Source organism: Cervus elaphus, chromosome 9 (genome assembly GCF_910594005.1).
Source record: "Cervus elaphus chromosome 9, mCerEla1.1, whole genome shotgun sequence".
Taxonomy (NCBI): Eukaryota; Metazoa; Chordata; class Mammalia; order Artiodactyla; family Cervidae; genus Cervus; species Cervus elaphus.
In genome coordinates this window covers 42,871,690-42,943,778 of record NC_057823.1, presented here as the reverse complement: position 1 = coordinate 42,943,778, position 72,089 = coordinate 42,871,690, and the positions used below count along the sequence as shown (strand labels likewise).

Sequence of the window (72,089 nt, the reverse complement as noted above, 5' to 3'; positions counted from 1 at the left end):
CAGAAGCTCATCAGGAAGCTAATTTAAAATCCATGTCTACTAATGCATCTGCCTTCCTCAGATGGTAACTCCTTTTATTCTCTTCTTTTTTTTCAAATACATTTGAATTCCTCTCATTGGTAAATGCTAGCCATGAATCATACATGGAATGGGATTCTGAGAAATATGGGTGGAGTTAATACCTACCTAACAATAGCTTAATATATAAAGATTGTCACTTATGTTAGAAGTATTTTTTGATTTTTTGGATTTTATGTTTTTTTTAAGAGGATGGAGATCTTAATGATAGTCCTCATATTCTCAATTATTTTCATTGATAATGAAAACTAGACATAAACCTGAGCTATCTTTACAAAATTCTAAAGTATTATTGTGCATAAAGCTTCCTCAAAACTAGATAAAAACTTGAGTTATCTTTTAAAAATTCTAAAGTATTATTGTTCTTAGGGCTTCCTTGAAGTGATAAAGAATCCACCTGTCAATGGAGGAGATGAAAAAGAAGGCATAGAGGAAGGTTTGATCCTTGGGTCAGGAAGATCCCCTAGTGTAGGAAGTGGCAACCCACTCCAGTATTCTGCGCCTGGAAAATTCCATGGACAGAGGAGTGTGGCGTGTTACAATCCATGGGGCCACAAAGAGCCAGACATGCCTGAGCAATTGAGCACACACATTTTGTGCATATGCTATTTTGCAGCCCAAAGGAAACTTATAGAAAGGCTTAAATTAACAGAAAGTATACAAATTAATTCCAAAATTGTTTGTACACTCTCCCTTTCTTTTAGTAATTATAGTGCTAATATTATTTTTTCTTTTTTTCTGTTTTGGTAACTTTTGCACAAATAAGTTCAGTTGTGAAAGGAGAAATGGACTTTCTCATTATATGTTGTAGTGTTTTTGAGGCATGCTGAAGTCCCTCTCAAGTGCTGATTTCTGACGAATTTAGATATTCACACTATATTTTAAATTTTTCTAAGTAAATTAAAATAATTGTAAATCAAAATTTTAGTGATATTAAAGTTGTAAAAATAAATAAATAAATAAATAAAGTTGTATAAATGTAAAACATGGTGGTGATGATCATAGGCCTGAAGCAGTATTATTTACAGTGTCTTACTTATAGGGACATTAGCAGGTCTGAGGATTTAATATATATGCAAAGTACTTATAACTCAGGTTGACACATACAAATGAATCAATAAATACTAATATGTTTAATATAGTACACAAAAGCCCTAGAAAAAGCCCTTTGACCCACCCCAAAATCAATACTACATCAAACATCTCACTGCGTGACCTAACCAACCTCACAGTGTGACTTAACACCTTCCCAGTAACTCAAACTCAGCTGGATGTATCTTTCTGAAATCAAGCTCAACCTCTGAGAAACAATTATCTGTTTCTCTATATATAGAAAATCAAGAATAATTATTGAATTACAGTGCTCTGGATACTTTAATAAAATATGTACAATAATACCACAAGTGCACAAAATTCACAATGGTGGATGCATTATTCCTAGTTGAAAAAACCTAAAGGATTGATGTACATGAGTGATATGATATTCAGGAAATAGAATCACACATATAGCTGATTCACTTCATTCTAGAGCAGAAACTAACACATTATAAAGCAATTATATTCCAATTGAAAAAAAATACATGTTGGCTGTTATATATGTCTCTAATTTGTGTATTTGATATGAGAGAAGGTAAAATAAAACTATATAGGTCAATTTATAGTCCTCAATGATAGCTAGACTTCAAATTCATTTCCATATAGTGAAACTTTTATTATCCCTGTGCAGCTGTCACTGTCTTAAGGAATTTGAAATAATCAATTATCATTATTATAACTGATTATCGTTAATTGTATACCATTATCACAAAATCATACACGTGCATCTGCATCCTCTTTATTATCTCATTTTATACATGGAGAATGAAAGGTCGAATAACATATCTGAGGTCACTGAACAATGGTGAAGGCTGGAAAGAAAACCACTTGCTCTCTGGGACTTCCCTGATGGTCTGGCGGTCAACAATCCTTGCTTCCAATGCAGAGGGTTCAGGTTGGAGCCCTGGTCAGGGAACTAATAACCACATGCAGCATGGCACAGATACTGAAAGACATCATTCTACAGCCACATCTATTGAATTCTGAACTGGGATATTGGCATGGCAAGTTTTGAGTTGTTGAAATGGGGGAATTTGGTGCTGATAAAAATGATTATGAAATTGATCGATATTTTTGTTCTTAAGAAAACAGACATTTAATTGGGGCACTTGAAGGTCAATAGAATGATTATGTTACCTAAGGGAGGACACAGGCAAACAAGGGATATTTTCCCTGAAGACCGTACAGATAAATTACAATTTGTCACACTCTTTATGGCAGAGAGATGTCTGATGACTATTTAACCTTCTTAGTTCATTGGTAATGTATGAACTCGACATTAAGAGATGAATCACTCTGGATATTTTTGTGTGCAATTCTTTCATTCATGTAAATAAATTTCTGGTGATATTTTGAGGGAAAAAATAAAATTTATAGCTAGTATTTCTGAAAAAAAGTTGGATTTATTTGATATCAAAAAAATTAATTGAAAGGCTTGATGATGCAAAACAGTGTTTTACTTAGGTAAGTCGTTACCTTTCCCAATATCAGCCTTGTTTTGCAAAATAGCTAAAAGTAAAATTAAGGAATAATTTATTCAAAATTTTAATTTAATATAAACAATAAGTGAAACTGAATAATACTTTTTAGTACCAGATTTGTGCACTTACTATGTGTAAGTTTTGGGGCTTCCCATTAGCTCAGTGAGTTAAGAATCTGCTTGTAATTCAGAAGACACAGGAGATGCAAGTTCAATCTCTGGGTCTGGAAGACTCCCTGAAGGGGGGCATGGCAACCCACTCCAATATTATTGCCTGGAGAATCTCAAGGACAGAGGAGCCTGGCGGGCTTGTATAAGTTTGACTTCCCAAGTGGTACTAGTGGTAAAGAACATGCTTGCCAAAGCAGGAGAAACCCTTTCATCATGTATAAAAAAAAAAAAAAAAAAAAAGATCTAGGCAGTTAAATTTGCCAGTCAAATCTGTAAATGTGTTTCTAAAACATCATTAGTATATAAACCTATTGAAAATATAATTTTTCACCAATTTATGGGCTATTATATAAAATATCATATATGGAAATCATTTGGACAATATTAGGTAAAATAACATTTTATATTAATACTTAAAGAACAGTCTATGATTATGTCTACTTTCTTACATGTTAATTTTCACTTTGGATGGGCAAACAGAACCAAATACTCACTTCGTGCGGTCTTGGACTTCAAGATTATTATAAACCAAGTTATTTGGTGGTAAATAAGAAAAGTACCCTGTTTGAAGTAACTCAAAATTTCAAAATTCTTTCTGAGTGTCCAAAGACTTAATGGCTCTATAATAGCACTATTTGTTGGATGGTGAACATCAAATTAAGAGATGGCTAAAGATATAGAATAGCCTTTTAATAATTTACTTAATATTTTATAGTTCCCTTATCCTACCTAGACTCCATCTCCATCTGCCAATGAGTAATATGCACTACTGACTCTGAAAAATATATAGTTTTATACTAAATTATGCATTTATATTTAGATACAATACAATTAATTTATCCTCAGGGATTAAAGTACATTGTGTGTGAGTCTTTGTTTTTGTTTTTGCTTTTAATTTTCTCACTGAAGCATTTTTATTCACTTTCTCTCTTCCTTTGAGGAAAGTGTATTCAGCTTCACAGACATTTTTCATAAATACCTGGGATAAAAACAGATGTCAAATAAAGCCTGAGTAAAGGTAATCTTTTTCCTTTTTTCTTAATTGAGATGGCTTATTTAAAGAAATTCTCATTCAGGAGTCAATGCCAATTTTAGTGAAATTTCTTATGTAGAACAACATAACTGATGGTCAGATTTCAAGCCATAAAAGCAAGTCACTATAGATCATGACAACAAATAACTAACTACATTCTTCAAGGAGCAAGTCTAATTGTTTGGTGTTCTGCTTTATTATGTCACAATTTTGAGGGACATTTTGAAAAATGTAATGTCTGTGCATAAGAAATACTTCTCACGTTGTATTTGAACCTATCAATGAAGTTTTTCTTCACTTTTGCCTCTAAAGACTAGGTTATTTCTTCATTATATTAATTACTGTATGTTTTTTTACTCCCTATGTTTTTCTGAACTATCCACACAGATGAAAATTACCAACCCAACTGGCTATATCAATAACAGTTGTCTGGTTGTTTGCTACTGTGTTTCTTTTGCATAATATCCAGAGTCTTATGACTATGTGGTATCAGTATTTGGAATCTGACTCAGAAAGCAGCCTGTTCAACACTGAGCTTCTTTCTGTACTTTCTGGGTGGTCTTAGATTGTCAAATTCAAAAAATAAAATAAAAGTAAAGTAAAAGCAATCTTCCACATTGTTTATTTAAGAACAGAACACCTTAAAGATTTCTCTTTTAGAGAAGTTTGGTAACATGCTAAGACTAGATCAGAACATTTGCAAAAATTTAGATCTCGTTATAGTAGTTCTAGTTCCCTTACTCTCTATCTGTATATATTAGTTGATCTCTTTGAGATTCACATTCATATTTTGAAATCAAAGAAAGCTACCCTTTGAAAGTTGTTATAATGATCAAAACATGACATATGTAAAACATTCAACACATTTTGTATAGGTGTGTAGAAGATTACTTATTCACTTAGGATTGAAATCTTTATTTTATCTTTAGTACTTGGAAATCAGAACTATGCAAGACCATGGAATGGCTTTAAATATGTGCTGAATTTTTTATAGATAAATAGGCAGATCTATACAGATACAAACTTTTTATTCTTTTAATTAAATTGTACTTAGAAAATTTCAAAAAGTTTAAATACGTTTTTCTTAAAATACTGCAAGTGTAGACTACTTCTTCAGAAGTACTTATAAAACTGTCTTAAGAAATTTTTCACTAAAGTTGTGATAGTGACAACATTCTGTGGTAAAGACATAGAATTAAATGTAGTCAAAACTTTATACATAAAATATATCATTGATATTTCTAAGAAAGAAAATGAAAGTGATACATTGTAAAATAAGTGTGGACCTAAAGATATTTGTAAACTCTACCCAAGGAAATGAATTGGGATGGACAAGAATGGAGATATGGAACAACAGGACCACTGGAGCTGACTTTGTTCTCCTGGGGCTATTTCACTGCATCCTGGTCCCCAAGCTACTTTTTACTTTCATCTTTCTAGTTTTTCTTGTGGCCCTTACTGTCAATATTATGATGGTGATACTCATTTGGTTGAACTCTCATCTCCATTCTCCTATGTACTTTCTTCTCAGTCAACTTTCTCTGATGGACCTCTTGTATATCTCTACTTTTGTTCCCAAGATAGCCATTGACTTTTCGTCTGGACGAAACAACATTTCCTATACTAATTGTGGAATCCAGCTTTTTCTCTTCATGACTCTGGTGGGCGCAGAGTGCCTTCTCCTGGCAGTCATGGCTTACGACCGCTACGTGGCTATATGCCATCCCCTTCACTACTCAATTCTCATGCGCCCTACAGTTTGCATTTTCATGGTGGCTGGCACTTGGCTGGGTGCACTTATCAATGCCTTCATCCATGTTGTCTATGTTCTGAATCTTCCTTATTGTGGCTCCAGAGAAATCCATCATTTCTTTTGTGAGATCCCAGCTCTCCTGAAACTTGCTTGTGCTGACACTTCTCTTTATGAAAATGGTCTTTTTATCAGTGGTGTTATATTTCTCCTCTTTCCAATATCTGCCATCATGGCCTCATATGGGCAGATTCTCTCCACTGTTTTAAGATTAGGATTAAACATGGGGATGAGGAAGACTTTGTCAACTTGTTCTTCCCATATGATTGTGGTGATTCTCTTCTATGGAACTGCCATCATCAAATATTTTCTCCCCAAAGCCTATCACACTGCTGAGCAGGACAAAGTGGTCTCTATCTTCTACACCATCCTCACGCCCTTGCTCAATCCCCTCATCTACAGTCTGAGAAACAAAGAAATGTCTGGAGCCCTCAGGAAAGTACTGAGAAGAAAAATAACCAAATAAGTTGATATCTACTGAGAATAGGAGAAGAAAGAATTGCCCTTAGTTACAGACAGATTTTATAGTAACAGAGATGAGAAATATATAGTCAACAAATGGTACTTTTCTGTAGACATCTCATGGCCAAACCACTTCACCTTATCTTTAGTGGACTGCTAATGAAACACAGCATGCCTTCCTTCTATGCTTCATAAGATCCTCACAGATTTATTAACAAAAATGCAATGTCAGCAATTTGCCAGTCAGCAATCAATATAAAAAATAACTGTCTTTTTAAAAAAATTAGACAAGATAAAACAATGTGAATCCTAAGTAATATTGATTCTCTACTACATTTTAAAGTAATTTTCCCTAAACCACTGAGTTGTAACAATATTTAAGTCAATATTTATAATACATTGGTCAGAACTTTGTTTTTTAAATTCTTACTATAACATATTTAATTTTGAACATATGATTCAAGTGTGGCTCACAAACACAAGATTTTCTTCTTATTCTCACCATTTTATACAGGAACTGGTGTGTGTTTGTTTTACTAATTGTTATAATCACAATAGTTTAGCTTTAATATTTTTTAATATTAACTTTTTTAATATTTAACTAATTAACTATAGTAATTTGTCTTAACTAATGATACCGGTGTACTTAACTATTTTTTTAGATTTGTCATAGCATTTCTTTTCAATTTATAGATTTATTTTTATTAAGGGTCCCACTTTGTGTAAACTATTTTTTTCTTGATAAATTTTCACATGTGAAAATAATGAATCCAAGGAAATAATTATTTTTTAATGTTTCTGTTCTTATCAAATTGATGAGTTATGTACATTTTAACATAACAAATAAATGCATGTATGTATATGTGTAGTTTATACAACCCAAATAATAATTTTAGTATATATGATTTTACACTTTTTATTTTATTAAGTTAGTAAATGATAGAGACCTTATTATAATTGAAAGATATATTTATTCATTTAGCTTTCATTGATTTGGAAACTTTCCTTGTGTGTGTGTTGTGTAAACATTTTTATTTTGGGTTTTTTCATACTATACTTACCCATTTATTATTTCTGATCTTTATATATTTTTACATATTTGGCTTATTGACATATTTGAATACATGACCTTTTACAATTTATTAAAAAATAGCCCATCCATTAATTCTCTTATAGTTCTATGCTGTGGCCATAAATTACATATTTGAATTTATAAAACTTTCATTGAGTAATTTTATTATTAAAAAATATTATTACTCTACATAATTTATTTTGTACTTTCATTTATCTTTACACTGGTTGTTGCCTTTTAAATGTAAATTAGAATTACATAAGCTAGATTAAAAATATTTCACCCTTGTGTCTCTATAAGACCTGCAGCTGTATAGTCCTGCAGTCCTAAAAGCTACAACACTAAAAATGAGAACTAGACACCTATGTCATACCATACTTAAAAATCAACTAAAAATGGATTAAAGACTTGAATATGACCTAATTTTTAATTTCTTTAACCTAATATACATTGAAAAAATAGTTTATCTATTCTGTCTTGTTTTCTTTACTTAACATTTTGCTTGTCAGATTTTTTCCAAAGTTTTAATTTTAATTTATTTTGACCTTTATGAACTTTTATAACATCAATATGCATAAATTATTTAACATTCAAATGTACTATACATTGGAGCATTTTCTGTTCTTCACTATTATAAACAACTACACTATCAATACTTGTATACCTATATCTTAGTAAAAATAAACACGATTTAAAAAAATATATGTCTGTGAGTAGATTTGCTAGGGAGAAGTTATGCACATTTTAAAATTAATAATGTGTATTCGATTACCAGGGTCACCATAAGAAATCAAAACCAACTTTGATGTATTAAAACAATAGAAATTTACTTTCTCACAATTCTGTAGTCCAGACATTCAAGTTTTTGACTGGTCAAGGCTACCTGTGAATGCTCAAGTGTCAATCTTTCTTAGACTCTTTCGCTTCTGATTGTTTCTGACATTCCTTGACTTGTGTAGCATAAGTTTGATCTGTCTTTTTCTTCACTTGGTTTTCTTTCCTTTGTATAGTTTAATGTGGTCTTTTCTCTTATAAAAATGTTACTCATTTGATTTTGAACCCACCCTAAATCCTCGATGATTTCATCTTGAGATCCCAAACTAAGTACAAATGCCAAGCTCTATTTCCAAAGGCCACATTCACATGTTCCAAAAGAACATGAATTTTGGGGTGCCATCTTTCAACTCACTACAATAGATAATGCCAAAGTGTTTTCTAAATAATTGTACTAGTTCAATTCATTCAAGCATGAATTCCTTTTATTTCACAACCTTAAAAAATGCATGAATTTCAAAATAATATATTTCTGTGCATATGATGAGTATATCTGTATGGTCTTGTTGCTATTTATTTGCCTATTTTTGATTACCAGTGAAGTTGTGTGATTCCTCACATATTTACTGTCCATTTTTACTTCATTCTTTCAGAAGTTGCATTTAAACAGTTTGTCTATTAAAAAATAATAATGAATTAGACATTTTGTTGTTAATTTTAGTAGTTCTTTATAGAATATGGACAAAAATCATTTCCAATTACTCATGCTACAACTATATTACCCTTCCTTGATATGAGTTCTCACACTCTTAATGCTGATATTTATTAAAAATTAACATTATTGTGGTAATAGTTATCAGTAATTTCCTTCAAAATTAATGTTTGTATATGTTGCCAAATAAATTATTTCACATCCTTCAATCAAAAAGTTATTCTTCCATATCTTTTCCAAGACACGTATGTGCATGTTAAGAGGTCACTATTTTAAGAAGATATAACAATAGTAAATATATATTCACTCAACATGAAAGCACCTAAGTAACCTAAATATATTAAGCAAATACTATAAGATCTGAAAATAAAAATAGACAAGTGTATAATAATAATAAGGGGCCTTCAATAATCTACTATCAACAATGGATATCTTATCCACAGAAAATCAGCAAAGGAATGTTGTAACTGGACACATTAGAGCAAATGGACATAACAGACATATATAGAATAGTCCATCTAACAGTATCAGAATACACATTCTTCTCAAGTGCACACAGAATATTCTCCAGGATAAATCATATGAATAGACACAAAATAAATCTTAGCAAATTTAAGAAGATTGGATTCATACCAACTATCTTTTCTGACCACAGTGGTAGGAAACTTGAAATTAACAACAAAAGGAAAATTGGAAAAATTTGCAAATATGTAGAAGCTAAACACACTTTTGATAGGCAATGGAACAAAAGAGAAATCAAAAGAGAATTTTAAAGTTCTCAAATAAATAAAATGTAATTATATCAGAATTTATGGAATGCAGCAAAAGCATCTCTGAGGAGATATTTTAGAGTAATAAATGCATAACATTAAGAAATTAGGAATATCTCAAATATACAATCTAACTTTTCACTTCAAGGAACTAGAAAAATAAGAACCCATTAAGCAAAATGATAGCAGAAGAGTGGAAATAACAATAAAAGAGAAAAAGTGAATTAGGGACTAGAAAAAACAATAGAATGGGTTAATAAAACTAAGAACTGGTTTTAGAAAAGATAAACCAAATTGACAAACCTTCAGATAGACTAAGAAAAAAAGAGAGAGTATTCAGATAAATGAAGTTAGATGCAAAAGAAAGTTAAGACCTTACACTAGATACAAAAGAAATATAATCATAAAAGACTACAATGAGCAACTGTAAGTAAGATAAATTAGATAACCTAGAAAATATGGATAAATTCCCAGAAACACATCAGCTACAAAGACTGAATTAGAAAAAAGCAGAAAATCTCAACAGATCAATTATTAATATTGAGAATGAACTAGTAACCAAAAATCTCCCAACACAGAAAACCCCAAGAAACTTTTCTTCACTCGCCAATTCTGCTAAACATTAAATTATAACTAATGCTTCCCTCAAGCTCAGTCAGTAAATCATCTGCCTGCAATGCAGGAGACCCAGGTTTGATTCCTGGGTCAGGAAGATCCCCTGGGGAAGGAAATGGCAACCCACTCCAGTATTCCTGCCTGGAGAATCACATGGACAGAGGAGGCTGGTGGGATACAGTCCACGGGGTCGGAAGGGGTTGGACTTGACTTAGTGACTAAACCACCACCATAATTAATGCCAATTCTAAAACTCTTCTAAAAAACTGAAGGGGATGAAACACTTCCAAACTCCTATGAGACCAGAATAACACTTATATCAAAGTCATATAAGGAAACTACAAGAAAAACAAACAGAAACCTATAAACCAATATCCCTAATAGATTTAGATGCAAAACATTATCAACATGTATTTTAGCAAAGGACTTCAAGAATAATAAAAGCCAATTATGACAAACCTACAGCCAACATAGTACTCAATAGTGAAAAGGTGAGAGCCTTCCTACTAAAAACTGGGACAAGATAACGATGTCCATTCTCACCACTATTTTTCAACAGAGTTTTGGAAGTCCTAGCCACAGCACCAGACAAGAAAAATAAATAAAAAGGAATCAAAATTGGAAAGGAACAAGTGAGGCTCTCAATCTTTACAGATGACATGATACTTAACAAAGAAAATCTTAAAGACACCATCAAATAACTACTACCAGGATGAATTTGGTAAAATTGCAGGATACAAAATTAATACACAGAAATCTGTCATATTTCTACATACTAATAATGAAATATCAGAAAGGTGATTGACATGTACACATTACTATATATATAACATAGACAACAAATAACGCCACACTGTATAGCACAGGGACTCTCCTTAATACACATTAATGACCTGCATGGGGAAAGAATCTTAAAAAAGGTGGATATATGTATATGTGTATGTATAACTGATTCACTTTGCTGTACAACAGAAATAAACACAACATTGTAAATCAACCAATAAAAATTTTAAGAAATAAAATAAAATCACATCATATAATAAGATATTATTATTAGGATATAATATAATAATTAGGATATTAATAAGATATTAGGAATAAATCTGATCAATGAGCAAAAAGATTTATAAACTGAAAACTATAAAACATTGATAAAGAAAATTGAAGATGGATTTAAAAAATGGTGAAAAAAATATCAAGTACTTGTACTGAAATAATTAATATTAATAAAATGTCCATAACAACCAAATAAATCTTTAGTTAATATAATTCCAGTCAAAATATCCATGACTTTTTTCCCAAAGCTAGATCAAATAATTCAAAAATTTATATGGACTCATAAAAGATGCAGAATTGCCAACGCAATTCAGAGGGAAATGAGCAAAGCAAGAGGCATAACCCTCCCAGATTTCATGCAACAGTCCAAAGCTACAGTAACTAAAATGGCATAGTATTGGCACAAAAATAAACTTGGGGTCAAAGGAACAGAATAGAGCCCCAAAGTAAATCCAATTAGAACCAAACATGGAACAATGGACTGGTTCAAACTTGGGAAAGGAGTACATCAAGACTGTATACTGTCACTTTACTTATTTAATTTATATGCAGAGTACATCATGAGAAATGCTGGATGAATCACAAGCTGGAATGAAGATTGTCAGGAGAAATATCAACAATCTCAGATATGAAGATGATACCACCCTAATGGCAGAAAGCAAAGAGGAACTAAAGAACCTCTTGATGAAGGTGAAAGAGGAGAGTGAAAAAGATGGCTTAAAACTTAACATTCAAAATGGCTAAGATCATGGCATTTGGTCCCATCACTTCATGGCAAATATATGGGGAAACAATGGAAACAGTGAGAGATTTTATTTTCTTGGGCTCCAAAATCACTGCAGATGGTGACTGCAGCTATGAAAATAAAAGACACTTGCTCCTTGGAAGAAAAGCTAAGACAAACCTAGACAGTGTATTAAAAAGCAGAGTCATCACTTTGATGATAAAAGTCTGTTTAGTCAAAGCTATGGTTTTTCCAGTTGTCATGTACAGACGTGAGATTTGGACCATAAAGAGAGCTGAGCACCGAAGAATCGATGCGTTCAAACTGTAGTGCCAGAGAAGACTCTTGAGAGTCTCTTGGACAGCAAGGAGATCAAGCCAGTCAATCCTAAAAGAAATCAACCCTGAATATTCATTGGAAGGACTGATGCTATAACTGAAGCTCCAATACTTCGGGCACTTGATGTGATGAGCCGATTCATTGGACAAGACTCTGATGCTGAGAAAGATAGAAGGCAGGAGGAGAAGGGGATGACAGAGGATGAGATGGTTGGATGGCATCACTGACTCAATGGACATGAGTTTAAGCAAACTCCTGGAGATGGTAAACGACAGGAAAGCATAGATCACAAAGAATCGGACACGATTTAATGACCGAACAATAGTCAATCTTTAACAAATAAGGCAAGAATATACTATGAGAAAACATTCTTTTCAATAACTGTGTTGGGAACGTTGGACATCTGCATGTGACTCATTGAACTTAGAACACTCCCTCCCACCACATAGAAAAATAAACTCAAAATGACTTAAAAGCTTAAGACATGACTCCATAAATCTACTAGAGGAGAACACAAGCAAAACATTCTCTGACATAAATCATACCATTGTTTTCCTTAGGTCAATCTACTAAGGTGATAGAAATAAAAGCAAAAATAAACAGATGGGGCCTAATAAAACTTGCAAGTTTTGCATAGCAAAAGAAATCATATGCAGAATGAGAAGACAACCTATGGACTGGAAGGAAACATTTGCAAATGATGTGACCAATGAGGGTTTAATTTCCAAAATATTCAAACAGCTCATACAATTCAATAACAAATAAAACCAAAACAAACAACCCAGTCGAAAAATGGACAGAAGACCTAAATAAACATTTCTCCAAAGAATACATACAGATAGCAAATAGGCACATAAAAAGACACTCAAAGTTGCTAATTATTAGAGGAATACAAATCAAAACCACAGTGAGGTACCACCTCTCACTAGTGAGAATGGTTATTCTCAAAAAGTCTACAAATAACTGGTCCTGGGAGAATGTAGGAAAAAAAGGAACCCTCCTGCCCTGTTGGTGGGAATGTAAATTGGTGCAGCCAATGGAGAATAGTATGGAATTTCTTCAAAAAACTAAGTATAGAACTTCCATATGATCCAACAATCTAACTCCTGGGCATATATCCAGAATAAATCTATAATTTGAGAAGAAACATGCACTCTATTTTCAGAAAAACACTATTCATAATAGCCAACACATGGAAGCAGCCTAAATGCCCAAAAAAAGTGAGACTTATCAACCTTAAAAGCTTATGTACAGCAAAAGAAAAAAATAAATAAATAAAAAGCCTACCTAAACAATGGGCAAAATTTTTGCAGATCTTATATTTGATGATGGATTTACTTCCAAAACATATATACAGAAATCATTCAACTCAGTTTAAAAAATTCCAATATAAAAATGAACAGTTGAACTTAAGAGATACTTTTTCTAAAGAAGATATTCATATGGCTACCAGGTACATGAAAAAATGCTGAATAACACTCATCATCACAGAAGTACATATTAAAATCAAAATGAGGCATCACTTCAAAACCGTTAGAATGGCTATCACCAATAAGATGAGATAACAAGTGTTGGCAAAGATATGGAGAATTGTGATCCTGGTACACTAGTGATGGGAATGTGAACTGGTTCAGCAACTGTGGAAAACAATATATTTTTTTAATTAAATATAAATATACCATATAGTCTAGCAATCCTATTTCTGGGTTTATACTCAAAGGAAATAAAATCAGAATACTGGAATGATGTATGCACCTCTATGTGTATTTCATCATTCACAATAAATAATATATGAAAAAAAACCTGCATTTCTATATAACATGATGGTAGAGAAGTCAGAGAAAGACAAATGTTGTATCATATCACTCACAATGTCACATTTGAAAAAGTCAAACACATAAAAATAAAAGAGTAAAATGGAAGTTATCAGGGCATACGGGATGGCAAATTGAACAGATGTTAAGGTTGAAACTTATAATTTGTAGTAAATAAGTGAAGGAAAGCTAATGTATAGTATAGGGAATATAAACTACTGCATTTATTATACTCATCAAACTTGCTAAGAAACTGGAATTTAACTACTCAACAGAATAAAAGAATACTATGAACAGCTCTATGCTCACAAATTTAATAACTTAGATGAAAAGGGCCAATTCACTAAAAGCCAAAATTTGCCAAAAGTCATGCAAAAGAAATTGACAGTCTGAATAGGCTTATCATTATTAAACAAATTGAATTAATAATAAATATCCTTCCAAACCACAAAGCATCAGGCCTAGACAGGTCCACTGGTGAATTCTCCCATATATTTAAGGAATAAATTAGACATATCCTCTTACAACTTTTTCCAGAAAATAGAAGCAGAAATGCTACTTCCTACCTCATTCTTTGAAGCATGCATTATCTTAATATCAAAACCAGAGATGTTTCAAGAAAAGAAAACTATAGACCAATATCTCTTGTAAATCAAAAGGAAAAAATCTTCAAGAAAATATTAGCAAATTAAATCCAATGATGTATAAAAAGGATTATACACCATTACCAAGTGAGATTTATCCAATTGATGTAAGACTAGTTCAACTTCAATGTAATCTATCATATCAACAGGCTAAAAAAGAAAATAGCATGATTATAGCAATAGATGCAGGAAAAGTACTTGACAAAATCTAATACTTATTCATGATAAAAACTCTCAGTAACAAAGGAATACCTTGACTTATAGAATTCCCACAAAACTCTACAGTTAACATCATAGTTTGTGGTGAGAAGCATTGTTTTACCACTAAGATCAGGTATTTGAAAAATGATACCCCCTTTCACTACTCCTTTTCAACATTATGTTGGAATTTCTGCTTAATGCAATAACAAGAAAAGATAAGGTATTACAGATTGGGAAGAAATAAATAAAAATGTGTTTACTGCATATGATGTGATTATCTATGAAGAAAATGTGAAAAAAATTGAAAAAAAAACTTTTGAAACTAAAAAGTGTTCATAGCGTGATTACAAAATGGAAGGTTTATATACAAAGCTATAGTACTCAAAGCAGTACAGTATAAGTACAAAAATATATAGATAAATAGATCAATAGAACAGGATAGAAAGCCTAGAAATAAATCCACATGCCTATGGTCAATTAATCTATGACAAAGAAGTCAAGAATATACAATGGAGAAAAATACAGTCTTTTCAATAAGTGGTGCTGGGAAAACTGGACACCTAGGTGTGAAAAATGAAATTATAATGTTCTCTAACATCATGCACAAAAATAAACTCAAAATAGATTAAACACTTAAGTGTAAGATCAGATACTATAAAACTCTTAGAGAAAAACACATGCAGAACACACTCTGACATAAATTGCAGAAATTTTCAGAAAAAGAAATATCTTTTTCAATCTACCTCCTAAAGAAAATAAAAGAAAAAATAAACAAATGTGACTGAATTAAACTTAAAAGATTTTGCACAGAAAAGGAAACCATAAACAAAAAGGAAACCAACACAATGGGAGAATATATCTTAAAATGAAGCAACTCACAAGGGATTAATCTTCAAAATATACAAACAGCTCATGCAACCAGCTCAATATCGAAACGACAGCAACAAAACAACCCAATTTAAAAAAAATGGGCAGAAAATCTAAATAGACATTTCTCCAAAGAAGACATACAGATGTCAAAAAGTACAGGAAAAGATAATCAGTATGACTATTACAGAAATGCAAATCAAAACCACAATAAGGTATCACTTCACACTGGTCAGAATGTCCATTCTCAAAAAATCTACAAACAATACATGCTGGAGGGAGTGTAGAGAAAAGGGAACACTCATACATTGCTCAGTTCAGTCGCTCAGTCGTGTCCGACTCTTTGCAACCCCATGAACTGCAGCACGCCAGGCCTCCCAGCCCATCACCAACTCCCGGAGTCCACCCAAACCCATGTCCATTGAGTCAGTGATGCCATCCAACCACCTCATCCTCTGTCGTCTCCTTCTCCTCCTGCCCTCAATCTTTCCCAGCATCAGGGCCTTTTCAAAGGAGTCAGCTCTTCAAATCAGGTGGCCAAAATATTGGAGTTTCAGCTCCAACATCAGTCCTTCCAATGAACGCCCAGGACTGATCTCCTTTAGAATGGACTGGTTGGATCTCCTTGCAGTCCAAGGAACTCTCAAGAGTCTTCTCCAAAACCACAATTCAAAAGCATGAATTTTTCAGTGCTCAGCTTTCTTTACAGTCCAACTCTCACATCCATACATGACCACTGGAAAAACCATAACCTTGACTAGATGGACCTTTGTTGATAGAGTAATGTCTCTGCTTTCTAATATGCTGTTTAGGTTAGTCATAACTTTCCTTCCAAGAAGTAAGTGTCTTTTAATTTCATAGCTGCAATCACCATCTGCAGTGATTTTGGAGCCCCCCAAAATAAAGTCAGCCACTGTTTCCACTGTTTCTCCATTTGCCGTGAAGTGATGGGACCAGATGCCATGATCTTAGTTTTCTGAATGTTGAGCTTTAAGCCAACTTTTTCACTCTTCCCTTTCACTTTCATCAAGAGGTTTTTTAGTTCTTCACTTTCTGCCATAAGGGTGGTGTCATCTGCATATCTGAGGTTATTGATATTTCTCCCAGCAATCTTGATTCCAGCTTGTGCTTCCTCCAGCCCAGCGTTTCTCATGATGTACTCTGCATAGAAGTTAAGTAAGTAGGGTGACAATACACAGCCTTGACGTACTTCTTTTCCTATTTGGAATCAGTCTGTTGTTCCATGTCCAGTTCTAACTGTGGCTTCCTGACCTGCATACAGGTTTCTCAAGAGGCAGGTCAGGTGGTCTGGTATTCCCATCTGTTAGTGGGAATGTATACTGGTACAACCACTATGGAGAACAGTATGGATGGAGTCCACAGGTCAAGAAGAATGGAATGATGTTTTCTAAATACTGAAAAATAAAAATCCAGAGTTTCCCAGGTAGCTCAGTGGCAAAGAATCTGCCTGCCAATGCAGGAGAGATAGGTTTATTCCCTGATCTGGGAAGATACCACATGCCAAGTACCAACTACACCTGTGAACCACAACTATTGAGCCTATGCTCTAGAGCCCAGGAGTCGCACCTACTGAGTCCATGTGCCACAACTACTAAGCCCGGAGAGTACATGCTCTACAAGAGAAGCCACTGCAATGAGAAGCCTGTGCACCACAACTTGAGAACATACCTCACTTGTCACCACTATAGAAAAGCCCATGCAGCAATGAAGACTCAGCACAGCCAAAAATAAAAACAAATGAGTATAGTAAAAGTCTCCTTTAAAAAAATTAATAAAATAGAGCCAAGAATACACTACCCATAAAGGTTATCTTTCAGATGTGAATATGAAATACTTTTCAAGACAAAAGCTGAAGGAGCTCATCACTGCTAGAACTGCCTTGCAAGAAATGCTAAAGGTTCTTTAAGTTGAAATGAAAATATGCTATAGGTGACATAAAAATAAAGAAACAATTTGGTAAAGGTAAATATACAGTTGTTGGACTTCTCTGGTGGCTCAGTGGTAAAGAATCCACCTGCAGTGCAGGAGATGTGGGTTTTTATCCCTGGGTCAGGAAGATCCCCTAGAGAAGGAAATGGCAACCCACTCCAGTATTCTTGCTGGTTTTGGCTGGTCCCTTTTCTTCTTCCTGATTTCTAAACATCAGTTCATTTTAGAACTCAGTTCCAGTCTCTTTCTTTTTCTTAATTTAGTTACTTCTTTTCACTTGCCTTAGCTATTTCTACCCCAGAAGTAAGCAGTCAACTCTGAAGACTTTAAATAACATCTTTACACTGGGAAATTCTGATTATTGCCAACCTTGCCTTTCTCAACTGAGCTCTTGACCCGTTTATAGAACCACCTCATTGCTATCTTCATTTGATTATCTGTTATTTATTATAAATATAGCCTGTCTAAAACTAAATATTTCAATCCTTACATCTACTGTGTATTTGCTTTTACTCCATTCACACACAAGTTCAAAGGAGGACACTGGGAACCCACTCTAGTACTCTTATCTGGAGAATCCCATGGACAGACGTACCTGGTGAGCTGCAGCCCACAGGGTTGCAAAGAGTTGGACATGACTGAAGCTACTTAGCAGGCACACACCAATCCCTTCCTTTAAGCACTAATTGCTCAAATTACAAGCCAAGAAATTATTCTTGATTCTTATCTCTTTTCACTCCATAAATGGCATCGGGAAACCCTTAGTTTGATCTTATAAAATACATGATCTATTTACAATTTTTCTCTTTCCACTGGTAATACTTACTGTGAAACGTCACCTAATGTTGCCTGATTTATTGCAGTAGATTATTGATTCACCTTTGTTCCATAACATTCATTCTCTGCAGAGCAGATGGAGTAGATGTGTAACACTGTAAGTCAGATTATTTACTTTCTAAACAATTTCCTGTGCTTGCACTTAAAATTCCTATTCTTTAACAGTGCCTATAAAATTTTCATGCTCTGGCCTTTTCTTAACTCTCTGATAGTAGTATATACACTTATTGTCAATAATAGAATCCACGTATGATGATCATTATTGTGATTTGAATGCTTACTCTTACCTTAGGAAGTTTGAACTTGACATCCCTTCTCCTATTGCTGCAGGTCTCCCTTTTCATGATCAAATGCAGCTGAAATATCTCACTAGATACCTTCAGGGAATATCCCATTTAAACAGCTAAATGGTTACTTTCCAACATATAATTCTTTATTTTTTTCGCAACACTAAATGAACGCTTTTTATATTTTTATTGTCATTTTTTATTATTACTGGCACACCCAGTAAGGAAATTTTACAAACTTGGGAACCTAGTCAATATTGATTAGAAATTTAATTCCAGCATCTAGAATATAGTGTTTGAAGCAGAAAAGTCATTCAATAATTGGCATTGAATTAATGAACAGGTAAAAAGGAATTATAACCACACTTTGCTTAAAGAACTTTTATTTTTGTTGTTATTGCTGTTTTGGGTTTTGTTGTAGCACAATGAAAGTAAGATGCAAATTCTTGTTCCTTGTTCCTAATAGCATACTATCAAGATTTCTAAAAAGTGGATAATTAGATTCCACTACTCGGTGTACTCTAGTGACCAAATATTTCTGAAAATCTGGTAAAATAGATTTCATTTCCACTTCCAAAGTTTTCTTTCCAGATTTCTTATTAATATAAATGCAGTTTTACTTACTGTCTCTACTTTTTTAGAACAGTGTATTTGGATTTCTTAGATATTTGTGCATCAGCAGTGATCGAGGGCTGGAGAAGGAAATGACAACCCACTCCAGTATTTTTGCCTGGGAAATCCATGGACAGAAGAGCCTGGTGGGCTATAGTCCACAGGGTCACAAAGAGTCAGACATGACTTTGCCACTGAACAACAGCAGTGATCAATAGACCTTACTTTGAGAAGTATTGGTTTTGAATTGTTTGAATATCAGAATTGGTATACTTCATGATTTGCACAAAGAGTAGGAATGTGTTGCAGAGTCTGAAGGATTCTGCCAAAATTCTGACAGATGGTGGTAATGAAAAACAATAATTAAACATCCAAAGGTTTTTTAAGAAGAAAACATTTAAAACAGAATTCCTAATATTGTCTTTTATTATAATTTCTTTCTTACACTTAGATTTACCAAAATCAATCTTCTCAATGCCCCCTTCACCTCTTTGTTTCTGAGGGTGTAGATCAGAGGGTTCAGGAGTGGGGTGACAATGTTGTAGAAGAGGGTGAGGAACTTGCCTTGGTCCTTGGAGGAGCTGGCTCCTGGTTGCATGTACATGTAAATGATGTTTCCATAGAAAAGTGAGACCCCTGTGAGATGGGAGCCACAGGTGTTGAAGGCCTTGTGCCTCCCGGAGGATGACTGAATACTTAGTACAGCCCTGACGATGTAGCCGTAGGAGACCAGGATAAACACCAAGGGTGACAGCACAATGCCTATGGCAAGAATAAAGGCAATGCCTTCAACGGCAGCTGTATTCACACAGGCCATCCGAATTAGGGCGGGCATCTCACACAGGAAGTGGTCTACTTTCTGGTACCCACAGCGGGGCAACCACAGGGTCATTGGAGACATGATCAAAGAGTTGGCCACCCCACAGCCCCAGGCAAGGGATACTAAGCCCAAGCATAACTGTGGATTCATGATCACCATGTAATGCAGGGGCTTGCAGACTGCAACAAACCAGTCATACGCCATGACTGCCAGGAGTAGACATTCCACACCACCCAGGCCCAGGAATAGGAAGAGCTGGATGGCACAGCCTGTGTAGCTGATGGTCTTGTCATGTCCATTTAGGTTATACAGAAGCTGAGGGATGGAGCTGGTGGTGAAACTAAGGTCCAGGAAAGAGAGATGGGTGAGGAAGAAGTACATGGGAGTGTGGAGGTGAGGGTCCAGCCGAGACACCAGGATGATGGTGGTGTTGCCCACAAGGGTCAGGAGATATGCGATCAAGATAACCACAAAGAGGATTCTCTCCAGATGGGGCCGATCAGAAAACCCCCAAAGGATGAAATTTCCCTGGGTGCTTTCATTGGTTACATCCATCTCTACTGCAACTCAGCAAAACTGAAAAAATAATAATAATAATGACAGTAATGTACAGCCTCTAACCATTCTGTATGCCTATCATGTTAATAAAATTTGAAACTTTCAGTGAAAATGTGTGGACATAGCTTAAAAGTTTAAAAATAAACAGAGAACTTACATAGAAATTTTATAATCTGGCTATAGGAAAACTACTCAAAACACAAAACATGAATAACATTTAAGAAAATAAGTTTTAGTGAAAATTAAAAATAGAATCATTTTTGAAGAGAATAAAAGAATAGAGAAAGTAAAATATGCTGAGGAAATTTTCCTATAAAATTAAATATGAAAATCTTATAAAGCTTTGAGAAAATAATTCTTAAAATTGAGAATTTGTATATTCTTCCTTTAGATTCTGAGGCAGCTGTACCATGATACACATAAAGAAAAAATTGCTCATTTGTACAATACCTTGCCCTGGAGAGAAAGTTGGGGTGTCATTCTAAGATTAGATTTACTTCTTTTCCTTTTCTTTCAATAAACTTCCTGAATGTTTCTGAAGCTGGTTAGAAGTGGTTGATAGCTATTGGCATTCATTAATCCTGATAAACTTCAACTTCTCCCAAATTACTCCCCAAAATCTCAGACTTGATAGATCATTTTGGGGTCTCTTGTCTCTATGATTTTTAAATACCTGGGCCAGATGTGATTTATCCATCTCTTAGATGCCACCACAGATGATGACTTTAGTTGTCCTCTATGATCAATAGAGCTCAGAAACAACACATTACTTAATCATATACATATCCCATACTTTACACAAGTTAATATAGCACCTTGTGAATGTAGCTCTTTTGAATTACTCCCACTCTCTCCTTCAGATCCATTTATGAAAGATGTAGATTACATCTAGGTTCATTCTACAACTCCAATACCTGGATATTGACTTATTTTCAGTAAAAGAGGGCTTCCTTTGTGGCTCAGCTGATAAGGAATCCACCTGCAATGTGGGAGACCTGGGTTCAATCCCTGAGTTGGGAAGATCCCCTGGAGAAGAGAACAACTACCCCCAGCAGTATTCTGGCCTGGAGAATTCCATGGACTATCCATTTGGTCCCAAAGAGTCAGACACAACTCTTTGTGAGCGACTTTCACTTCACTTCACTCAGTAGGAGAACCACAATGATTCATATTTTAATTAGCTATTGTAATAGTTACTGACTTTCTAATGGATCTGGAGAAAAGATTATTTTTAAAACTAGATTTTCAATACTGGGGAAATTTACAATCTCTTTATCTGGTTTATTACTGCTGGAAAAATTTTTCACTCTTTTGGCAAGATTCAGTCTTCCTCTATGAAGGTTCTATCATTCTTTATTTGCAGTATTTTTCTTATCTTTCTCTTCTGCTAGCTTGTATCTATATATACATCCCCACATACTTATTTTCTTCTTAAGATACCCTCTATTCATGTATATAGGCATTTATTTCACCAAACCTTGCATTATTCCTACCTTTTGATTATGATTATACCTTATGGAGGTCTTAAGATTAACTTATTATTGTCTTTCTTGCATTGCTATTGAACACTTACATAAGAGATGTATAATAAATAATACCAAATTGATTCAACTTAGAACAAAGTCACTTTATGCCAGAAAACTCTCTACCTAATTCTTTGGAATAAATTTTGTGTCATACTTATCTTTATACTTACTATATCAAAAAATGCCATATTTCACTGCCATTCTTAGAACACAATTAGCTCGGTGGCAGTGCAGAAGTGGGTTCCTAGTGCCTGTTATCATATCAAATAAAAATTTTGATTGGACATTCATTCATATTCAATTTTAAATCTTTACCACCTCAATTTTTGACTTTTTTATATATGCTTATCCTACTACAGCCGATTAAATCATCTTGTTTTGGGCTTAAATTGGATGATGGGACGGTTTTTTATTATGTTATTATCTGCTTCTTGGTCTGCTTTTTTTCCCCTCAGGTTTCTTCTCACTTGTCATGTCTTTCTATTTTCTCCCTTTATCTCTACATATATATTTACTTCAATTAGTTCAGACTGTTTTTTTTTTTTTCCTTCAGGACATTTTCATTTGAATAACTTACTGCAGTTTACAATCTTCTTTACTTTTTGGGTCAAGGATATAAATATATTTTATCTATTTTATTTTGTATGCCCTTACATATAACTGCCCATTATTTTATTCAAAATTTATTTTCTGCTGGATATCTATTAGAGAACTCTAATATATTCTAAGCATTCGATTTTATATGGTTTTGTGGTCCATTTAACTTTGAATTTGCTAATATGTGGCATGTGTTCATCTCCAATGTGCCCTAGCATCATTAATTAGATTTCCTAAGAATACAGCTGATTCTTCTTTAGTGCTTTGTATATCTACATTTTCTGAAAGACAAAAAAATAAGTTTACTAATTAGCAATTTAATGAACAAACTAAGAAATGAAAAAAAGGTCAGAGGAAATACGCCATGAAAACTCTTCCTCATTATTTTAGTGGCATGTTGCCAAGTGCAGAGTCAAAGAAACTAATGTTGTCTGAGTACAAAAGTAAAAGAGACAGATAGTCTAATTCCAGCAAAACACTCTGCTCTGTAATTTCTGTCTGTCCTTTGTCCTCTTGCTCTTGTGCCCAGAGAAGGTCCAACCTGAAGCTGGTGGGCTGTGGGTGACTCCCTCCAATGTCATAAACAAAGGGAGTAATCCATGTGAGAGAGGAAAGTGGGGAATCTCTCCTAAACTTGGTCCTTTCCTAGTTAACACCAAAGGACTCAACTGCCCTGAAGAGGGGGTTTTTATAGAGATGACAAGGCAAGAGTAGTCTCTCTGGAGAGAAGCCTGGATGACAGTGCAGAGAGGATCTAGAACAATAGGGATCTTTATGCTCTGGGGCATTTCAAAGCCCCATGCAGCATTAGTGTGTAAATTGGAAGGTTCAGAGGCAGAAGTCACAGGGGAAGTCTGTTGTGCTTTGATATAACTACCTTTTTTTTTTTCTCACTCTGTAACAGAAAATGAGCAGAACTGAAAATTTTATTTTTTGTATTTTTTTCCCTTCTTTTCTTTATAGGTAATGTCCTTATAACATACTTTTAGCTAAAAACATAAAATTAACCCATAATTTTATAAAAGATAATGAATCATTTAATTTTCCTCTTTTTTCCAAGAAATGTTTTACTATCCTAGTCAAGCAAGACATAAGCATCCACCTATAGGAAGATACAGCACAGTATCGTCTCATTTCTCTACTTTCTTACCACAGTAGGATTAGGGTTCAAATCCTAAAACTCTTCCATAGAGCAGTTTATGGGGAATGACATAGCAGTCTGTGTTCATAGATTGTGGTGAAGAATTTGACTTGTTGATTTTAATCTTTTCTGTATTTGAAAAGGGAGTGTCAGCACATATGCATTAATACTTTAGCTCCAAAAGTTCTTTGGGTAAATTTGAACTAACGATCTATCCTGTTTTGCAGTAACTTTATTGTGCACATATATTCCTGGTTCTCTTATAGAGTTTGTGAAAATAGGAGATTAAAGTAATTTGTTAACAGGATATCAGTTTGGTAACAGTGCATCAATCATCCAAACAATTTCATGAAAATGAAGTCATCATACAAAGAGTTTTTTGAGCAACATTAACCAAATAAATCACTTAAAATCTTCCATTTATTAGTTTTTGCTTTCAAAAAAATAAAAGATAGGAAGAATGTCAACTATTCAACATGGAGGCGGAGGTCGATAAGCTGGAACTGATGTTCCAGAAAGCTGACTCTGATCTGGACTACATTCAGTACAGGCTGGAATATGAAATCAAGACTAATTATCCTGATTCAGCAGGCAAGAAAAATCCAGTTACACTTGTAAAGGAATTGTCAGCAATAAAGTCTCGATATCAGACTTTGCATGTTCGTTTTAAACCAATTTCTGTGGAGCAGAAAGAGACTAAGAGCCGCATTTGTGCTACTTTCAATAAGACTATGACCTTGATACAAGAACTGCAGAAGGAAACAGACCTGGAGCTGTTACCACTGACTGAAGAAGAGAAAACTGCGGCAGAGCAATTAAGAGCTCACATGTCAGACTTCTGAGGAAGAAATGGACTTGCAAAAAGGAACTCTAATGGGGAAGAAATCAATCCCAGAAATTTAGGAAAATGTCTTGTTAACATTGATGACTATTGGTCGGGAGATGACAAAGGAGATTTGGCTTGGATCACTGGATAGTGATGCCTTCCACAGGAGGGGGGATACAAGAGAAGGGCAGATATTGTATTAATAAAGTTCAGCCAAAGGGGCAGAATGGAAATAAAGAGATTTTTTAAATATATGCACACATGCTTAGTAATTTCAGGCAAGGAAGTCCCAACACCATTTCGTATCTGTTTTTGTGTAAGTGGGATAACACAGATGTCCTGACTGACCTATTGCAAAAGAATATTATGTACTATCAGTCAGTCAGATGTGAATGAACATGCTTGGGAAATTAAAGGTTAGAAAAATATTTGTACTATATTATACATATGTAAATAATTTTATTGTTGAAAATTCTGAACGCAGATGTGGGTCACATTACTGGTGAGACTGCTAACATGTGACTTGACAGTCTCCCACAATACCTAACTTAGTAGAAAGCTGGCTTTTCTGTGACAGCTTCACTTTTATTTTTGTCCTGTTCCTTCCGCCTGCCAACGTTGAGCATGAGCTCTGCTTTCTAATGCTGTTTCAGATTGCCCCTGTCATATTTCAGGAACCTGAAATATGCCTTTGTTCTCCTCTAGTCTCTATTACTGTACTTGTTCAGTTCATTCTATTGTAAATCTCTATATATGAACCTTCAAGTTGTGAACGTTCGAAGACGTAAACGTGTGTTTTCCCCTCCAGTCACATAAGTTAGCTCTGTTTGAGGAGGCACTGTTAGGTTTTGAGGCACAGGACCCGAGTGTAGGATGGTACATGAAGGTTGCAGCGGCCATTCAGAATGTAATTCAGTGCTACCGTGGCATCTATGATGAGAAAAAAAGAGCTCCCACTCAGACATTATTGGATTGTTCTTCAAGAAGGCAGACAGAATTGACCAGCAAGGAACCAGACCCTGTGCCCTCAACTGCAGGTGTGAAATCGCAGCTTGCCTTCTGTCTCCTGTTGCTGATGACCCTTCAGCTCTACCATCTCCCTCCTCCCCTCCCTCTCCAGTCAGTAACTCTTCTTGCCTGTTCACTCGATGCCAGCCCCTGTTGTCCTGTACTACTGTGCTTTTCAACATACTGTACTTTCAGATTAAAAATGTTTTATTTCTTTGAAAAAAAAATAAATAAAAGATAACTTTGCTTCATTTCTTCTCTTGGTGCAAAACATAAGGTTTATTAGGAGCTGTGAAGTACACAAAAAATATAGTAGTTGCCTGATAGATACAGAAGCAATTTGATGAATATAATGAGTCCCAGTGCTAAAAATTCTTCTGCCCCGGAGACTCTCTGCCCAAGAGACTCTGTACATGTTTAATACTAAACTTGCTCTGCATGCTTTGTCTCAGAAGGCATGATCTTAATTCACTCTCCCAATACAGGTTAATGTGTAGCACTCTCTGTCTCTTTAGCTATAGGATAAACTTCCTACACTGACACAACATAAACTGTTTAGAACCTAATAGGTCCAAGATGGTAGAGGAGATGACCTACTAGACCTTGAGTCTCAGTTTACACTCATTTTAACACATTAGCAAGCTAAATGACTCATCCATATACACCATGACAACTTTGAGGCCGATCATCAAAAATAAAAAATGGTTAGTTGCCCAATTCCTGTAAACCTCTGACCCTTCCCTGAAATAGTTGGAGTCCCACTCATTAGCCTATAAAATTACCCAGCTCATAAAAACAAACAAAGCCATATTTTGAGGCTGCTCTCACCTTCCGAGATAGCTCACAGTCTGTCTGTGGAGTGTTTATCTCTAAACAAATCCACTTCCTACCTATCATTTTTGTCTCTCACTGAATTCTTTCCATGATGAGACACCACGAACCTTAAGTCCTAAAACCAGATGTGTGATCTCAGTTGGAAGACCGTGGGCCTTGGGCTTTGGCCTCATGGGTTCAAGTCTCAGTCAGAGTTCATTGTTTCCCAGGCATCTTGCATAGCATCCTTGAGACATCTGTGTCTGGTTGGAGATCCTGAACTGATCATCTTCTCCTTCCAGTACAAGAATGACAATTGTCACCTCAAATGCCCATCTTTACATGCTGTATTGAATCTGCAGTCTTCTGTGGCCCATATCTTCTCCCTTCATTGTTTGCTCTTTGTTTTTAGGGAAACATTGTCCTTTAAATAGTTTTCTGGAGCATTCAAATTTTTGAGAAGCTAAATATCTTTGTTTTAGCTTTTTACATGAAGGATATTTTGGTTAGCTATAATATTACACTTAAGAAACACAATTGTACTTCAGTTCATTATGAAGAAGTTGAAAACTATTCTACTTTCTGGTACTTTTTTACCTCTGTAAAAGCTTATGACTCTATTATTTATCTTGAGCATACCAAATAGCACAATATTGTCATCCACTGACCTAAGAAGTCTCAGGAAGCACTTTAATGTGAACTTACATGACTTTGAGAAATCACAACTTAGGAAATGTTCTTGATTTATTCCATTGATAGTCTTTCTTCTCTTTACTCTGTTCTCTAGCTGTAGAAGTGTTATTACTCAGTGTTGGATCTGCTGCTCTAATTTTCTGTTTTTCCTCTCTTATGTCTCGTTTTTATTCCTTTGTGTTTTTATTTTACCATTTCCTCATTTTGGTCATCTAACATTTCTATTGATTTTCTAAAACTATTCATCATACTTTTAAGTAGAAAGAATATATTTTAGCTTTGTCAAGGAATATTTCTGTAGATCTTATATTTTTTGCAGTTTATATCTTCTTCTGTATTTCTTGAAAGTAATTTCTCTAAGGTTAATTCTTCTTCCTAATATGTTTATATTTCTTTCATGTTTCATCATTTTGTTTGTTCTGTTTATATTTTTCATGAAAAGGAATCTCCTCATATACCTCATGATCCTTCTTTGTTCACACAAATGAGTGAGTCACTCAATGGAAGTTCTAAGAAGAGGCAAAGGCAAAATATTTTTTTTAAAAATTAGTGAATATATGTATCAAATGAAGATAATGCTTTTCTGGGAGAAATCTAAACTACAATGGTCTTTGGCTCTCTTCTTTTGAACTGGTCATCTTCTATGTAGAGGAAATTCCAACCACTTCTCTAAGGAGTATTAGAATGACTGCCAGAATAATGAAACAAATGGGACTAAATTGCTCTAAATTCAGTATGAGAATGGTTACATACACTTCTGTCGTCAGTTTGGTCATCTGTCTGTGGATGCAGTTGACATAACTCAAAGCTTCTAAAAAGAACCTTTGGCTTCCTATAAAATACTGTCAATCATCTAAATCTGAATCTTTATATGCATTCTCCAAAATTAAAATAATGAAAATGAAATCAGTTAAAGTTAACCAAATTTTATGTCATCATATAAATGAACATCTTAAAGTAACAAAGTCAACTTTGGGGACCACATTGGGACTGAAGGTCAGTAATAAATACAGTGCATAGATACATGTTATGGGCTACAGAGTTTCTGATTGAGTTCAGTTCTCCAAATTCTAAGATAGCCCTTAAAAACCTATGTCCCAGTACAGTGGTCCGCCAACATTTTTGGCACTAAGAACAGGTTTTGTGAAGACAATTTTTCCATGGGTGGGGGCGAGGAGGGAGTGAAGGGGATGGTTCAGGCAGTAATCTGACCCATGGGGAGTGAGGGAGAGCTGCAGATGAAGTATCCTTCACTGGCCGACTGCTCACCTTCAGCTATGCTAGACAATACTGGTCCACAGCCTGGGGGTTGGAAACCTCTGTCTTAGTATACTCATTTTCTTTATTTAATGTGATGATGACTTTTACCTTTCTCATGATTGCATGTGCGCTAAGTCGCTTCAGTCATGTCTGACTCTGACCTTTTTGACTGTAGCCTGCCAGGCTTTCTGTCCAGGGGATTCTCCAGGCAAGAACACTGGAGTGGGTTTTCATTTCCTCTTCCAGGGAATCTTCCTGACCCAGGGATCAAATCCAGTCTCTTACATCTCCTTCATTGGTAGGCGGGTTCTTTATCACTAGAGCCACTTAAGTTATGTCAAAAAAGATTTTTGCCAATGTAATTAAGATTGATTTAATTCATCCTTAGTTCTCCTATTCAGTTGAATTTGCATTATATATGTATAACTACAAATTTATATGTGTATATATAAATTTATAAGATCAGTCTCATAAATAAAACATTTTTTTAAATTTATAATGCTAGTTGACTAGGACATACAAAACCTGAATACTGTGTTTTAACTGATTATAATCATATCAAACAGGTAAAGGACTATAGATTGCCTGTAATCTGGTTGGCCATTCCCCACTAAACATAACACTATTGACCAGTCAAATCAATGAGACTTGATTTCACAATATATGTATACACCTCATCACACATTTCAACTTATCCAGAATACTAGTTTCCTAAGTTTAGCATAACCACAGAATTCCCTTGTCATAACATTTTAAAATATCTGACTTTTATCTTCTTTGTAAAAAGGTAAGTGAATTTATTCATTGGTGTCTTCTTTTTCCTTTTAAGTTAACAAATTCAGATATACATTTATCTTTGAAGATATTTGCTTTATTTTTAAACTATCTTCTAAGATATTGAATTTTCTAAGAGTATTTTAAAATGAAATATAATCTTGGTAGGAAAAAATATACTTTAAAGAAAAGATATATACAATTTATATTACATCTTCCAAGATTATTTAATTCTTTTACTTTCTGAACTACTTTAGAACTTTGTCAATGCAACCAAATTTTTCACCAGTAAAGTTAAAATTGGTCAAATGAACAATTTATTGGTTAAACTCTTACCTTAGCATAAAGAAAGTTGATATGTTACTTATTTTACCTCTAGCTTCTCTTCCTTCCCTGGTGGCTCAGAGGTAAAGAACCCATCTGTCAATGCAAGAGACATGGATTTGAACCCTGGATCAGGAAGATCCCCTGGAGAAGGGAATGGCAAACCACTCCAGTAGTTTTGCCTGGAAAAGTCCATGAACAGATGAGGCTGGAGGGCTACAGTCCCTGGGGTTGCAAAAGAGTCGGACATGACCTAGCAACTGAACAACAAAATCTCTTTCTTCATTCCAGTCATACCATTCAAGCCCTAAGTCTGACATACAGCGTGAAGTAAGTCAGAAACAGAAAAAGCAAGTATCATATATTAATGCATATATATAAAAATAGAGAGAGAATTTAGAAAAATGGTACAGATTAACCTATTTCGAGGGCAGGAACAGAGATGCAGACATAGAGAACTTGTAGACACAGTGGAGAAAGGGGAGGGTGGGATGAACTGAGAGGGTATCACTGACATATATACATTCTGTAAAATGGATAGCTAGAGGAACACGCCGTATAGCGCAGGGAGCTCAGCTTGGTGTTCTGTGATGACCTAGAGGAGTGGGATGGGCAGATGGGAGGGAGGTTCAAGAGGGAGTGCATAGATGTATACATATAGCTGGTTCTGGAGAAGGAACTGGCAACCCTCTTCAGTATTCTTGCCTGAGAAATCCCATGGACAGATGAGCATGGCAGGCTACAGTCCATGGGGTCGCAAAGAGTCAGACGCGACTTAGCAGTTAAACAACATGGCAGGCTCACTTTGTTGTATAGCAGAAAATAGCACAACGCTGTAAAGAGATCATGCTCCCATAAACAAATAAAAATTCTTGCAAAGTTAAAATACTAAATTACCTTTAAGGATTTTATTTATGAGCATATAAATGTAATTAATTATTCAAATAGCATAACTTTTGTTGTAATTATTATCTTTCCAAAAAATTACCTCATCTCCCTAGAATCTGGCATGTATTGAGTAATTTTATAAAATTTTTGGTCTTAGGACATTAGGTTTACAGGACCTTGACTACAATAAACCTAGATATTGGTATAAATATATCTGGAAAAACACATCCTATGTGAGAAAGAGTCATTAAATAAAGATAGTATATGGGAGAATAGAGCTTAAGCCAATTTAAAAGTTTTAGAAAAGATGCCTTTTGGAAATCTAAAGATGTTTGAATTTACTGCCCATTCTAATTCCTTGAAGAGAAGCAAACAGACAACTTAGCAAATTCTGTCTGTTGGGTGAGTTTCTCACATGCAAGCTGTAAGTCTCCTTTCTTGCCTATATTCCTGAAGATTTTCTTGTTTTTTTTTCTGGGTACTGCATATTTGTCTAAGAGTTTACACTACTGCTTCCTGAGAGATGCACTATTTCCTTGATTAAGCCAGTGTTTCAATATTTATTTATTTATTCCAGTAAGGCTCCTAAATATGATACTGGCACTGTAACAGGGATAACAATTTACTTATATTCTTGATAGTACACTGTAACTTCTAAAAACTAATCTGTGTTGGAGATAAAAGAAAGAAAGAAAAATAAAAAAAGAAATAATGATATTACATGTATCTTCCCACCCCCTCTCCCTTACCTCTAAACACACACATTTTGAACCATGGGATAAAGCTCTTATCTTTTTTGCTTCCTCCAGGTGGCAGTATTGTTTAGCTTTGTGACAAAAACACGCTTCTGTATGGGCCAGGACCACTAGTGGTAAAGAAACTGCCTGCTAATGCAGGAGACTTAAGAGACCCAGAATCAATCCCTGGATCAGGAAGATCCCCTGGAGAAGGGCATGGCAACCCACTCCAGTACTTTTGCCTGAGAGACTCCCATGTAAGAGGAGACTGGTGGCCTGCAGTCCATAGGGTCACACAGAGTCAGACACTACTGAAGTGACTTAGCGTGGCATGGCATGGGCCAGGAACATTCCTATTCACATGTTCGTGTGAATATGTCACTAGTTTCTACGTCTGTTTGTTTCAGTTATTTCCTCTGAACTGGGAAAATAACAACTGGACCATAACACACTGTCTTTTGGTATGCCAGATTCAAGTTGTTTGCTACCTAATGCTCATAAACAGCCCATTACCTATGTTTTATCAGATAAAATTTATTACCCTGCCAAAGTATGCACTTTCCCCTGGGCATTATTTACCTGTGTAAATAGTTAGAAGTCTCCTTAGATATATTCAGGAGCAGGAATTTCAGTAAAAACCTGGGGGACTAAGGAAGAAGAATTTAGCAAGTGCACCTTGTCTCATTGCTAGTCTAATTCTTTTTATTTAGGAACTGATGTGAATCTGAAAATGAGTAGAAGATTGTGTTTTTCCTTTAGCTGGCTCAGGTTAGGCCTCTGTTCATCCAGATTACTGTTAGTTTGAAAGATTATATAAGGACTCCTTAGATGGCCAAGAGATTTAATTCCCACTATGTCAAGATTAGCTAACTATAGTCAGAAGTCTTTGGATCCACACAGTTTTCCATGTCTAATAAATATATCAGCCTGTCTCCATGATACTCTTCCTGGCCTTGAATCTGTTTATTCTTCCATTCCTAAGGAATCTGAGAATCTCCTTCAGTTATAACTTCTCATATATATTTCCAGAATAAAAAGGAAATTGATAAAGTATCTTTTAAAGGTTCTAGGTTTAAACATCAAGTTCTGCTCATTTCTAGACATGGGTAGTTACTTAACAAACATATTCTTCTATTTTGCTTTATGTATATGGGGAATTATAATAGTGACAAATCTATATCATTGTTGTGGATGTCATACAGTCTGTTTGACACACAGCCAATGCGCTGTTTGCACCATGGGCCCAGGTACGTAGTGGCCAAGGTGTCAGTGAAGGGGACAGTCATGTGCTTAATTATATGATCCACCACCTACCTTGGTCTACAGTTTCATCTTTACCTTTTATGCTACAACTGCTGCATGTCCCATCTGGTAACACTGGAAGTCATTACAGAGCTGCTGAATAGCAACATTCCCCGATGAACACAGTCTATGAAGAGCAGACTGCTCTAGACTCCATCATATATTGTAATGAGTTATCTTTTCAAGTATAGTTGCAAAATCCACATTCATATTTTTCATCACTTTCTAGGGTGATTTCTGCCTGCTTGATTTTCTGTAGCCCTACATGGTGATCTGGGCTTCCCTAGTAGGTCAGATGGTAAAGAATCAGCCTACAGTGCAGGAGACATAGGTTTGATCCCTGGATCAGGAAGGTCCTCTGAAGAAGGGAATACCTACCCACTCCAGTATTCTTGCTTGGAGAATTCCGTGAACAGAGGAGCTTGGTGGGCTACCGTCCATGGGATCATGAAGAGTCAGATACGACTGAGATACGGAACTTGGGGAAACGCACATGGGGTTCTATCCAAAACAGTTGCATTTTTAACATTGCCTCCCATCAATGGGCATATTTTATTGCCAAGAAAATGTAGCAATAGGCTCAAATTCTTGGATTACACCAGTCATACCTGGAAGGGGTATGGCTTAATAGAGCAATGCAGTGTTCTCCTGAAGGTCAATTATGGCACCAGCTTTGAGAGTGCACATTGCAAAGTTTGGGTCCCATCTGCCTAATCTGCAACATGCTTTAAAACAATAGCCAATGCATGGTGTTGACCTTCCCTTAGCTAGATTGTATAGATACAAGGAGGAATTGTAGGTGACTCTACTCACTGTTACACTTAGTTATTTCTCGGAAGCATTTTTGGGCTCAGAACCATATTATTGGACTTAGAGGGTATGGCTGACCTGGTGTCCTTAGAGGAATGATTTCACCCAGGAAAGCACCCAAGTTTCTGTTCAGTTGAAAGCTGAGAGTTTATCCTGGTTATCTAGTTCTTCATGCCATTGCCCCCAAAGCAAGAAAGCAGATCTCTGAACTGGATGGAGTAATTAGAATCAACTAAAAGGAGCATAAGGCAGCTGGAGCATCTCTAAAAACCCCATGTTCACTGAATCTGGACAGTGACAAACATCAGCAATAAAATGAGGACAAGGCCATAAAAACACATATCCTGCATTGATGAAGACATAGAGTCACTTTACCACTGAGGAGCTGGCTGAGCCTAAAGGGACCATGAAAGGGAGTTAGGAAATAAAAGCCTAAGTTGTAACTTTGGCCTCACGACAGCTAAAGAAATGGAGTAGAGCAGCTCGTTTATGCTTTTTATATATTTGTTTGTTTGTTTTTTTCTTTTTTCTACATGAGTTAGCTAATGTTTGAGACCTCAGGTGGGAATATGACCAATTCATTCTGTCCACAGAAACAGCTGATGATACTTTGTGTGCTTTGAAACTTTTGTTGGGGGCTTATACTTTTTATCCAGGCAAAGGAAAAATGTGGAGGCTGACAGTCAAAATAGCTCAACTGTTCTGGATCTCTTTTAATTCCATGTTTCATTCACTATGGATAAAGCAAAGACGTTCCTCTGTCTTCTGGATTCCAACTGGATTTGGTCAATGGGCCACCACAATGTATGGAAAGAAGAGAAGAGCTTAAGAAGCTAAGAGTATTTGTTATGTTGGCTCCCTTCTTGTAAGATCGCTTTGAGGTGAATGTGTCCTTTGCCCAAAAGTAATTGGTTCTGGCAAAGTGGCCATATTAGTTCTCCATCTTTGTGAAACACATTACCACAGAGTTAGTGAGTTAAAACTAAACACAAATTTATTATCTCAGTTTCAGTGGGTCATCAGCTTCTATATAGCATATCTGGGTCCTTTGCACTCGGATTCACAAGACTGAAAGAAAGGTATTAGCTGGGTTGTGTTTTCATCTAGAGGCTTGACTGGGGTGGATTCCACTTCCAGGCTCAAGCAGTTGTTAGCAGAATTCTTTTACTTTGGGTTGTGGAGCTAATGACAGCTTTCTTCTTTGAGGCCAGCAGGAGTTAAACTCTTTGACCTCATTGAAAGTTCAGTCTCTCACTTTTGGACCATTATGTGATTTAGTCAGAGCCACTCAAGATAATCTTTTAAAAATTAATCCAAAATCAATAAACTTAAAACCTTAATGACACCTGCAAAAAACTTCACATTTATTATACAACATCACTTAATCAAAGGACTGACTTCCCACTGCATTTGCCAATTCTACTGATTTGAAGGAAGTGTTAGTTCCCACCTGCACTTTGGGGGAAAGGAACATGTGAAGGTGTGGGCATTGAGAAGGAAGCTCACAGGGAATCATGTAGAATCTACCACAACAATCACATTGTCAAGATTTTCCTTTGATGTTCAGGTAACTATTTTCCATCTCTTAATCCTGTTTTGAAAAAGCCATTCTACTTGATAGATGTCAACTTTCCACAGATAGAGAAAGCAAAATTATGAACAATTGACTTTGGCTCTCTTTAAGTTTATAAAATACAATAAAAGACTCATAAATGAATCTTTGTTCTGTTTTTTTTTTTTTCCAGTATGTATGCATTCCCTTAATACTCTGCTGCTTCCAAGAAGAAATGAAGCATTCTTCACCCTATGGTTATCTTCTTAATTAAGTAGATTAAAAAAAGAAGACTTTACTAATTAAATGGATATCATTACTCTTGTTATTTTTGATTGTCAGTTTCTAGTTATTTTAGTTCCCAGGCCCATTATTTATAATATGATTGAAATCAATCAACTGTTAATAGGGACCTAATTTTCCCATGTGTATCCCAAGGACTTTTTCAATTAAAATAGAGGATAATCCTGACTCTGAGAGTGAATGCACAATTGTCCCTGTGTCTTGCTTGTCATAACCATGATCACATGGTCTGTGATAACAGTGTAATAAACAGAAACAAGTGGTATATGAAGAGCTTGACAGTGTAGACATGATGATAAGTGCTTTTTCCTATTAGTTCTCAATGCTATCTTGAAATTAAAGTTGAATAGCTTAGTTCTAGGTAGACAGGAGGTGAGAGGTTATTTGTGGCTTTTGTGGTTGTCATTGTTCTGCTACAGTAAATGTTGCAGTGGATGGCAACAAATAACAAATAAGCATTAACCATGAGGTCAGAGTAGATTCTAACAGGTAAAGCTACTGTTTGCTAGCAGTTATGAGTGCCACATCAATTTCTTATGATTTTTGATAAAATAATATAAGTAAAGCACTTAAAAAAATATTGGGACAAGTAAGCTATCCCCTGGATAACTTCTGTTGTTATTACTTGCAACTAAGTGCTCCTTTGCTACCTCTGTCTGTAACTGCAGAGCAGGAATTGTTCCTCATCTAAGAGAAGACTGCTTTCCCCACATGTGCTCTGATCCACTTTCTCTTCTGTCTCCTTTGAGAATTGTCTTTCTTCCTTCTTCATCTTGAGTGATTTCTTGTCTCTTACATCCATTGCATCCCAGGTAGCTAAGTGGTAAAGAACCCGCCTGCCAATGCAGGAGCTGGAGGTTCAATCCCTGATTTGAGACGATCCCCTGGAGAAGGAAAAGCAACCCATTCCAGTATTCTTGTCTGGAAAATTCCATGGACAGAGGAGCCTGCCAGGCTATAGTCCATGGAATCACAAAGAGTTGACACTACTGAGCAAACACACACTTCATCTTGAATGATTTCTTTTCTGTTACATCCATTGCATCAGTAATTACATACTCTAGTGTCAGTTACACAACATTCCCTTATTGTGTTATTACTTCATTCATCTATTCAAAAATATTTCATGAAGAATGGCTGCCAGCCTCTGGAGATGACAAAACAACAAGACCCTATGTTTGTAGGGTTTGCATGCACCAATTTTCTCTGTGATGAGGAAGAACTTTGTTTTTATTAGGGATAATAACTTCTAGCAGTTCCTTGTGATTTAATTTTTAATTTTTTTTTTATTTGACTTCAAATGTGAATTACGTCAAATGTATCAAAACTTTTAAAAAAATCTACACTTACTGTTGACTTGATATCTTTTCTCTTTTAATTGTGCTTTCAGAGGCCTTATGTTTAACACTGTCAACTATGTTTTTTCAAGAAAAAGTCTATTGGGGGCAAAGATCATTCCTTCCCCATCTCTAACTCTGGACTATTTTGTATCCCTCTTCCTTTCTCAGACAAGTACCATAAAAATGAGGATTAAGTTTTATCTTGTCCTGTATTAAATGTTCAGCACATTAGAAATCCTAATGCTTTCCTAAAACTGCTTTCACAGAGGTTTCTAATATCCCTGGGATTGTCACATCACATAAGACATTTGCAGTTTCCTTTAATGACTCTCTGATCTCACTGATATGTGCTCCTCCCTTTTGGCAATTTTTCTCATTCACCTCAGATAGTTCTATTCCTCCTTTTCAATCATCTCTTTTCTCTCTCTCTCTCTCTCTCTTTTTTTTTTTTTTGCCACTCATGAAGTCCTTTGCCTCAGTTGACCACTTCAACATTTATCATTTCCTGGAATGTATCTGTCTTCTTCATGGTTTTGACCATAATTATTTTCAGAAATTTCCAAATAAATACCTGCTATAGACTCTACATAGAATTTCAGACTCTTTTTTAGGAGAGCCTACAAAAGGAACTTCAACTCAAAATATTCAGATTAAAATTCATAGTTTGCAACCTGCACATAGACACTTGACTCAGATATAATACCTGTTATTTTGTCTAGCAGTTGTCATATATTTAATTATTTTACTTTTTATATTGTAAAGAATCTGCCTGCAATGCGAGAGACGTGGGTTTGATCCCTGGGTTCAGAAGATCCCCTGGAGAAGGGAAAGGCTACCCACTCCAGTTTTCTGGTCTGAAGAATTCCATGGACTGTATAGGCCATGGAACAAAGAGTCGGACACGACTGAGCAACTTTCACTTTCACTATTTATATTGTATATCTATGTGTCTGTGTGTTCAATTTTATTCAATTGTAAGAATCTTTGTAGTCATCCGTTATTATAACAGTTATCTGCTGTTATAACTCCAGTTCCTGAAAAATTAGCTGACACATAATAGGTGCTTACCATATTTAATTGGCAATGAATCAGTAGATGAATGATGCAGTTTTGGTCTCCTTTGCAACACCTACCATGAAGGTGAAAATTGTGGATTGGTCTAATAGGTGAGACTCATTGTGGAGTATGACTCGCCACATGGCTATAAAATATCTTGCCTTGTATAGCTCTTCAAAGCTCCTTTCTATCTGCTAGATAAGAAGCTGCTTGATTCATGAATATCCGTGAATAAAGGCAATAAATTTCTTTTAAACTTTTCAGTTGAATTTTTATTTTAACAGAAGAAGAAACTTTATTGTGGTTAAAAAAGCAAAAAAAAAAAAAAGCCATTAGTTTCTCAGGTGGAGAAATATTGTACTTTAAATCGCAGTGTCTGCAGGACTTATTAATACAAGGACTCCAACTTGTAGAAGAGGAAAAAGTTTTCCTGGGTCCTCTTAGGTCTGAAAATTAAGGTGACAAGAATAAATTAAAGTGGCTAGGTCCAAAAATTAAAGTAACAAGGATAAATTAACAAAAGAAAAACACATGAATTTATTTAATATAAGTTTTATGTGACACGGAACTTCACAAGGAAATGAGACCCCCCCCAAAAAAAAAAGACTTAGCTCTGAATATTTTTATGCTAGGCTTGATGAAGAGTGGACCGTCATGGACGAATGTGATAGTTTAAGGAGTGTGAGGTAAGTGTAGTAAAATCTGGGAAACTTGGCATAGTCTGTTTGCTAGAATTCCTCTTAGTATCCTTTTGTCTTTAGTGATAAGAATGTTCCATTACTCCAGGTTTGGGGAGGGCACCTCTCACATGGGAATTTTATGACATATTTCAGGGGACATGAGTGAGAGAAAGGTCAGTCTTCTAGCTTATCTCATTCTCTCAAACTCTTTCTGTTTAAACTATTCAACATGCTAAAGTACCATGTTTTGGACTAACATTTCCTGAACCCCACTAGTCCACTCAGGATTACATACAAGGGATATAGCACAGTGGCTAAACTACTGCATTCTTACTCCCCCAGGAACTGGATATTAAAATAGATGAGCTCTGACTCTCTCACTGGTAATACAGATGTGACACTACCCAGTTCAGTATCTTTAATGAGGATTTAATGATTAAATGCAGGTAAAACCCTAATAGTGGCAGCCACATATCAAAGACCCCCAAAGTGCTAATTGCTTTTCTGTTCAGTTGTTCAGTGTGTTCAACTCTTTGTGACCCCGTGGACTATAGACCACCAGGCTCCTCTGTTCATGAAATTTTCCAAGCAAGAATACTGGAGTGGGATGCCATTTCCTACTCCAGAGGATCTTCACGACCCAGGGATCAAACCCACATCTCCAACATTGGCAGATGGATTCTCCAGCACTCTGGCACTTAGAAAGCCCTGTTTTTAGCAGTATAGAAAAAAAAAAGTTGTGTTTCTGAAGAAAGCTACTGTCTCTGGCACACATGTCTGGCTATCAGATTCTAGCCCCCTTTCATTGAGTTTGAGCTATTCTGCACTTCCTATAAATTGTAGGCAATTAATAGATATGCGTGTCATGCCGTGTCTAGTAGACATTTAATTGACTGCCTTCCACCCAGTGGACAAAACGGTTTTGCTGTATTTTCACTTCAAATCAACATTTCTTAACTTAGTAAAGTTTTACTGGCTTCAATTTCCATTAAGCTCTTTATAGCATCTGACTGAACACCTCAGATCTTATGAGTAAAAGAAAAAGAAAAAAAAAAAAAAAAAAAACCTTTAACATGAGTTCACTTATATTTATGAGTCATGATTTTACTGAAAGTTATTTTTTAAAATATGCATGGTAATTGTGGCATTAATAGGAGGAGTCCTGGCTATAGTTTAAAAAAGAGTTGATTAGACAAGAATCAAAATAGAGATAGAAAATAAAAAATAGGTAGACAAAAAATAAGACATAAGGCCTGTTTAAAGAAGAGGCACCATTAAGAGAGAATAAAAAAGGAGTACCTGAAGAAAGAGTTGTAGTCAACAAGCAATGATTGGAACAGAAAACCATTCACCCACTAGAGAAGTCAATTTATCCTATTCTGTCCTATGTCACATGTTGACACAATTTAATCTCAATTTTTCAACATGTGGAAAAATAACTGTGAAGCAAAGTGTGCTGGAAAATTAAGGAGATGACTTTTTCAAGCTAGTGCAATATAAAGGGCATTCCTTAAAGAGAGTCAAATGACAAAAATAAATTATTAACAAGTTTAATGCCCTTTATTTCAGGGAAAATGATTCAAGGATTGGAGTTCAGTGCCTGACAAGCAGTGGAACACTCTTCTGCATTGATGTTTGGGCAAGAGTGAGCTGTATAGAAATGGCAGTGCAAGAAGAGTGCATGAACAGCTGAGGTTGCACATATTATTTCATTGGCCAAAAAGTTCCTTCATTTTTTTAAAGTAAAAATGAAAGACACATTTTTTTTTCATTTTCACCAATAACTTTATTGAACAATGTGTTTACCATTTTGTTACACTAACTTCTGCTATTTTAAAGGCAACTTTATAATTTCATCTTCCCAAAACTCTTTGTCTTTTTGAGCAAAGAAAAGATACCTATTCCGGGTACCATTTACAGTCTTTTCAGGAATTGAATTTTTTTCCATTAAGAGAATTTTGTAAAGACTAAATGGACATCTGAAGATGCAATGTTTGGTGAATACAGCGGATGAATCAGAATTTCTTGGCCAAACTGTAACAGTTTTTGCCTGGTCATCAAAAAAAAAAAAGAAAGAAAGAAAAGAAAAGAAAGAAAGAAAGAAAAATGTAGACTTATAGTATACTGATGGAAGATTATTCATTTTCTGTTGATTGATTCTGGACACTTTTTTGTTGAGTGTTGCTCTCAGTTGATCAAATTGGGAGCAGTACTTGTGAGAATTAATTGTTTTGTTTTCCAGAAGGAGCTAATAATAGAGGACTCACTTCCAGTTCCACCATATATACCTCATCACCTTCTTTGTCTGAAGATTGGCCTGTGGTGTGGTTGGTGGTAGTTCATTTTGCTTTTCCCACAATCTTTTCCATTGCACATTATTGTACAGTATCCACTTTTTATTGCCTGTCACAATTTGTTTTTAAAATGAAACAATTTCCTTACATTTCAGTGGAGAATCATATGTAGAAATACGGTCAAGGAGATTTTTTCACTTAACTTACATGGAACCCAAACATCAAAGTGATTAACATAATCAAGCTGGTACAAATGATAGTCAATGCTTGATTTGGATATTTTGAGTATGTCGGCTGTCTCCCCCATGGTACAATGTTGAATGTTCTCAGTTAATATCTCGGTTTGATTGCTATCAACTTCAACTTATCTAACTGATCACGGAGCGTTGTCTAGCCAGAAACCTCCAGCACAAAATTTCACAAACCACTTTTGACACATTCAATCAGTCATAGCACCTTCTTCTTCATACACTGTAGAGATCTGTTCTTTCATTTCAGTTGCATTTTTACCTTTCTTAAAATAATAAAGCATAATATGCTGAAAATGTTTTTTTCTTCCATCTTCAATATTAAAATGGCTACACAAAAATTCATCAATTTTGATTTTTTTTTAATGCATGCTAATAGCTGCCACACTACAATCTAACATAACAATTCAAATGAAGTTAAAGACAACAAAGCACTACTAGAGCCATTTTGTGGGGGGAAAATGAATCTTTGGCCAACCCAATAAATAACAAAAATTCAGCTGAGCAAATTTGAAAGACCTAATTGGCTTTATAAAATAATTCATGAATCAGGCAACACTCCATCTAACAAGTAGAGAAGAGTTCTGAGGAGCTGTGCAAAATGGAAGGCCTACATAGGCAGAAGAGAAAGAATGGATGACTTCAGGCTTAGGTAAAGGACCTTCTGGGGAGGGAAGAGGGTTACATGGTGGATTACCTCATCGGTGCTGATGATAAAATTCCAAACTGAGCTGTTGAGACCGTATTCCTGGAAGAGGTTATGACTGCAATTAAATTGGATATTAAGTCTTACTTTGCTGACATGGGTCTTAGCACAAATGGCTCCATTTGGGGCCTGTTTCTCTTCCAATGCATATCTGACCTTATTTTAAAAGATCAAGGACCAACCAAGAATAAAGTCCAGAATTACCTTGGGGCATTTGGAGATTGGCTGACTGGTTATACTGCATTTCTCGTCAAGCAGAACACAGAATTTTGGTTTGCTGATGTTGCACCCTAGGGATAAGCATCTCCATTTTGGGCCTAGAAATATATTTCAACATGAGGAAAATCTCCTTGTAAAGAAAGTGGCTTAAGGAACTTACTTAGCAGCTAAAAAAGGGAGTAATGAGTCTTTGGAAGAAGAGAGGGGGGATGTATATGAGTTATGTGAGGATGAGTCATTCTTCACAGTTTGCCCTTTAGTGGGGTATAAAAAGAGTAAGGGGTTTTCTTATCTGTAGTTATTTTCTGGAAGTATGGGACTCCAGTAAAATCAACTTTGTTCTGGCTTAGACCCAGTAAGTGGAGTATCTTATACAATTCCATAGCAACTATATTTATTGGTTCCCCCATGTCATAAAATAATCAGAGATATTATAGACAACAGATCTAAATGGAGTTGCTCATTATAAATTCCACATCATCAGATTTTTAAATTATCATTTCAGCTCTCCTAGAAATGGAATCTTAAGCCAGCCAATTAGGATTGCATGATCAGCATTAATTAGGTAATCTACCTTAGATATTTGTTCTCTCCTATAAGGAAAGTAACAAGTAACAGCACAAAAACAAATCTGTTTTTGCCAAGTACAGGTCTCCTGCCCGCTTCTGCCTATAAGCATCTTTCATTTTGCACAGTAGTTTAGTTGCTTCCTTTCTGCTAGAGATATGATGCCCGAGCATACATCACTGAATAAAGCCAATAAAATCTTTAAATTTTACTCAGTTGAAATCTGTCCCTTAACTTAAGAAGCATAATAAAAATCACCACAGTGAACACTGGAATATTTTCATTCCTTAGAGTTCTGTGGACATTCTTTGTTATCTTTAGGGTATTTTCCAAAGTTAGGAACGCTGGCAATAGTCCAGTTACTATTCCTTAAGTCCCTTCTTCTCAAGAGGCTGCTCCTCAAGCTCACTTAAGATGTCCAGAAAGTTATTTCCAAAAAGAGAATGAGTTTGCAGAAGCCCTATGAGCAATTTTTTAGGGCTGATCATCTACGAGCCCTGGTTATTGCTTAAATTTCCCCCCATTAGTTCTGTATCAAGGAAGCATTGTGGAATTTTACAACTCTAAGGAGAAACTCTAACTACCATACAAGTAGCTCTCATTCTCTTATTTATTTTTTTTCATTTATTTTTATTAGTTGGAGGCTAATTACTTTACAATATTGCAGTGTGTTTTTCCATACATTGACACTAATCAGCCATGGATTTAAATGTATTCCCCATCCTGACCCCCCCCCCCCCACCTCCCTCCCCATCCCATCCCTCTGGGTCTTCCCAGTGCACCAGCCTTGAGCACTTATCTCATGCATCCAACTGGGCTGGCGATCTGTTTCACACTTGATAATATACATGTTTCAATGCTATTCTCTCAGATCATCCCACCCTTGCCTTCTCCCACAGAGTCCAAAAGTTTGTTCTATATGCCTGTGTCTCTTTTTCTGTCCTGCATATAAGGTTATCATTACCATCTTTTTAAATTCCATATACATGCGTTAGTATACTTTATTGGTATTTATCTTTCTGGCTTACTTCAGTCTGTATAATGGGCTCCAGTTTCATCCACCTCATTAGAACTGATTCAAATGTATTCTTTTTAATGGCTGAGTAATATTCCATTGTGTATATGTACTATAGCTTTCTTATCCATTCATCTGCTGATGAGCATCTAGGTTGCTTCCATGTCCTGGCTATTATAAACAGTGCTGTGATGAACACTGGGGTACACATGTCTCTTTCAGATCTGGTTTCCTCAGTGTGTATGCCCAGCAGTGGGATTGCTGGGTAGATGGCTAACAAACACATGAAAAGATGCTCAACATCACTCATTATCAGAGAAATGAAAATCAAAACCACAATGGGGTACCACTACACACCAGTCAGAATGACTGCTATTCAAAAGTCTAAAAGCAATAAATGCTGGAGAGGGTGTGGAGGAAAGGGAACCCTCTTACACTGTTGGTGGGAATGCAAACTAGTACAGCCGCTATGGAGAACAGTGTGGAGATTCCTCATTCTCCTATTTCATCAACCCAACCATGTCACTGGGCTGTGCTGTGCTGAGTTGCTCAGTCGTGTTTCACTCTTTGCGAACCCATGGACTGCAGTCCGCCAGGCTCCTCTGTCCATGGGGATTCTCCAGGCAAGAATACTGAAGTGGGTTGCCATGCCCTCCTCCAGGGACTCTTCCCAACCCAAAGATAAAACCCAGGTCTTCTGCATTGCAGGTGGATTCTTTACTGACTGAGCCACCCTGGAAGCCTAAATCATTACTTCTTTAAAAAAGCATTTTGGAATGTTCAAACTGATCCCCTTGAAGCACAGACATCTCCCTTCCAGTAGTCCCTGGCTCATACATACTTAAATGACCCCAATGGGACTCTGTCCTTGGAGATAAGGTGAGAGAATGAAGAGGTTAGAAAGGGAGGGTGGGGATACAAGGCCATTGTGGAGGAGAGGCCGTGAAGCTGAGGGGACTGAGAACAGACATGAAGGCAGTGCTCGGTCAGCCTCTCCTCTTTATTTCTTCCCCACTTTATTTCCCCCTGATCTGTGAGTTCTAGCTCAGATTTTTCCAGAGTGTGTGCATCCTGCTAAAAACGATTGGTAGGTGATTAATTTCCTATGGCATTAAAGTGTGATCTGAGGGCCAGCAGCAAGGGACTGAGGGCATCCCTTGGGAAATTTGCAGAAATGCAGAATTTCAGGATCCTACTAGACTAGTAAATCAGAATCTAAATGTTATAAAAATCCTAGGTAATTCACTTGCACATTAATTGGAAGAAACCCTTAATGGGGTTCAGTACGTATTGGCACAAAATATGGCATTTTGGTGTATTGCATATTTGAGTTGAAGACATTTGTGAAAAGGCAGGTGCAGGAAGGACTTTCTGACCTTCATCTTAAGTGGTTCATAAAACCCTCCAATGGGGTTACCCTTCTTATTTCCTATTCCTTGAGGAAAGGAGCATTCTTATTCAAAGATGGAGAAATATTGAGGGGCATCTAAATACACAGGCCTTGCTGAGTTTTCTCCAATTTCTTACCAATAGCTCAACCCCCATTGCCTATCAAATTTCTTCACCACTGTCCACTCTTCATCAAATGTGGAATAAAAAAAAATACAATTTTGGGGATCTTCATTTCCTCATGAAGTAGCCCATGCCATGAAAAACATATATTAAATAAATGTGTGTGATTTTCTCCCATTAACCTATTTTTGTATGTTTAATTTCAGATCCAGACAGGGACTCAAAAGGCTCCAGGAAAACTTTTTCCTCTCCTATATCTGGGACTGTAGTATGCAAAGAAGCAAAATAAGTCTTGCTGCTTGCTTTACTTATTAAATGCTTACATTTTTACTCTTTACAAATTTGTGTAGCAATAGAATCATCAGGGATTAAAAGTCACACAAAACATGGAGAAGTTTTTTGGTTCAGTTCTACTTGAGTAAATCATTTAACCTCAAAGCCTCAAGTACCATATGGGCAAAATAAGGGTAATACAAGTTATATGATCTCCACAGATGCATAGAAGTTTAGATGACTTAAGAGCACCTGACTTATAACAGGAACTTAATAAACATCAGGTCCTTCTCCCTAACAAAATAAAAACATATCTGAGAAATAGTGATGCCTTAAGATTTAAATGACACACATATTATTGTTATAGGTTAACTTCTTGGTTTATCCAGAGTTCTTACAACAAACTTTGGGGAAAATGTCAAAGTTTGGGGACAAATTGTAGACAACACATATGACTCAATGAAAGGCTTTGAATAGGAATTTGAAAAATGCAAGCATCCCTATGCTGAATTCCTGTGTCGATGGCTGTTGACTAAGAGAATTTATCGATCTGTGATCATTCTCACTAAAACGCCCATCACTGCATTAGTGCATTGAAAACAAACAACAACAAAGGCAAAATTCTTTTTAAGAAAAGTTTCCTTCTTGGCACACTGGTACAAAGTTGGAGAAACTCATCCTTATAACTATCTGTACCACTATGTCTTCATACCTGCTTTACAGATCACCTACAGGTTTTTGGGTGATATGTGTTTTCCAGTTCATTCAGCAAAACACTTACGGTTTTGATGGAACTGAGCCAGTTGTAAAGAAGTCCAGGGAAAGGTATATAAGTTGGGAAACAAAGGTAAGACCCAGATCTGATCCAACAATTCTGGATTCCATCAGTATTGCCCGATGGAGTTCATAACCAGGCTAGAGGTGCCTGTCTGGGCTTTTCACTCTTACTCCTTTCTTATCTCTGTCATGCAGCAACAACCTCCTCAATGCCCCCTTCACCTCTTTGTTTCTGAGGGTGTAGATCAGGGGATTCAGGAGTGGGGTGACAATGTTGTAGAAGAGGGTGAGGAACTTGCCTTGATCCTGGGAGGAGCTTTTTCCAGGTTGCATGTACATGTAAATGATGTTTCCGTAGAAAAGTGAGACCACTGTGAGATGGGAGCCACAGGTGTTGAAGGCCTTTTGCCTGCCTGACGCTGACTGAATGTGTAACACAGCCCTCACGATGTAACCATAGGAGACCAGGATAAACACAAGGGGTGAGAGTACAATGCCCACTGCCAGTACAAAGACAGTGCCCTCAACGGCAGCTGTATTCACACAGGCCATTCGTATCAGGGCAGGCATCTCACACAGGAAGTGGTCCACACCGTGACGCCCACAGCGGGGTAAGCGTAGGGTGACCGGGGACATGGCCAAGGAGTTGGCCACCCCACAGCCCCAGGCCATCAACACCAGGCCTAGGCAAAGCCGGGGATTCATGATCACCATGTAGTGCAGGGGCTTGCAGACTGCAACAAACCGGTCATACGCCATGACTGCCAGGAGTAGACATTCCACACCACCCAGACCCAGGAAGAGGAAGAGCTGGATGGCACAGCCTGTGTAGCTGATGGTCTTGTCATGTCCATTTAGGTTATACAGAAGCTGAGGGATGGAGCTGGTGGTGAAACTAAGGTCCAGGAAAGAGAGATGGGTGAGGAAGAAGTACATGGGAGTGTGGAGGTGAGGGTCCAGCCGAGACACCAGGATGATGGTAGTGTTGCCCACAAGGGTCAGGAGATATGCGATCAAGATAACCACAAAGAGGATTCTCTCTAGATGGGGCCGATCAGAAAACCCCAAAAGGATGAAATTTCCCTGGGTGCTTTCATTGGTTCCATCCATCTCTACTGCACCTGAAGAGGAATATTGATACTGATAATGCGAACAGCCAATAAAATGCAGTGTTTACTATCAGCCAGGCATTCTTCTATGTTTTTTACACGTATTTACTCTTTTAACTCCAACTAGAATGGTATGAAGTTGGCACTCTTACTATCTTTGACCTACAGAAAAGGAAACTGAGACAGATGTGTGTTAAGTAAATTATCATATTACAGAAGGGGCAGAACAAATTTTTGAACACAGAAAATGGGGCTTAGCGTCTTTATCTTTCACTGATGGTAGTGCCTCTAATCCCAAAGTCAGGAAAGATAAATCCTGCCATGGCCCAAATATTGATTCTTCTTGAGACATAAGTTCTTAAGCTCCTGCTGTAACCTCAAAGGCCCAGAGACATATTCATTTTATGCAGAATATTTATCTATTCTTTATCCCAAAGACACACTTCACTCATTTGATCATTATTCTTGAAGTAATTTTAAAGTATCTGTATAGATAATGTATAAGACAATAAAATATTACTAAATATATACACATAAAATTAATCTCTCTGTGTCTCTTTTCTGCCATCTCTGTCTTTGACTTTATGTTTCCACCCCTGTGTGTGTAATGTCTTTCTCTCTCTCTCTCCAGATATGTCTTGCATAGAAGGAATAACTTTTTTCTTCCAAAATACTATATACTGCTTGAGGAGAAAATGTAACATTTTGTAATGGATAATGCAACTTTAATGCAATTATTTACATATATGTTCAGAACTTCTATCAAATTGAAATTCCAAGAACCCATCACATTCAAAGCAAAGAATGTTTGGGGACACAAAAGCAAGTCTTACAGACAGATACAGAGAAGTAGACTGCAAGCAATTTGAGTTACAATTCCAATCTCCTCTGTTACAATCTCTTAGCCAACAAGATATAATTACAAGCTATTTGAAAGATCATTTACTTTTACATAGTTTTCCCATCTAATATGGTCACACTCAAACTATTTACACATATGTTCGTTATTTTATTAATATGAAAAAGTTGGTAAATATGAAAGCTTATATGCATGCTATATAAAGCTCATATGACATACAAAAAAAAATGAGACTAGGCGGGAAATTCTGAAGAAAAAAAAAATCTAATGAGGAGAAACTATCCTTTATATATATACAAACATACAGTGAAAATATAATAATTAAAACATGATTGGAATTTCCTTGGTGGTCCAGTGGTTAAGAGTCCACTTTGCAATGCAGAGGATGTGGGTTCCATCCCTGGTTGGGGAGCTAACATCTCACATGCTGTGGGCAGCTAAGTGCACATACCACAACTAGAGAGAAGCCATTGGGCTGCTGAGAAATATCCTGCAAGTTGCAACTAAAACCTGATTCAGCCAAATAAATAAATATATAATAAAAACAAAAAAAGAAAAAGAAAATGACAGCAATATAAATAACATTATCATTGAAAAGGCATTTGGGGTTGGGGAGTATGGATCTATCCCTAAATTACTTCTTTCACCAAAACTAGTTACAAATCAAATATTTAAAGTGTTAAAAATACAGCCACTATAAGAAAGTCAAACATTGCTCAATACATCTCTCTTTCTCTTTTTTATATTTCCTGATCATCTTGGATTTAGGTAGATCTTACTAGATAAATTGTAATTTTTGAAAGTATGAAACAAAATATATATTTGATTCCATATTTTTAAAAAATCTATACTACAAAATAGTATAGACTCCCACAGAGGAGTCTGGTGGGCTGCCATCCATGGGGTCGCACAGAGTCAGACATGACTGAAGCAACTTAGCAGAAGCATACTACAAAAAGACAACTAACAAAGTCTAAAGAATAATGTCAATATTATAGAATTTCAACATGAAAACTGAAAGCTACCTTAATAAGAAAATATTTAACAAAGTAAATGTAGATAATAATTTGAACATTTTACAGAAAAACAATTATTTACAATAATGTGATAAAACATCAGAATTGTTCTCACTGATGACTGAGTATATAAAGTATAAATATAAATGTATTTGCTTCTTAGATATGTAAGTATTTATAGGTGTGGTATATACAGATTTGGGGAAAGTGTGGGGAAATGAGCCCATTAACCCCTGATAAGAATTTAAATTGGAATAGTATCTTTGGCAGAATATTAGAAGAGATCATTAATTATAAATAACATATATGCTGAGATTCTTCATGTTATTTTAACAAAAACAATTATACCTTATAAAATTTTAAATCACATGTGAGTTTTTTTTGACTCATTAATTCTGCATATTGGAATCTGTCCTGCATTTATTAACACACAACATGTAATGCAATTCCTCCAAGTCTTCATTATAGTATTGATTGAGACAGATAATACTCAGAAATAATGTATATATTCAGTTATTGAAATGATTTAATAAATAACAACCTTGTGAACTTGAAACGAATAACTACTAAATAAAAATAATATATGTATGTGGCTTCACTTGGCTTTTTTTTTTTTTCCAAAATCTTACTACTTTTAAACAAGGAAAAGGCAAAATGTAATGTATAGTGAGTTTATAAGTGATCTGGTCCCATGGTTTTGGTCACTAAATCTATATATAAATATTCATATCAAAATAGAACCAATATCTAGAAATATGTACATTGAATTATCAAAAAGACTCACTTCTAGAACATGAGATGGAGTTTAAGGGAGACTTTAATGTTTACACATCTTTTGTTTATAAAATAGGAAATAGTAATCATGAGTTGTTATAAAATTAAAAAAGAATAGTTATACATGTATGCGTATAGGATTACACACCTAGAAAATGTCCCTAGAAATGATTCTGTCTTTTTTAAAATCAGTTAATGTATCTTTTTAACTTTGCTATTCCTTCTTTACAGAAATCATTGCCTCATCCTCCTTTATATATATATATACATGTATATACATATATATATATATGTATTTATCAAACTGAAAAAGGAAGAAAAGTAGGAAGAAAGGAAGTTAGGAAGAAAAAAAGACTGAAAGAAATTTTCAGTCTACATAATACCACCAGTGTTTTGAAACAAACTGATGCACAATTTCATACTCTTAAAATTATAAATCCTGGGATATAAGAGAAAATTGAGCATGAGGAGCTGAAGATGAGCCAAATGCAGTGACAAGGCAAGAGTTTGGTTTTCAAGAGAACTGGAGATTCGATCTCTTGAATTGCTTTTACAACTTTGATGTAGAAGTAAGAATGGCTTCTTCACAGGAAAATTAGAAACAACTGAAAGAGAATGTTCTTGCTAGTTTTCAATCAAGAAGCTGCCCCTTTTCTCCTGTTCTAGTGGAACACTTATGTTAAACACTTGGGACCTGAGACAGAGTGTCCACAAGCCTTGTTGCTATCACACACCTTTCTACATGGAAGAAACCCACCTCTCAGATGGGATCCAGGGTATCTTCACTTTCTAAGAAGCTCTGGGAAGGAACTAATATTTTTTCCCCTTATATTCAAACTTTGGAAGGAATATAATAAGTTTTCCTTTCTCTGTTTGAGGTCCTTCTTAGCATACTGGTTCAGTATTAACAGCCTCCCCTACCTTCTCACCTCTCCACCAGTGGTTTATACTTCATAAGTACCTTTTACAGCCACTATGAATATCTTCATATTTAATGCAGTTGTGCACTTGTGTTTTGCACACAATGAATTTTACTGTATGTCATGTGAATTTGTCACCACTGTCTTGGTGAGGGGAGAGACTGGGCAAAAACCCAGTTATCTTTCATTTTATATACATGGGCACAGCTTGGGAGATCAAAGAATAAACAATTCATTGCTTAATGTGGTAGTTCAAGTCTTCCCTATCTTGGAGAAACACTTCCTCTTCATTGTTCAATGGTTAAAAAAAAGAAAAAAAAAAATGAAAGGCAGTAACAAGTGCTAAACTGGAGAGATCAAAGCTCTCCCTACCCACGTGGCTGATGACCATAGAAAGGTCAGGAAATGAATCCAATTATTGACAACTCACTGTTTTTCAGATATAATTTTGCATGAAGTTGGAGATAGCAGAACAGATCACCCACATGAAGACTACTGATTTTTCAAACGTGTGTTCAAATTGAGCATTTAGGCGAGTGTGTGCTGACACTGTACCTAGAGATAAAATCTATCTTCCTTGTAGGTGCTGGTCAGCATGTGAACACTGTGGTCCCCAAATGTACCATTCTACCTCAGAAATGCAAAGACTCAAACAACAGAGCAAAAAAAAAAAAAAAAAAAAAACATATTTTTTTCAGCTCCTAGAGAGCAGGAAGTCATACAATTACAATTTTAGTTTATTTCCAAAGCACGTCTAACCTTGCAGATTCAATAATCTCAGACTCACACAAAGGGTAGCTATACTGGTATATGAAAGAAAATGGGACTGACGATTTCAGAGTAGACAGCAGGCCTAGATCTTCCCAGTCAAGAGCTGGCATTTCTCCACCTCCTCCCATGAGGCTATAATATCTTCTTCAATGCTATTCTTTTTTAATGAAACACACCTTAGATCTTACTTTCTAATGTTTGCCTGACAGATAACAAACTCCAGCCCTAATACAAAAAATGAACTTTTATGCTGTATTTATTCATATTTTGTCCCTCAGTACTTTTATATATTATTATTTAAAAATTATTTTGCATTGGTAAATTTACTGCTTTCTTATGACTAAAAAATAAGAGCTTTATATATTTATTTGTCTGTAGATTTGTGTCTTGGCATGGGGTCGCAAAGAGTTGGACATGACTGAGCTACTGAACAGCAATGTCAGTCATAATCCATACATTTTCCAAGAGCAAGGAGGATGTTTCTCATTTTCCATTTTTCTATTTCTTTGATACATTTCACTTTTTTTTATTACTTATTTAACAAACCAACAAAGGGTTGCAGACTGATGAGCAGAACTCCTTTGTTGGATGTTCTGAGACCTAGTCCCCAAAGTGGTAGATAGGGGGATCCCCATACCAACAAACCTTGGACACCAGTAGAGTGTCTGAGAATTCAGCTAAATTCTGATATTACCCAGAGAAAGTATCAGATTTCACAGGTTAAATGTTCAGTCTTAGAAGACTTCTCCCACTGCCTAACCATTTCAGAAGCCAGTTGCAAGCCCAAACTATTACCTGTGCTTCTGACCTACTGGCTATAGATTGAAGATTCCATCAATCCCCTCCTTGGACTTCAGATACCAGCCACAAGTCCAGGTTGTTACCTGTGCTTCTGAGCAAATGGCTCTAGATCAGAGGTTCCCGTGACACCGTCCTCAGGTTAGATGAATTTGTTAGAATGACTCATAGAACACAGAAAAACATTTTACTTACTAGATCATTAGTATATTTTGAAAAGGATATAACTCAGAAACAGCCAGGTGAAAGAGATGTAGAGGGCAAGGCATGATGGAAGGGCACTCTCCCTGCATCTCCACATGTTCACTGACCAGGAAGTTCTCCCAACCCTGTCCTTTTTGGCTTTCATGGAGGCTTCATGAAATATCATTGATTGATTACAACATTGGCCACTGAATATTGATTCAACCTCTAGCCCTTCTCCTCTCCCCAAAGGTCAAGAGGTGGGGCTGAAAATTCCAACCATAACTGTTCCCATCCTTAAAGTGCTTTCCAAAGCCACCTCACTAACATAACAAAAGACATATTCATCATTCTCAACACTTAGGAAATTCCAAGGTTTAGGGAGCTGTAAGTCAGGAATGCATGTTTGGTCATCTGAATGACCAAACATATAAAACTTACAAATTATAATATCACAACTCCTAAATCCAGAAATCTACTCACCATTTTTACTCGTAGGCTACCAGGTATCATTAAAAGTTGTAAGTCAAAATGTGTAGATCTTATTATAGGAGGATTGTTGGTTGTCTTATTCACTCCTGTGTGCACACAGGTGCTCCAGCCAAGTGCAGTTCCAGATGTGGGAGGAAATAAAGGCACTTCTCTTGGGCTGGCCCATTCCTCAGTAAGTGAAGTGGACCATGATATTTGTGCAGAGGAGTTTATGGCAATGACAGTAAGATGCAGTTCTCCTGAGAAAGACTAGAGAGGGACCAGTGGTCTGGGTTTCTCAACAGCCCCAACCTCTAGGGAAATTTCTGAACCCATAGGGGTCATTAGTACATACACTGAGGTGTGATGTAGGTATACATCATATCAAACTCTATAATCTCCCATAGGGTCCAGACAGAAAATAAGGACTATGAAAATTTGTTCCTTGATATGAAAAGGATTTATTACTTCACATAAGTAAAATTGGAGACTTGATTTTTGTTCCATAAATATAAATATTGATGGGATATTTACTTCCTTTCTTTGTTCCTGAGAATTATTATGTATCTAAAAATTAGCCAAGGTATAATCAGTCCCATCCTACTTGGAAAGAATAATTTTTTTTTTCCCTTAGTCCTACTGATAATAGGGGCAAAACTATTTTTCTTTTTTTAACTAAGAATTTTTTTCATGAAAAAGAAAAGACTCATTGACCTAGACTGCTGAAAAATTGGATAGGTGCAATGGCTAATTTAGAACTTTATTATTAATTTAAGGAACCAGTAGGGCAACTAATTTTATTTAATTACTTAGGATTTGAAAGGAAGATGTCAGCATAGTGGATTTATACTTTAGTTTCAAAAAGTAACTAGGGTAAAATTGAGCAAGTATCATGAACTCTTGATTTATTAAACTGTGTATATATGACTGTACTTTTAATGCTCTTATTTAAGTGATGTGACACCCTAAGGCTAAATTTTTTTCAAAATATAAATAATAAAAAGTCAATAAATGAACAGCAATTAAGTCCCTGAAAACAGTCAGACAGTATCAGAGAAAACCAGGCTAGTTTGAATCAATTGGTTAGGGGATTTAGCAAAATAATAATCTGGGATCTTTTGAGTAGACATAGCTACAGAGCCACAGAGTAAAGAGTAAAATATTCAATATAAGAAAATGTGTGGGACTTATAGGTCTGTAGAATATGTATTTTATATAGATACAGATCACTTCCATCCTTCCCTCTTATAATAAAAAAGGTAAATTTACAGAAGACCCCAGAAGCACACACAAAATATACATTGAGGAGTCAGTTCTTGGAGAGCAGACAGATTTAATAAATCCCAGTGTTCCCAATTTATCTGCCCTTTGGGACAATAAGCCTCAATATCACCACTGTAAATTAGCTCAGTTCCCTCTGCCTGAGGATGAAGCTTTTCCACTTCCTATTCCCAATCAGCCCCACACATCATCGTCCTCCTAGTTCTCTTCATTCAGTGCCTTCTCAACATGCTAGAATAGTTAGCCTAACTAGTTAATTCACAAGACAAATCAGTCACAGGATTGGGACATGGGGAAAATGATCAAATTAGTTATTTGAATGAATTATCTAGTCTTTTAAATAAAGTATAAACATAGCTCTGGAGAGTTATAGTTTCAGAAAAGCTAGAACCTAATGTTTGAGATTGACTTTGTAATCATTCCTTATGATTTTAGTCATTTTTTATAATGATTTGGGCTAAAAAAAAGTCTAGCAGATAACTGAGAGATAGATGGTTGAAGGGAAGTGACAGTGGGGAGAACATTGGAGGGGGAGGAGGTGGCTCTACAGTGCAGTTAAAACAAAAAAGAGTTCACAAAGCATGGGAAAGTTGGTTTCTACAAAATTTTTATTCCATATAACTTATATAATGCTCCCCACATTCTTAGTGAGTATGAGAATTTGCATATGGAATGCATACAAGGTAATGAATGAGTTAAAGTTGTCACTGTATTGTCATAGGGAATCAAAGCTACAGGTGGCTCAATGGAACCTGGGCATAGCAATTCATTATGTCACTGGAACCAGTATCTACAAATTTATTCAAATTTCTTCTACACTTAAAAATTGGTTTACTCTTTTAACACTTGACATTAAGCTTTATTGATCAGTGCTTCTTTAGTTATAGATTAGTAGTAATCATAATACCACTATGTTATATTTCACAAAATATTTTCAGACCTATCACATAATTCTGCCTAACAAAAGTTAATCATTTACTTATTCAACAAATGTGCATTGAGTTGTAACCACATACAGACCAGTGAGTTGTTTGAGATATGTCAGACATACCATTATCAACAGACAGTGATCCCTCTCCTCAGGATGCTTACATTCTATCCAGAAAAGGCAAAAGCAAATAAATAAATAAAAATTTAATAAATAGGACAATATAATATATTAGAAGCCAATAAGTAGTATATTGAAGAAAAGTGCCTCCATTGCACCCAACAAAGGGAAGTTGGAGGGTGAACTCTGGGTGAGCTCTGGGATAGGTCAGGTTGTATGGTTCTCACTAAAAAGCAGGATTTGAGCATGCCCTTGTGATTCAGGCAGTAAAGAATATGCCTGCAGTGCAGAAGACATGGGTTCTATCCCTGGGTCAGGTTCTATCCCTTCTTTTTCCTGGAGAAAGGAGTGGCCACTCACTCCAGTATTCTTGCCTAGAGAATTCCATGGTAAGAAGAGTCTGGCAGGTTTCGGTCCATGGGGTCACAAAGAGTTGGACATGACTGAGCAACTAACACTAACACGAACTAAGGAAAGAAAGCAAATGAATTAAACATCAGGGAAAGGGAAATTGCAGGTGGAAGGCACAGTTGGGAGAAAGGCCTGATGGTAGCAAGTGCCTGGTCTGGTGGAAACCCAGCCAAGATGCCAGGATAGATGGAGAAGAATAAAAAGGGAAGTAAGGGCAAGAAGTCAGAATCAGAGGAGAAACTTGTGCTCAGATCTTCTAGGGTCTGAGGGTTTGTTGTAAAGATTTTGGCTTTAACTCTAAGCTGAATAGAAGGTAATTGCAATGGTACTACAATCTTGGTGCTAAAAGGATCAGCCTGGCTGCTGCATTGAAAAGGGACAAGGAAGGGGCCAAAGTACAGCCAGGATTGCTATTAGGAAACTAATAACTCAGAGGGAGAGAATGGATGTTCAGACCATAGTTAAAACAGCAGAGTGGTTAGAGCTGGCTGAATTCTAGATACATCTGATGATAGAGCCAACAGAGTTTACTGATAGACTAGTACGGGAAAGTAAAATCAAGAAAGGAGTTAACCAGATTGTTGGCCTGAGTAACTGAAAAAAAGGAGTTGCCATCCACTGAAAAAGCTTCTCTGCATTTGTGATTTGAGTGTGTGCATGTGTATGGAATTGGGAAGGCAAAAAAAGGAGTTATAATAGTAGATGCACGAAGCTTTGTGAAACGTGGACTGCAAGGGATGTAGAAAGATTTAAGTTGGCTTAGTAACTGACATAAATCATAAGAGGATGCACAATGAGATAATAGGGTTAAAAGGAGACAGTAGACACTAGGGTGTTAGCTTCCTGAGGCAGAGGCATTCTTGGGATTCCCTTTTCACCCCTTGTAGAGGGTAGCAGGCCTGAGGTCATGCGGCTTCCTTGTCCTGGTGAATGGATGGAGCCCCCAGGGGTGACATGATCTTAGACCAGTGGCCCTCTTCTTCTTGATCCCTTTGGGAAAGGAGCTCTACTGTCCTGAGTGTTTGTTCTCTGTCACAAACTCCTGTCATAGATGCTGGCCCTATAGTGACATGAACACTCAGGAGTTACAGTAAGTTTCCAGGCCCCATTTAAGCCCTGATGATGGGAAAGCATGAACTGAGACCCAGCTTTCTACTTAGATCATGAATGGAAAAGGCCTAGAGCGTGTATCGGAGAAGGCAATGGCACCCTACTCCAATACTCTTGCCTGGGAGATCCCATGGATGGAGGAGCCTGGTAGGCTGCGGTCCATGGGGTCGCTAAGAGTTGGACACGACTGAGTGACTTCACTTTCACTTTTCACTTTCATGCATTGGAGAAGGAAATAAATGGCAACCCACTCCAGTATTCTTGCCTGGAGAATCCCAGGGACGGGGGAGCCTGGTGGGCTGCCGTCTATGGGGTGGCACAGAGTCGGACACGACTGAAGTGACTTAGCAGCAGCAGCAGCAGGGCATGCATGGTATGTAAATTATCAACAAGAGGGATATAAGGTACATTATTATTACCTCTGTTTCTAAAAGAGACAGAGGAATAGTTTGCTCGTGATCAAACATAAATGTATCGAATACGAAATCTTTGTTTAATACAAGGCCCCATCATTAGAAAATGTCAAGCCATCTGGAAACACAGTTTGATGAAATTTCCCTATTGCTAAAATGATTATAATCCATAAATGCTCCTCCAAATATAAAAATATCTGAAAAAAAATGTTTAAAATATAGAAAGAAAGCTATATCATTAATGTTATTGTAAAGTATGTGAAAGATTTTAGTCAAAGAAACTTCTCTGGAAGAGAAAAGCTCCTTAAAAATCAAAAAGTCTTGTCAGGTAATGTCATCTAAAGTTTCTATTAATTAATAATTATTTAACATTTCAACATTTAGCATTTAAGCATTTGGTTAGCAGGTATTTATCAAACATATATATAAAAGATGGAAGCATAGTTAACTTTCAATAATTTTTAAGAAATTTTGTTTGGAATGTACAGAATATACACTAAAAATAAGTCAAATACTATTATCATTTCATCATTATGGTCATTTTCATATTGTATTTAAGAGGCAAAGTTGAATTTAAAGCAATCCTATAAATCACAACCTCAATTATTTCCCAAAATATTGTAAGGTCAATATCATTGTCCCACATTACAGAAATCGTACTAAGTAAATAAGTCTAAAAGAGAAAGAAATAATTGTTTGAATTTTTACAACTAGAAAATGACTAGGTCAAAGAACTAGTTGAATCATAATTCTGAGAAATTTCTACTCAAAAATAAAAAAGCATCCATGCTGAGTACCTGAAACTAATACAGTATTGTAAACCAATTATATTTCAATCAAAAATATATCCGAAGAAAAAGGAAAATGTTCTTGTGAGAGGTATGGCATTGGACTCTGATATAATCAGAGGAAAGAATTGCATCACTCTCAAAAATTGATCCCTGAATAAAGAGGATTTAAAGAATAATTGAATAGCTACAGGAATCATGAATATATAAAAGGATGGTTCTGAATATAGTAATCTAGAAGAAAATGGAGATTAAATGATGAGATATAAAGCAAAAAAAAATAGAAAGAAGCAATAAAGAGAAAAGAGAGGGAGACAGAGACAGAAAGAGGCAGAGCCCAGAGGGAGAAAAAGAGGAGAGAGAGTAAGAACAGAGGAAACAATTAGGGATCTGACGTTAGAACAATATTGGACAGTTTTGAACCACTTTAAGAATTGCTATTTCTAATTCTTAATATGTGGAAGACTTGGAATGAAGATATATGAAAAGGAATGAGACATTAAAATAAAGGTATAGATAAATATCTTTGTTTAATACAAGGTCCATTCGTTTGAAGAAAACCTCATCAAAAAAGTTTGTGGAGCCATTTGGGAAAACAGTGATAAGATTGCTCCATTTCTAAAATTATTATACAATCCTCATCCAAACACACATAATATATACTTTCCCTTTTTTTCCTATGGGAAAATTTCCATAGTGACAAGGAGTAAACAGCTGACCTAAATGGGGACATCTGTTGAGCCTTCACATATGTATATACTATATGCTCCGTTCTATTGCAGAAGACTTTGCTAAGCTTGGGGTGTATCTCAGCAACAGAATCTCAGGAAGAATCATCTCTGATATTAGAGGCAGAGTCAAAATGAGCCCCGGATGCCCAATTTTCTAACTCCACATCTGTCATAGGTGGTAAGACAAGAGGTGTTGTGTCACAGATGAAAAAATAAGGTCGAAGAAAACCAGAGAACAGGTGGTTGAACGTGTAGATAAAAGACCCACTTGTGATGTTGTAAAAGGAGATTTCCCCTGCTTCATAGTCCAAGAAAATCCCAATGCAGCGAGGCCGTTCCAGGTGGAGGAGAGGAACTGATGGGGAGGCAAGGACCATGTACTCACTTCCCTTCAGTAGCCACATGGCCCAGACCCCATTCTCAGGAGATGGTGTGATTTCCCCCTTTCTTGACACTGTGTCTTGACAGACGCCCAAGCCCCATTCTGCTCTTTCTCCCACCTTGACTTCCCAGTAATGCCTCCCTGATGAGAAGTTCTGCAAACCCAGGATACAGGGCCATGTGTCAAATCGCTCAGGGTTGTTGGGGACATCCCTCCACAGTTCTCCATCCTGCACACTGCGCAGGTCAGCAGTCAAGAGGAGGCTAGGATGTGCGGTGGCAGGATCCAATTTTATGTCAACTGTGGAAATAATTTTGTGGAATATGTGAAAGAACAGAAAAGACTGGTGAAAACTTAAGAACCCATGATATTGATGACTGTCACACCATGCTTTACTCTCCCTCTAATAACTCATGGAGATAAAAATTAAGTATTTCATCTTGCAGATACTTTATTGAGTTTGAGTATATTCCTCTGTTATGTCTGCATAATCCAGGACTAATTACTGCCTCAATTAAACCATAACCATTGATGATAAGACAAACCAAGTTCATAACCATTTAGAACCCTTTTATCTCTATCCAGAGTACTTGGGTACTCTTTGGAAGATCTGCATTTAGAATAAAATTTATAACTCCCTTTGGATTTTTTTATTTTCTTTTCAAAGCCTATAGAAAAATTTCACTGGTCTAAAACACACCACTTTCAAAGCTATGTTACTATGGTAGGAAGAATTCTAAGACGAACTTCATGACCTTCAGACCCAGGAGGTTTTCTCATGATTCTGTTATATTATGTGACAAGTGGGAGATTATCTGAGTGGGTTCTAATCTAATCATCCTTTAAAATCAGAGCGAGTTCTTTGGTTATTGGTCTGGTGGCAGAAGGAAAAATCAGGGAGATTTGCATTTGATATGTCATTGCCGCCTTTGAAGATGGAGTGGGCCACAGTGGAGGAGAAGGGTGAGGAACCTCCAACTGATAATCAACAAGGAGATGGGGATGTCAGTCCTCCAACTGCAAGGAATTGCTTTATATCAACAGACTGAATAAGCTTGCAAGTGGACCTTTCTCTAGACCCCTTAGAGATGTCCAGTCTGGTCAACACCTTGATTTTGATCTTATAAAACCTTAAGCAGAGAAACCAGCTGATCCCACAAGATTATCAGATCTGAAGAATGGATGTAAATGGATGTGATTTTAAGTAGCTAAGTGTGTGGTAATTTGCTATGCAGCAAAGAAAACTACTGAAAAGTACTATTAATACCCATACTGTGGAGTCTCAGTATATTGATATGACATTTTATTTGTACATATAATTAAAAATACATCTACTAATGAAATGACCTCAGTGAAGCAAGGAGGATGTATAATATTCATGTCTTTTTTTTTTTTTTTTTTTTGGTCAACACTCAAAACTGGTAAATTTGATTTCATTAATTTAAAAACAAAAACAAATTTCATAATTAATCATGTTTTAGTTTTAATATGATAACAAATATTAATATGATGACTCTCATTCTTATTTGTCTCCAAAACACTTCTAGTTATCTTTTATTTCTACTCAAACCTGAGTGGGTACATCATCTATGCTATCACATGGAACCAGCCTCAAGATTGATATTATCTTTCTCACAGTATAGACAAGCAGGATGAGCCCAAGGGATTATATGATTTTCCCAAACTCTAGAGGTCATAAATAACAGGAACTGAAAAGTGGTCTCCATGATGTTGTGGTAGACTTATTTAACAGATGTCATGTCTTCAAACATCATTCCCACTTCAAGAAAATAAATCTGTGAAAAGGTTGTGAATACATCTATTTCTAATTCTTCTCCCTACCTCTTCTTAAACTCTTAAAATTTCTTAAACTATCACCAAGATAGAATAATACCCTAACCAAACTGCACCTTCTTCCCAGTGTTCCATGCATGATCAGTCCTTAAAGTTCACCTTAAATGACTTTTCTATAGCACTCAACACTGTTGAGGATCCTTTTGTCCCAGAAAACATTTCTCTCTCCCAAAGACACCAGTTATCACTCTTTTACTCCCTTTCTGCTGATCACCCCTTCTTGGTCTCCTCTGCTGTTTTCTCTTCTCCTCCTCCATCATTGCTATTGGAGAAACTAATGGTCTCATGATTGGGACCTCTTGCCTCTCTCTCAGATCATTTCTGATTTGTTCTTGGGCTGGCAGGCATATTGCTTTCATTAAATTCCATTCATATGCTTTACTAATTCCAAATACTTTTAGCCTAGACTTTTCTCCTGGAACTCCATATTTGTAAATTCATCTGCCTACCCAATATCAGCATTAATATCCATCACAACATTGATGTGTCTAAAACCCAAGTCTTTTTTCCTACCTTGCCTGCAGCTTTACCTGTCAATGTAAACAATAATTTCATTATGCCAATTCAGGAGATTTTAACTTTGGAATTATTCACAACTTTTCTCCCTTTCTGACCCCTCATATCTAATCCAACAGCAGATCTTGCCAGTTCTGCTTTCAAAGTATCAATATAGCAAGATCTTGTCTATTTCTCTGTACCTCCAGTACGACTTCCCTAGTCCAGTAGAAAATAGTCTCTAATTGAGTTATCACAAAGGCTCCTAACTGGCTTTTCCACATCAAGCCTTGCCCCTCTGTAATTTATTCTCAATAAACCACACAGAGTGATCTTCATGAAACATTAGTACAATCATGCTATTCCTCCATTTATAACTGATGCCCCATTTCACTTCTACTCATAGTGGCCTTCCTGTTGGGTCCTACACTACCTGGACTTTGCTTGACAGTTCTGTCACTCACTCCACAATAGCCACACAGATCTCCTCATAGCTCCTGGAATGCATCTTCCATATTTTAAGCTCAGGTCTTAGAACTTATTTCTGTTGCCTGAAATGCTTTCTTCTAGATCAGATATTTGCTGTGTTTTCTCCTATGAATGAAGTCTTCCTTGATCACCAAAAACTCCAGATTAGATGTGCTAACTCAAGAACTTCTGGCCACACTTATTTATTTATTTTTTCAATATTCTGTTTCATCTTCTAACATTTTGTGTATTTTCCATAATTTAAGCAAAAATTTACAATATGAAGCTCCAGATCTGTAACATATTTGATGTTATTGTTCAGTTTTATATTCTAATGCTTAGAAGAGTGACTGGCATAAAATACACAATATTTGTGGAATTGACCAGTTAATTAATCAAGTAAAAGTAAATGGGAATATAAAGACACTGATTATGAGAGTGTAATAACTTGAAACATTTCATACAATTAAGTGAAAGTTGTTTAGTCATGTCTAACTCTTTGGGATTCTCTAGGCCAGAATACTGGAGTGGGTAGCCTTTCCCTTCTCCAGGGGATCTTCCTGACCCAGGGATTGAACCCAGGTCTCCTGCATTGCAGGAAGATTCTTTACCAACTGAACCACAAGGGTAGCCCAGGAATACTGGAAAGGGTAGCCTATCCCTTCTCCAGTGAATCTTCCTGACCCAGGAATTGAACCAGGGTCTCCTGCATTGCAGGCAGATTCTTTACCAACTGAGCTATCAAGGAATATCAATCTGCCTATAAGATCAAGGATTAATCATTGAACAGGATTGATAAAATGGGTTTTCTTATCATGGGACAAAGCAGTTTCCTTTTAAGTAATAAACCTACTATTAAGTCACAGTCTATTTTCATTATTTGGCATAAATTGAATTAAAAAAAATTAAAAACATTGAATCTATATTGTTTTAAAAAACAACATACTAAGACCCAACAAACTAATTATTACACTACAGCTATTCCCTCTTAAATATAATTAACTGAATGTGTTTGGCTTTATTGACTATCTAATTTAAGAAATGGCTGGATGGCATCACCGACTCGATGCACATGAGTTTGAGTAAACTCCAGAGGTTGGTGATGGTCAGGGAGGCCTGGCGTGCTGTGATTCATGGGGTCACAAAAAGTCGGACACAACTGAGTGACTGAACTGAACTGAACTGAATTTAAGAAATTCATCAAACTGCCAGATAACAAAATAATCCAAACTTTATGTTATCTGATACACTGCAATGTTTTCATATATTGAAGATTTGTTTTTCTCTGTTTTCAAATATGTTTCATTTTGTCCTCTAAAAAGACAATTTTTTAGCATTTTATAAAAAAGGAAATAGACATAGAGTGGAACTAATATTGCTTATGTCACAGATAATATCACTTTCAGACTCACTATTCTAACCAAATGTAGCTTATATGGGTGTCAGTTACTCTGATATTCTTCAGGACTATTCACAAATATCCCAATACTCTTAAAAAAAAAAATCTGAGCCCAGTGCTCTCTCCCTTCCCCCCTTGTAGTTTGACATGACCACATGATGCACTTTCATCAATAATATCTTCAGGAAAGCTATGTGTGCCCCTTAGGGTGGTGCATGATTCACCATGACTTTGCTCAGTTCTGTGCCTATCAGCAACAGGAAGGAGGTGGGGCTCTGTCTGCATGGAGTGAGATTATGTGAAATTAAAGCCTCCACAATCCAGTAATCAACCAATAACATGATCTCAAAATAAAACTTTGCTGATTTTAGCCACTAAACTTTGGGTTCTGTTTGTTACTATAGCCTAACTGGTACAGTAACAAATTGCAATAACAGCCAAATTCCAGGAGTCATAGTTCCGCAAGGTCTAAAATGCAGCTTACCTTGGAACTTCCTCAGCATTTCTCTCATGCCAGGGATGCGACACATTGTCCTCAGCTCCATAGCGATGGACTCGGGTTCCAGGCGTGTGACATTTTTACTTCTGAGAAGAGCACAAAACCTGCAGTTTTCATTAGGGTTATCCACCAACCTCCCCAGCCTCTCCCAAACCATTCTCTGATTCAGGAAGTAAACATACCGGCTCAAGGCTCCTCCCACACCCTGAAAATAAAGAGAAACACAAGTAGGTGTGAGTTAGACCTCCAAACTGCTTTTGACAGACTGGGGACACACCAGGAACATCTCTTTAAGAATTATTGAAAATCATTAACTATTGATGTAAAACTATAAGAGATATGATTCCCTCTTTAAAAAATCTAAAACAGACTGTTATTGAGTTTTCTCATCAATTTAAAATAATATAATCAGTTTGCTTCTATTAAAACAAAATCAGACCACACAAGCTTTAGGTTAATTCCTATAATATCTATTGGTTTAACTATTTTCTGAATTGATAATTCTGATAATTGGGTGTTTTCATGAAGAGTTATATTCTGTGAACAGAATTAAGGTAAAAATAGATTCTAAATATCTGCAGAATTTATTTGAGAAATAGTGAAAGGTGTAGACATAAAATGATGATCTCAGTGTCCTTGTAAGAAAACCCTAACTTCCTTATTCTCTGGACCAACGTACTTGGTCTAAGTTATCTAAGTAGAAAAAAACAGAAGTCATTAAAATTCAGCAACAGTCTATGTCAAAGTAGATTATTAAACAAACCACCTGCACTGTATTTCCCCTATCCTTCTAAAAAATGACCACCAGTCAGATTAATTTTAACAGGGCATAAAAACAGGGAAATGATCAGCTTTATATTTCATCAGAACGACAGGTCTTATTTTGGGCCATTAAAGGTGAAATGTTGTTTACTGGTACTGAGGAAGAAAGGGAGAAATGAGTATAAAAATGAAAGCAAATTATTTGAGGATATAGTCTCCCTAAGACTTGTGTTATAAGATATTTTAACATTTATTCAGTGCTAATAAATGATAAGTTCAAATATGCAATATTTTGAAATACAGTAAGATGTGACAATGAATATTATTGAAAATGCCAAAGTTCTTGTGTTTATTTATTGTTTGAAATTTTGAAAATTTATTCCTTTGGGACAGTTTGCTTAGTAGGAAGTAGGCATAGCAGTAATAAGAAAAGCAATAATAACAACAAGTTTTACTGATGCATAAATATATTGAAGAAAATGGGACAAATTTAATATAAAAGTTTTGCAAATGCATTTACTTAATGACCCCCCCTACTCTGTGACCAGTGCTATTTAATCACAGAACTTGTATGAAGATAGAAATTACTTATTTCAGACATTCCTAAATGAGTCATTGAGGTTGAAACACAATGAAGCGTGCCCAGAAAATTTCTATTGCAGTGAGTTCTAGCATGAGAGCAAGCATCCACCAACAATGATGACTTTCTCAACTCACTTGGGATTTAATGCCTTTAAGGAGGATTATTAGTTATTTGTCTGTCTGCACTATAATCTCAAGTATATTGTGGGCAAGCTGTATGGAGCCAAATTAATCCCTCCCCGCCATGCTTGGAATGGGCATGCACTATGGGCTAGAACATTAGCATTTGCCTTGAAAATTAACATGCCAATTTCAATGTGGAAAATTTTAAACATTACTCATATGTTTGACTATTGACATTAAAATGTGTTAACAAGACTTTTTGGATTGGACATGACTGAAATACAGCAATATCATTGTTGACCCATTATGAGGTTTTTATAAAATGTTTTCCAGGCAACATAGTATAGATAGTCTGTTTTCTGTTTAACCATATGTAAATCATTAAATTAACTTTAATTTTGAAAATATTTAAGGTTTTGTCTTTAGTATGAACTATTATGTATGATTGTCTAGGGTCCCTTCAGATTCTGGTGTTAGGGATTGAGGATTTTTAATAAAGCAATTTTTAATTGCTTTCCAAGGAAATTCTAGGGTGATCCTGTCCTAAAGAGCAAAACTGCTTAAGGAGTTATCTCCGAAAGCTGCCGTCTGTCCCCTTGGTCTCCGGTGTGCCCGTCCTTCTCCCAGGCACCCAGCCTCACCTCCAGCAGACCCAGGGCTGGTCGCTGGCACCTTTCCTCCAGCTCCTCTGCCAGCTCCTTTAGGGCCTTGCTCTGCTGAACCAGCCGGTTCTTGCTTTCCCGAAGCTTCTGCAGTGTGGCTCGCTCCTCCTCCTCCAGTCTTCTAAGCTGCAGTTGCTCCTCCAGGGCCAGGAAGCCACGATACTTTTCAAACTCCGACCTGAAGCGTTGCCTCTGCATTTCCACTTTTTCCTGGAGTGACAGTACAATAAATCATCAGCAATTGGGGCAGAGTATTTGGAATATGGGCAGGGGGGTGGGGGGCCCTTCCCTGGAGGCTCAGATGATAAAGCATCTTCCTGCAGTGCAAGAGACCTAGGTTCAATCCCTGGGTCGGGAAGATGCCCTGAAGAGTGGCATGGCAACCCACTCCAGTATTCCTGCCTGAAGAATTCCTTGGACAGAGGAGCCTGGTGGGCTACAGTCCATAGGGCTGCAATGGGTCAGATATGACTGAAGCGACTTAACACACACACATGGGCTATGACATAGTGAAAAGGGATTTAGTTGCAATTCATTGTTCTCTCACATCACCATTTAAATTACTATAATTACACCTATAGATATACAAGGGCTAAGAGTTTCCACAGAATTTAGAATTTATTTTATTAAACCCATGCTTGTTGCATGTTGGCTCACATGGATCCATTTTTAAAGGTAAAAATCATGAAAGTTGACTTGACTTAGAACAAGGTTCTTGGAAACATCTCTACTTTAAGAATAATCAGTGGAGGGTTCAAAACATGCATGAAACCAGATCTCAGATATAGAGTTCCTGATTTCATAAATTTGTGGTCAGGCCAGGATTAAAAAAAAATTGACTTGGATTACTAACTTTAAAAAATTATTAATAAATGCCACTATTAATTAACTTTACATACAATATACATAACTATGGGAAAAAGTAAGACATCATAGGAGAAAAATATAGTAAAAACCCTTATGAAAATATCTGCCAGAGGATAGAATACAAGTCAAGATTTTCAAGAAAAGAAAGAAAGAATTACAAAATTATAGAGAATAATCAGAGAAAAAGGGTTCCTTAGAAAAGACAGAGAGCTATTCAGAAATAGAGTCTATGTATATATTGTAATGCATAATATAAAAATATAAACACCTATGTCATTTCTATATACAGTTTCTCAGTATTGATCCTATTGATATTTGACCAGGTGATTTTTTGTTGTGATTTTTTTTGGGGGGGGTGGGGACTGTCCTTTGTATTATAGGGTATTTAGCAGCATTTCTTGCCTTTACATATGAGATGCTAGTAAGGCATCCCAGTCCTGACTACCAAAAATATCTACTGATATTGCAAAATATCTCTTGGAAGGCAACATTGGTCTAGGTTCAGAATCACTTTGTGTATGTGTGTGTGTGTGTGTGTGTGTGTGTGTGTGTGTGTATAATAGGTAAAGGAAAAAAGAGCTGATGATGGCAGAAATATATCAACATATTGACTGAAAAAAGAAAATTCAGATTATTTTTTATATGTAAGATGATGACTATGAACCTGTATTTCATATATATATATATATATATATATATATATATGCTGTGAAATAGTAAAAATTTCATTCATCCAACAAATACATATTTTTTAAACTAGTAGTGACAGTACAACTCTGTTCTAAGTGATGCAGTGAGTGAAGATCAGTAAGTAAGATCAAGCGAGTTAGTAAGACCAAGATGAGTAAAGTCTTTTTTTATAATTTGGATTTGGGACAGTATTACAGACATTAGAAAGAACACGATTGTACGAAAATAATCTGAGGGGATGAGATGGTCCAGGATGATGCTGAGATCAGTTTTTCTTGAGTACCCAGGTAAATGGAACAAAAGTGCCAGAGTAGGGAAGATGGTGGAAGAATGACTTAATGATCCAAATAAGGATCCTTCAGATAGGTTAGCCACCCAAAGCCCCAATATTCTCTTACCTTCCAAATAACAGTTTTCCTCCCCACATTGGCCTCCTGAGTCGAAGCTTCCTCCAGCTCTTTCCTGACAAGCTCCTGTGCCACCTGGAGCTTTATCTGTTTGGGAAGATACGCTGCAGCCATTAAGGATACTCTCATATAGTACTTAAACTGAGCAAGCACAGGAAGAAATACAAAGATCAGCTATAAAGGGCAGTAGAAAGCATACAAAAATGTTTGATCTCATTAATATTAATGACTGTTAAACATAGATATGTTTTAAATGTTAATGCCAGATATAATAAAAGATGTATCTAAAAAGTGTGTTCATTGTATTATAAATAGCAAAACAGTAAGTAACCAAAATAGGGCAGTTAAAAATAGGGCAGTGAGGAAAAAATTATTTCATTCACTGGATAGAATTAAAACAAGGTGCTGCAGAATTTTTAATGGCAAGAAATACAATTATAAAGAAAATTAAACTAAGCATATTTTATGTAACCTGACACCAATTTTTAAAAATAAAAGTTTTTATAATAAATATATAAAAATTAGGCAGAGACCAATGAAAATATATTCAAAAAACAAAATCTCATCTACTATGCTTGGCTGAAAAGGTGAAGCTATTCCTTTTATCTATATATTTCAACTTCTTAAAGTTCTTCATTACTTTATAACCAGAAGTGTATTTCTTACTATTTTACAGAAGAAATCTTGTAAGTTAGTATTTATTATATGAAAAAGAAATATAGAAAGTCATAAATCTTACAAGGGATAGAAACATAATTTAAGGAAAACTAAATCTCTTTTCAGCCCTAGGACTCCTGCTAGAGGTAAGCACATATATTTTATTTACAGAGAACACATACAAAGATAGACACATATACATTTTAAAAGTCTTCCTAAAGTCATTCAATAAGTCTCAGGAAAAAATAAAAACAAGCAAAAATTTAAATTCTTCCCACAGTCATTCAACAAGTCCCACACACCAGTCTTCTTTTTTTTTTCTTTTTTCTTCTTTCTTTTTTCTTAATGATAACATTCTAAGGTAGAACACATAAAATAGGAGTAGGAACCAACGAGGCATTTAATAAGATGAAGAAAATGGCAATTGTTTCTGGAATCTGGAAGGACTAGAACACTCCGACACTTACAGACAAAAAAATTGTAAGCAAAAGCAAAGAAGTAGAAAGTTGTGTCACGTTTGGGGACAACAGTGATTAGGCTAGTTTTGCTGAATCTAAAGATTAACGGTTAAGGCAAGAGTTACAGTAAGAGCACTTAGGGTCCTAAAAGTGATTGACAGGCTAAGGAGTTTAGAAGATATTTATTTGGTATTTAGTTGAAGGACTGCTGAAATAGAGAAAACTTCCTTAGAATACGACATTATCCATGCACTGTATGGTACCATCTGGATTAAAGAAAAAAGGAAGGAATATACTCTAGAAGTCTAGTTAAGAAATAGTTAGCACCTGAATTTTGCAGAAGACCAAAATCAAGAAGAAAACCTAAAAGAGATATTTCTAGGTAGGTCCAGAGGGTACTTGAGGGGAAAAAAATCACAACCTTGATTTAAAACAAAGTTAAAATAATAATTATATTATTAGTTATTCTAAGTTAAAATGTATGATATAAATATACAAAATTATTATAGGCTCTATATGATTAATAATTTATTAAATTAATTTATTATTATTTTATAAAGTTAATATCTTCACTTTATTTTCATTGTGGTAGTACTTCAGGTAAGGTCAATAGATAAAAGATGACTTTAACTCTCTTTGTGCGAGCAGCTGTTCCAGATATTGGGAATTTAAATGTGTTCTGAATATGTCCAGAAACTTCTGATGAGCACCAGTAGGAAGAATCTTATTCACAGAGTTTCATGGATGCCACTTTTGTGAGCCAGATACTCCAATATTAGTCACCTTTTCATTGAGGATGCTCACATCATAAGTCCAGAAATATGTGTTGAATAGAGAGGAATCTGTCTGCTTAACCACTGGATTCCTACTTCAGAGTAACATGTATTGGCAGCTTTAAAGGGGATCAGAGCCTTGTGCCCATCCAGACACCATTCATAGCAAACATTCAAACATGAAGGTGGCTTAATTCAGCCTTGTATTCACTGCAGCAGGATTTACAGTAGCCAAGACATGGACTTCCCTGGAGGCTCAGACAGTAAAGCGTCTGCCTACAATGAGGGAGACCCGGATTCAATCCTTGGGTCGGGGAGATCTCCTGGAGAAGGAAATGGCAACCCACTCGAGTATTCTTGCCTGGAAAACCCCATGGACGGAAGAGCCTGGAAGGCTACAGTCCGTAGGATCGCAGAGTCGGACACGACTGAGCGACTTCACTAAAGTGAAGGACACATTCATTAGGACACAGCCTAAATGTCCATTGACGGATGAATGGATAAAGAAGATGTGGCAAATATATATATATAGAGAGAGAGAGGGGAATATTTTTGTTGTTGATGTTGTTTAGTCACTAAGTTGTGTCTGACTCTTTTGTGACCCCATGGGATGTAGACTACCAGGCTCCTCTGTCTGGGAAATTTCCCAAGCAAGAATACTGGAGTGGTTGCCATTTCCTTCTCCAGGGTATCTTTCCAACCCAGGGATGAAGCCTGTTTCTCATGGATTGGCAGGTGGGTTCTTTGCCACTGAGCCAACCGGGGAGCCCACTGTGGAAAATTACTCTGGCTTAAAAAGAATGAAACAAAGTCATTTATAGTAACATGGATGGACCTAGAGATTATCACTAAGTAAAGTAAGTCATACTGAGAAAAATAAATGTCATATAACATCACTTATGTGGGCTTCCCTAGTGGTCAGCAGTAAAGAATTTGCCTGCCATGCAGGAGACGTAAGAGACACAAGTTTAATCCCTGGGTTGGGAAGATCCCCTGGAGGAGGGCATGGCAACCCACTCCAGTATTCTTGCCTAGAGAATCCAAGTAACAGAGGAACCTGGCCGACTACAGTCCATAGGGTCACAAAGAGTAAGACATGACTGATGTGACTTAGCACACACACACCCACACACATGGCTTACATGTGTAATCTAAAAAAAATGATACAAATGAAAGTATTTACAAAACAGAAATAGACTCACAGACTTCAAACACAAATTTAAGATTATCAAAATGCAAAGGTGAGGGGGAGGAATAAATTAGGAGTTTAAGATTAACGTATATACACTATATATATACATATAAAATAGATTATCAAATATATATAAAGTAGATTATCAACAAGGACCTACTGTATAGCACTGAAAACTCTACTCAATATTTTGAAATAACCTATATGGGAAAAGATTTTAAAAAAGAATGAATACATGCATATATATAACTGAATCACTTTGCTGTATACCTGAAATGAACACAACACTGTAAATCAACTATATTCCAATATAAAATACAAATGAAAAAAATTAAGATTGTTTTGATGACAATATTAATTAACATGGGCTCCCTAAGTGACTCAGTGGTACAGAATCCTCCTGCTAAGCACAAGACTTGGGTTTGATCCCTGGTTTCAGAAGATCCCCTGGAGAAGGAAATGGCAACCTACACCAGTATTTTTGCCTGGGAAGTCCCATGGACAGAGAAGCCTGTCAAGCTACAGTCCATGGGGTTGCAAAGAGCCGGACACAACCTAGTGACTAAACAACAGTAGCATTAATTAATATAAATACTATGCAAAAGCAAAATATTATACAAATTTAGTTATTAGGAAGTGTTTCCGATAACAGTTGTGCACTTGTAACTAAGAAGCAATTAGACAACATAACCTCCTACACCAGGGAGCTCTAGTATTGGAACTCAGATTACCTAAATCAGGAAAATTAAGACCAGCATGAAATGAAATGACCAGGGAGAGTTTCATGGCAGAGAAGATCAGTCTAAAATAACAGTATGTTTGAGCTCCTGAATAGGAATCCCAAAAGACGGGGTTTCCATGGAGCAAAGGCATACAGATCCCAAGGTGAATGTGAGTCAGGAGGGTGGTTGGTGTGGAGGGCACTGCTCATTCAGATCAGAGGGTGTCTTCTGGCTCTGTCTCTGGCAAGGGATTTTTAACACTTCTGACTTGGTCAGTGTCTTCCATTACAGACCGGCATTTCCCGATCAGGAGTCACGGCCTTCCACGTTACCCCTCACCTGGTAGCACCTGGCGGCCTCCTGCAGCGATGTCGTGTGGTGGCTCCTGTGAT

The 72,089-nt window shown here is 36.1% G+C and overlaps 5 protein-coding genes across 5 annotated transcripts in view; 2 read left to right on the top strand and 3 right to left on the bottom strand.

Moving 5' to 3' along the window:
• The first annotated feature begins 5,194 nt into the window (after nt 1-5,194).
• LOC122700767 (olfactory receptor 2T27-like) lies at nt 5,195-6,133 on the top strand. Its single transcript, XM_043913823.1, has one exon. It carries the CDS (start codon nt 5,195-5,197, stop codon nt 6,131-6,133), a length of 939 nt encoding a protein of 312 aa, XP_043769758.1.
• A 13,697-nt stretch (nt 6,134-19,830) lies between these two features.
• On the bottom strand, nt 19,831-20,778 carry LOC122700766 (olfactory receptor 2W3). The gene has a single exon (XM_043913822.1). The coding sequence runs from the start codon at nt 20,776-20,778 to the stop codon at nt 19,831-19,833; it is 948 nt and encodes a 315-aa protein (XP_043769757.1).
• Nucleotides 20,779-24,509: 3,731 nt separating this feature from the next.
• Nucleotides 24,510-26,095, top strand: LOC122700003 (spindle and kinetochore-associated protein 2). The gene has a single exon (XM_043912510.1). It carries the CDS (start codon nt 24,522-24,524, stop codon nt 24,885-24,887), a length of 366 nt encoding a protein of 121 aa, XP_043768445.1. The 5' UTR covers nt 24,510-24,521; the 3' UTR covers nt 24,888-26,095.
• Nucleotides 25,633-47,132, bottom strand: LOC122700765 (olfactory receptor 2W3). The gene is made up of 3 exons (XM_043913821.1): nt 46,225-47,132; nt 46,027-46,119; nt 25,633-25,801 (listed from the first exon to the last, which is right to left on the bottom strand). Exons 1-3 carry the CDS (start codon nt 47,130-47,132, stop codon nt 25,633-25,635), a joined length of 1,170 nt encoding a protein of 389 aa, XP_043769756.1.
• Nucleotides 47,133-58,797: 11,665 nt separating this feature from the next.
• The window catches only part of TRIM58 (tripartite motif containing 58), a 13,662-nt gene continuing 370 nt past the window's right edge, over nt 58,798-72,089 (bottom strand). Inside the window, exons 1-6 of the mRNA XM_043913820.1 lie at nt 72,037-72,089; nt 67,887-67,982; nt 65,911-66,141; nt 63,985-64,007; nt 63,788-63,888; nt 58,798-59,387 (exon numbers count right to left, since the gene is read on the bottom strand). The exon at nt 72,037-72,089 is cut by the window's right edge and continues 370 nt beyond it. Coding sequence (XP_043769755.1) covers nt 58,798-59,387; nt 63,788-63,888; nt 63,985-64,007; nt 65,911-66,141; nt 67,887-67,982; nt 72,037-72,089 — 1,094 coding nt within the window. The remainder of the gene's footprint in view (nt 59,388-63,787; nt 63,889-63,984; nt 64,008-65,910; nt 66,142-67,886; nt 67,983-72,036) is intronic.

Bases quoted from the DNA above. Each gene is read 5' to 3' on its own strand.
- LOC122700767 (XM_043913823.1), top strand. From the start codon at position 5,195: ATGGAGATATGGAACAACAGGACCACTGGAGCTGACTTTGTTCTCCTG.
- LOC122700766 (XM_043913822.1), bottom strand. From the start codon at position 20,778: ATGGATGTAACCAATGAAAGCACCCAGGGAAATTTCATCCTTTGGGGG.
- LOC122700003 (XM_043912510.1), top strand. From the start codon at position 24,522: ATGGAGGCGGAGGTCGATAAGCTGGAACTGATGTTCCAGAAAGCTGAC.
- LOC122700765 (XM_043913821.1), bottom strand. From the start codon at position 47,132: ATGGATGGAACCAATGAAAGCACCCAGGGAAATTTCATCCTTTTGGGG. The intron at 46,120-46,224 runs GTTGTTGCTGCA...GATGGAATCCAG, and splicing joins GTGAAGGGGGCATTGAGGAG to AATTGTTGGATCAGATCTGG. The intron at 25,802-46,026 runs GTAAGTGTTTTG...TTCTCATCATAG, and splicing joins GGCTCAGTTCCATCAAAACC to ATGCCACGGTAGCACTGAAT.